Here is a 72,089-nt window from a genome sequence, read left to right as displayed (position 1 = left end):
CACTTTTCGCTCTTTCTCATGCTAAGTGGCTACCAGACCTCAGTTCATGCAAAACCTCAAGGTAATCGGTCAACTGCAAGGCACCAACTCCGGCTAATAATTGAATATTCGAAAACCAAAACATTAATTTTACTACTTCTTTCTTGCCGATTGCTTCAACTTAGAAGGCTCTGTTTTGTTGCTTGTAGTGCCATCGAATACGTCAGCGCACGGCGTAAGTTTCCAAACGATAAATGTAAACGTTTCTGAGAGAAGGGCGACAATTGTGACGATCAGTCATTACGTCATTACGTAACAAAAGCGAAACGGGAGATTTTCTTCCGTTTTTACAATATATTAACACTTTTAGCTCTTTCTCATGCTATGTGGCTACCAGACCTCAGTTCACGCAAAACCTCAAGGTCCTCGGTCAACTGAAAGGCACCAACTCCGGCTAATAATTGAATATTCGAAAACCAAAACATTAATTTTACTACTTCTTTTTCCCGATTGCTTCAACTCAGAAGGCTCTGTTTCGTTGCTTGTAGTGCCATCGAATACGACAGCGCACGGCGTAAGTTTCCAAACGATAAATGTAAACGTTTCTGAGAGAAGGGCGACAATTGTGACGATCAGTCATTACGTCATTACGAAACAAAAGACGAAACGGGAGATTTTCTTCCGTTTTTACAATATATTAACACTTTTCGCTCTTTCTCATGCTATGTGGCTACCAGACCTAATTTCATTCAAAACCTCAAGGTCCTCGGTCAACTGCAAGGCACCAACTAGGGCTAATAATTTAATATACGAAAACCAAAACATTAATTTTACTACTTCTTTCTTGCTGATTTTTCAACTTAGAAGGCTCTGTTTTGTTGCTTGTAGTGCCATCGAATACCTCAGCGCATGGCGAAAGTTTCCAAACGATAAATGTAAAGGTTTCTGAGAGAAGGGCGACAATTGTGACGATCAGTCATTACGTCATTACGAAACAAAAGACGAAACGGGAGATTTTCTTCCGTTTTTACAATATATTAACACTTTTCGCTCTTTCTCATGCTATGTGCCTACCAGACCTCAGTTCGTGCAAAACCTCAAGGTCCTCGGTCAACTGCAAGGCACCAACTCTGGCTAATAATTGAATATTCGAAAACAAAAACATTAATTTTACTACTTCTTTCTTGCCTATTGCTTCAACTTAGATGGCTCAGTTTTGTTGCTTGTAGTGCCATCGAATACGTCAGCGCACGACGTAAGTTTCCAAACGATAAATGTAAACGTTTCTGAGAGAAGGGCGACAATTGTGACGATCAGTCATTACGTCATTACGAAACAAAAGACGAAACGGGAGATTTTCTTCCGTTTTTACAATATATTAACACTTTTCGCTCTTTCTCATGCTATGTGGCTACCAGACCTCAGTTCATGCAAAACCTCAAGGTAATCAGGCAACTGCAAGCCCCAACTCCGGCTAATAATTGAATATTGAAAACCAAAATATTAATTTTACTACTACTTTCTTGCCGATTCCTTCAACTTAGAAGGCTCTGTTTCGTTGCTTGTAGTGCCATCGAATACGACAGCGCACGGCGTAAGTTTCCAAACGATAAATGTAAAGGTTTCTGAGAGAAGGGCGACAATTGTGACGATCAGTCATTACGTCATTACGAAACAAAAGACGAAACGGGAGATTTTCTTCCGTTTTTACAATATATTAACACTTTTCGCTCTTTCTCATGCTATGTGGCTACCAGACCTCAGTTCATGCAAAACCTCAAGGTCCTCGGTCAACTGCAAGGCACCAACTCCGGCTAATAATTGAATATTCGAAAACCAAAACATTAATTTTACTACTTCTTTCTTGCCGATTGCTTCAACTTAGAAAGCTTTGTTATGTTGCTTCTAGTGCCATCGAATACGTCAGCGCACGACGTAAGTTTCAAAACGATAAATGTAAACGTTTCTCAGAGAAGGGCGACAATTGTGACGATCAGTCATTACGTCATTACGAAACAAAAGACGAAACGGGAGATTTTCTTCCGTTTTTACAATATATTAGCACTTTTCGCTCTTTCTCATGCTATGTGGCTACCAGACCTCAGTTCATGCAAAACCTCAAGGTAATCAGGCAACTGCAAGCCCCAACTCCGGCTAATAATTGAATATTGAAAACCAAAATATTAATTTTACTACTACTTTCTTGCCGATTGCTTCAACTTAGAAGGCTCTGTTTTGTTGCTTGTAGTGCCATCGAATACGTCAGCGCACGGCGTAAGTTTCCAAACGATAAATGTAAAGGTTTCTGAGATAAGGGCGACAATTGTGACGATCAGTCATTACGTCATTACGAAACAAAAGACGAAACGGGAGATTTTCTTTCGGTTTTACAATATATTAACACTTTTCGCTCTTTCTCATGCTATGTGGCTACCAGACCTAATATCATGCAAAACCTCAAGGTCCTCGGTCAACTGCAAGGCACCAACTCCGGCTAATAATTGAATATTCGAAAACCAAAACATTAATTTTACTACTTCTTTCTTGCCTATTGCTTCAACTTAGAAGGCTCTGTATTGTTGCTTGTAGTGCCATCGAATACGTCAGCGCACGACGTAAGTGTCCAAACGATAAATGTAAAGGTTTCTGAGAGAAGGGCGACAATTCTGACGATCAGTCATTACGTCATTACGAAACAAAAGACGAAACGGGAGATTTTCTTCCGTTTTTACAATATATTAACACTTTTCGCTCTTTCTCATTCTATGTGGCTACCAGACCTCAGTTCATGCAAAACCTCAAAGTCCTCGGTCAACTGCAAGGCACCAACTCCAGCTAATAATTGAATATTCGAAAACCAAAACATTAATTTTACTACTTCTTTCATGCCGATTGCTTCAACTTAGAAAGCTCTGTTATGTTGCTTGTAGTGCCATCGAATACTTTAGCGCACGACGTAAGTTTCCAAACGATAAATGTAAACGTTTCTGGGAGAAGGGCGACAATTGTGACGATCAGTCATTACGTCATTACGAAACAAAAGACGAAACAGAGATTTTCTTCCGTTTTTACAATATATTAAAACTTTTCGCTCTTTCTCATGCTATGTGGCTACCAGACCTCAGTTCATGCAAAACCTCAAGGTCCTCGGTCAACTGCAAGGCACCAACTCCGGCTAATAATTGAATATTCGAAAACCAAAACATTAATTTTACTACTTCTTTCTTGCCGATTGCTTCAACTTAGAAAGCTCTGTTATGTTGCTAGTAGTGCCATCGAATACGTCAGCGCAAGACGTAAGTTTCCAAACGATAAATGTAAAAGTTTCTGGGACTAGGGCGACAATTGTGACGATCAGTAATTACGTCATTACGAAACAAAAGACGATACGGGAGATTTTAATCCGTTTTTACAATATATTAACACTTTTCGCTCTTTCTCATGCTAAGTGGCTACCAGACCTCAGTTCATGCAAAACCTCAAGGTAATCGGTCAACTGCAAGGCACCAACTCCGGCTAATAATTGAATATTCGAAAACCAAAACATTAATTTTACTACTTCTTTCTTGCCGATTGCTTCAACTTAGAAGGCTCTGTTTTGTTGCTTGTAGTGCCATCGAATACGTCAGCGCACGGCGTAAGTTTCCAAACGACAAATGTAAAGGTTTCTGAGAGAAGGGCGACAATTGTGACGATCAGTCATTACGTCATTAAGAATAAAAAGACGAAACGGGAGATTTTCTTCCGTTTTTACAATATATTAACACTTTCCGCTCTTTCTCATGCTATGTGGCTACCAGACCTAATTTCATGCAAAACCTCAAGGTCCTCGGTCAACTGCAAGGCACCAACTCCGGCTAATAATTGAATATTCGAAAATCAAAACTTTAATTTTACTACTTCTTTCTTGCCTATTGCTTCAGCTTAGAAGGCTCTGTTTTGTTGCTTGTAGTGCCATCGAATACATCAGCGCACAGCGTAAGTTTCCAAACGATAAATGTAAACGTTTCTGAGAGAAGGGCGACAATTGTGACGATCAGTCATTACGTCATTACGAAACAAAAGACGAAACGGGCGATTTTCTACCGTTTTTACAATATATTAACACTTTTCGCTCCTTCTCATGCTATGTGGCTACCAGACCTCAGTTCATGCAGAACCTCAAGGTCCTCGGTCAACTGCAAGGCACCAACTCCGGCTAATAATTGAATATTCGAAAACCAAAACATTAATTTTACTACTTCTTTCTTGCCGATTGCTTCAACTTAGAATGCTCTGTTATGTTGCATGTAGTGCCATCGAATACGTCAGCGCACGACGTAAGTTTCCAAACGATAAATGTAAACGTTTCTGGGAGAAGGGCGACAATTGTGACGATCAGTCATTACGTCATTACGAAACAAAAGACGAAACGGGAGATTTTCTTCCGTTTTTACTATATATTAATACTTTTCGCTCTTTCTCATGCTATGTGGCTACCAGACCTCAGTTCATGCAAAACCTTAAGGTCCTCGGTCAACTGCATGGCACCAACCCCGGCTAATAATTGAATATTCGAAAACCAAAACATTAATTTTACTACTTCTTGCTTGCCGATTGCTTCAACTTAGAAGGCTCTGTTTTGTTGCAAGTAGTACCATCGAATACGTCAGCGCACAGCGTAAGTTTCCAAACGATAAATGTAAACGTTTCTGAGAGAAGGGCGACAATTGTGACGATCAGTCATTACGTCATTACGAAACAAAAGACGAAATGGGAGATTTTCTTCCGCTTTTACTATATATTAATACTTTTCGCTCTTTCTCATGCTATGTGGCTGCCAGACCTCAGTTCATGCAAAACCTCAAGGTCCTCGGTCAACTGCAAGGCTCCAACTCCGGCTAAAAATTGAATATTCGAAAACCAAAACATTAATTTTACTACTTCTTTCTTGCCGATTGCTTCAACTTAGAAGGCTCCGTTTTGTTGCTCGTAGTGCCATCGAATACGTCAGCGCACAGCGTAAGTTTCCAAACGATAAATGTAAACGTTTCTGAGAGAAGGGCGACAATTGTGACGATCAGTCATTACGTCATTACGAAACAAAAGACGAAACGGGAGATATTCTTCCGTTTTTATAATATAATATCACTTTTCATTCTTTCTCATGCTATGTGGCTACCAGACCTCAGTTCATGCAAAACCTCAAGGTCCTCGGTCAACTGCAAGGCACCAACTGCGGCTAATAATTGAATATTCGAAAACCAAAACATTAATTTTACTACTTCTTTCTTGCCTATTGCTTCAACTTAGAAGGCTCTGTTTTGTTGCTTGTAGTGCCATCGAATACGTCAGCGCACGACTTAAGTTTCCAAACGATAAATGTAAACGTTTCTGAGAGAAGGGCGACAATTGTGACGATCAGTCATTACGTCATTACGAAACAAAAGACGAAACGGGAGATTTTCTTCCGTTTTTACAATATATTAACACTTTTCGCTCTTTTTCATGCTATGTGGCTACCAGACCTCAGTTCATGCAAAACCTCAAGGTAATCGGTCAACTGCAAGGCACCAACTCCGGCAAATAATTGAATATTCGAAAACCAAAACATTCATTTTACTACTTCTTTCATGCCGATTGCATCAACTTAGAAGGCTCTGTTTTGTTGCTAGTAGTGCCATCGAATACGTCAGCGCACGGCGTAAGTTTCCAAACGATAAATGTAAACGTTTCTGAGAGAAGGGCGACAATTGTGACGATCAGTCATTACGTCATTACGAAACAGAAGACGAAACGGGAGATTTTCTTCCGTTTTTACAATATATTAACACTTTTCGCTCTTTCTCATGCTATGTGGCTACCAGACCTAAATTCATGCAAAACCTCAAGGTCCTCGGTCAACTGCAAGGCACCAACTCCGGCTAATAATTGAATATTCGAAAACCAAAACATTAATTTTACTACTTCTTTCTTGCCGATTGCTTCAACTTAGAAGGCTCTGTTTTGTTGCTTGTAGTGCCATCGAATACGTCAGCGTACGACGTAAGTTTCCAAACGATAAATGTAAACGTTTCTGAGAGAAATGCGACAATTGTGACGATCAGTCATTACGTCATTACGAAACAAAAGACGAAACGGTAGATTTTCTTCCGTTTTTACAATATATTAACACTTTTCGCTCTTTCTCATGCTATGTGGCTACCAGACCCCAGTTCATGCAAAACCTCAAGGTCCTCGGTCAACTGCAAGGCACCAACTGCGGCTAATAATTGAATATTCGAAAACCAAAGCATTAATTTTACTTCTTCTTTCTTGCCGATTGCTTCTACTTAGAAGGCTCTGTTTTGCTGCTTGTAGGGCCATCGAATACGTCAGCGCATGGCGTAAGTTTCCAAACGATAAATGTAAACGTTTCTGAGAGAAGGCCGACAATTGTGACGATCAGTCATTACGTCATTACGAAACAAAAGACGAAACGGTAGATTTTCTTCCGTTTTTACAATATATTAACACTTTTCGCTCTTTCTCATTCTATGTGCCTACCAGACCTCAGTTCATGCAAAACCTCAAGGTCCTCCGTCAACTGCAAGGCACCAACTCCGGCTAATAATTGAATATTCGAAAACCAAAACATTAATTTTACTACTTCTTTCTTGCCGATTGCTTCAACTTAGAAGGCTCTGTTTTGTTGCTTGTGGTGCCATCGAATACGTCAGCGCACGGCGTAAGTTTCCAAACGATAAATGTAAACGTTTCTGAGAGAAGGGCGACAACTGTGACGATCAGTCATTACGTCATTACGAAACAAAAGACGAAACGGGAGATTTTCTTCCGATTTTACTATATATTAATACTTTTCGCTCTTTCTCATGCTATGTGGCTGCCAGACCTCATTTCATGCAAAACCTCAAGGTCCTCAGTCATCTGCAAAGCACCAACTCCGGCTAATAATTGAATATTCGAAAACCAAAACATTAATTTTACTACTCCTTTCTTGCCGATTGCTTCAACTTAGAAGGCGCTGTTTTGTTGCTTGTAGTGCCATCGAATACGTCAGCGCACGGCGTAAGTTTCCAAACGATAAATATAAACGTCTCTGACAGAAGGGTGACAATTGTGACGATCAGTCATTACGTCATTACGAACAAAGGACGAAACTGGAGATGTTCTTCCGTTTTTACAATATAGTAACACTTTTCGCTCTTTCTCATGCTATGTCGCTACCAGACCTAAGTTCATGCAAAACCTCAAGGTCCTCGGTCAACTGCAAGGCACCAACTCCGGCTAATAATTGAATATTCGAAAACATTAATTTTACTACTTCTTTCTTGCCGTTTGCTTCAACTTAGAAGGCTCTGTCTTGTTGCTTGTAGTGCCATCGAATACGTCAGCGCACGGCGTAAGTTTCCAAACGATAAATGTAAACGTTTCTGAGAGAAGGGCGACAATTGTGACGATCAGTCATTACGTCATTACGTAACAAAAGACGAAACGGGAGATTTTCTTCCGTTTTTACAATATATTAACACTTTTCGCTCTTTCTCATGCTATGTGGCTACCAGACCTCAGTTCATGGAAAACCTCAAGGTCCTCGGTCAACTGAATGGCACCAACTCAGGCTAATAATTGAATATTCGAAAACCAAAACATTAATTTTACTACCCCTTTCTTCCCGATTGCTTCAACTCAGAAGGCTCTGTTTCGTTGCTTGTAGTGCCATCGAATACGACAGCGCACGGCGTAAGTTTCCAAACGATAAATGTAAACGTTTCTGAGAGAAGGGCGACAATTGTGACGATCAGTCATTACGTCATTACGAAACAAAAGACGAAACGGGAGATTTTCTTCCGTTTTTACAATATATTAACACCTTTCGCTCTTTCTCATGCTATGTGGCTACCAGACCTCAGTTCATGCAAAACCTCAAGGTCCTCGGTCAACTGCAAGGCACCAACTCCGGCTAATTATTGAATATTCGAAAACCAAAACATTAATTTTACTACTTCTTTCTTGCCGATTGCTTTAACTTAGGAGGCTCTGTTTTGTTGCTTGTAGTGCCATTGAAAACCTCAGCGCACGGCGTAAGTTTCCAAACGATAAAAGTAAAGATTCTGAGAGAAGGGCGACAATTGTTACGATCAGTCATTACGTCATTACGAAACAAAAGAATAAACGGTAGATTTTCTTCCGTTTTTACTATATGTTAACACTTTTAGCTCTTTCTCATGCTATGTGGCTACCAGACCTCAGTTCATGCAAAATCTCAAGGTCCTCGGTCAACTGCAAGGCACCAACTCCGGCTAATAATTGAATATTCGAAAACCAAAACATTAATTTTACTACTCCTTTCTTGCCGATTGCTTCAACTTAGAAGGCTCTGTTTTCTTGCTTGTAGTGCCATCGAATACTTCAGCACACGGCGTAAGTTTCCAAACGATAAATGTAAACGTTTCTTAGAGAAGGGCGACAATTGTGACGATCAGTCATTACGTCATTACGAAACAAAAGACGAAACGGGAGATTTTCTTCCTTTTTTACAATATATTAACACTTTTCGCTCTTTCTCATGCTATGTGGCTACCAGACCTCAGTTCATGCAAAACCTAAAGGTAATCGGTCAACTGCAAGGCACCAACTCCGGCTAATAATTGAATATTCGAAAACCAATACATTAATTTTACTACTTTTTTCTTGCCGATTGCTTCAACTTAGAAGGCTCTGTTTTGTTGCTTGTAGTGCCATCGAATACGTCAGCGCACGGCGTAAGTTTCCAAACGATAAATGTAAACGTTTCTGAGAGAAGGGCGACAATTGTGACGATCAGTCATTACGTCATTACGAAACAAAAGACGAAACGGGAGATTTTCTTCCGTTTTTACAATATATTAACACTTTTCGCTCTTTCTCATGCTATGTGGCTACCAGACCTAATTTCATGCAAAACCTCAAGGTCCTCGGTCAACTGCAAGGCACCAACTCCGGCTAATAATTGAATATTAGAAAACCAAAACATTAATTTTACTACCTCTTTCTTGCCTATTGCTTCAACTTAGAAGGCTCTGTTTTGTTGCTTGTAGTGCCATCGAATACGTCAGCGCACGACGTAAGTTTCCAAACGATAAATGTAAACGTTTCTGAGAGAAGGGCGACAATTGTGACGACCAGTCATTACGTCATTACGAAACAAATGACGAAACGGGAGATTTTCTTCGGTTTTTACAATATATTAACACTTTTCGCTCTTTCTCATGCTATGTGGCTACCAGACCTCAGTTCATGCAAAACCTCAAGGTCCTCGGTCAACTGCAAGGCACCAACTCCAGCTAATAATTGAATATTCGAAAACCAAAACATTACTTTTACTACTTCTTTCTTGCCGATTGCTTCAACTTAGAAAGCTCTGTTATGTTGCTTGTAGTGCCATCGAATACGTCAGCGCACGACGTAAGTTTCCAAACGATAAATGTTAACGTTTCTGGGAGAAGGGCGACAATTGTGACGATCAGTCGTTATGTCATTACGAAACAAAAGACGAAACGGGAGATTTTCTTCCGTTTTTACAATATATTAACACTTTTCGCTCTTTCTCATGCTATGTGGCTACCAGACCTCAGTTCATGCAAAACCTCAAGGTAATCGGTCAACTGCAAGGCACCAACTCCGGCTAATAATTGAATATTCGAAAACCAAAACATTAATTTTAGTACTTCTTTCTTGCCTATTGCTTCAGCTTAGAAGGCTCTGTTTTGTTGCTTGTAGTGCCATCGAATACGTCAGCGCACAGCGTAAGTTTCCAAACGATAAATGTAAACGTTTCTGAGCGAAGGGCGACAATTGTGACGATCAGTCATTACGTCATTACGAAACAAAAGACGAAACGGGCGATTTTCTACCGTTTTTACAATATATTAACACTTTTCGCTCTTTCTCATGCTATGTGGCTACCAGACCTCAGTTCATGCAGAACCTCAAGGTCCTCGGTCAACTGCAAGGCACCAACTCTGGCTAATAATTGAATATTCGAAAACCAAAACATTAATTTTCCTACTTCTTTCTTGCCGATTGCTTCAACTTAGAAAGCTCTGTTATGTTGCATGTAGTGCCATCGAATACGTCAGCGCACGACGTAAGTTTCCAAACGATAAATGTAAACGTTTCTGGGAGAAGGGCGACAATTGTGACGATCAGTCATTACGTCATTACGAAACAAAAGACGAAACGGGAGATTTTCTTCCGTTTTTACTATATATTAATACTTTTCGCTCTTTCTCATGCTATGTGGCTACCAGACCTCAGTTCATGCAAAACCTTAAGGTCCTCGGTCAACTGCATGGCACCAACCCCGGCTAATAATTGAATATTCGAAAACCAAAACATTAATTTTACTACTTCTTGCTTGCCGATTGCTTCAACTTAGAAGGCTCTGTTTTGTTGCAAGTAGTACCATCGAATACGTCAGCGCACAGCGTAAGTTTCCAAACGATAAATGTAAACGTTTCTGAGAGAAGGGCGACAATTGTGACGATCAGTCATTACGTCATTACGAAACAAAAGACGAAACGGGAGATTTTCTTCCGTTTTTACTATATATTAATACTTTTCGCTCTTTCTCATGCTATGTGGCTGCCAGACCTCAGTTCATGCAAAACCTCAAGGTCCTCGGTCAACTGCAAGGCACCAACTCCGGCTAAAAATTGAATATTCGAAAACCAAAACATTAATTTTACTACTTCTTTCTTGCCGATTGCTTCAACTTAGAAGGCTCCGTTTTGTTGCTCGTAGTGCCATCGAATACGTCAGCGCACAGCGTAAGTTTCCAAACGATAAATGTAAACGTTTCTGAGAGAAGGGCGACAATTGTGACGATCAGTCATTACGTCATTACGAAACAAAAGACGAAACGGGAGATATTCTTCCGTTTTTATAATATAATAACACTTTTCATTCTTTCTCATGCTATGTGGCTACCAGACATCAGTTCATGCAAAACCTCAAGGTCCTCGGTCAACTGCAAGGCACCAACTCCGGCTAATAATTGAATATTCGAAAACCAAAACATTAATTTTACTACTTCTTTCTTGCCTATTGCTTCAACTTAGAAGGATCTGTTTTGTTGCTTGTAGTGCCATCGAATACGTCAGCGCACGACTTAAGTTTCCAAACGATAAATGTAAACGTTTCTGAGAGAAGGGCGACAATTGTGACGATCAGTCATTACGTCATTACGAAAAAAAGACGAAACGGGAGATTTTCTTCCGTTTTTACAATATATTAACACTTTTCGCTCTTTTTCATGATATGTGGCTACCAGACCTCAGTTCATGCAAAACCTCAAGGTAATCGGTCAACTGCAAGGCACCAACTCCGGCTAATAATTGAATATTCGAAAACCAAAACATTTATTTTACTACTTCTTTCATGCCGATTGCTTCAACTTAGAAGGCTCTGTTTTGTTCCTAGTAGTGCCATCGAATACGTCAGCGCACGGCGTAAGTTGCCAAACGATAAATGTAAACGTTTCTGAGAGAAGGGCGACAATTGTGACGATCAGTCATTACGTCATTACGAAACAAAAGACGAAACGGGAGATTTTCTTCCGTTTTTACAATATATTAACACTTTTCGCTCTTTCTCATGCTATGTGGCTACCAGACCTAAATTCATGCAAAACCTCAAGGTCCTCGGTCAACTGCAAGGCACCAACTCCGGCTAATAATTGAATATTCGAAAACCAAAACATTAATTTTACTACTTCTTTCTTGCCGATTGCTTCAACTTAGAAGGCTCTGTTTTGTTGCTTGTAGTGCCATCGAATACGTCAGCGTACGAAGTAAGTTTCCAAACGATAAATGTAAACGTTTCTGAGAGAAGGGCGACAATTGTGACGATCAGTCATTACGTCATTACGAAACAAAAGACGAAACGGTAGATTTTCTTCCGTTTTTACAATATATTAACACTTTTCGCTCTTTCTCATGCTATGTGGCTACCAGACCCCAGTTCATGCAAAACCTCAAGATCCTCGGTCAACTGCAAGGCACCAACTGCGGCTAATAATTGAATATTCGAAAACCTAAGCATTAATTTTACTTCTTCTTTCTTGCCGATTGCTTCTACTTAGAAGGCTCTGTTTTGCTGCTTGTAGGGCCATCGAATACGTCAGCGCACGGCGTAAGTTTCCAAACGATAAATGTAAACGTTTCTGAGAGAAGGGCGACAATTGTGACAATAAGTCATTACGTCATTACGTAACAAAAGACGAAACGGGAGATTTTTTCTTCCGTTTTTACAATATATTAACACTTTTCGCTCTTTCTCATGCTATGTGGCTACCAGACCTCAGTTCATGCAAAACCTCAAGGTCCTCGGTCAACTGAAAGGCACCAACTCCGGCTAATAATTGAATATTCGAAAACCAAAATATTAATTTTACTACTTCTTTCTTCCCGATTGCTTCAACTCAGAAGGCTCTGTTGCGTTGCTTGTAGTGCCATCGAATACGACAGCGCACGGCGTAAGTTTCCAAACGATAAATGTAAACGTTTCTGAGAGAAGGGCGACAATTGTGACGATCAGTCATTACGTCATTACGAAACAAAAGACGGAACGGGAGATTTTCTTCCGTTTTTACAATATATTAACACTTTTCGCTCTTTCTCATGCTATGTGGCTACCAGACCTCAGTTCATGCAAAACCTCAGGGTCCTCATTCAACTGCAAGGCACCAACTCCGGCTAATAATTGAATATTCGAAAACCAAAACATTAATTTTACTACTTCTTTCTTGCCGATTGCTTTAACTTAGAAGGCTCTGTTTTGTTGCTTGTAGTGCCATCGAAAACCTCAGCGCACGGCGTAAGTTTACAAACGATAAAAGTAAAGATTCTGAGAGAAGGGCGACAATTGTTACGATCAGTCATTACGTCATTACGAAACAAAAGACGAAATTGTAGATTTTCTTCCGTTTTTACTATATGTTAACACTTTTAGCTCTTTCTCATGCTTTGTGGCTACCAGACCTCAGTTCATGCAAAACCTCAAGGTCCTCGGTCAACTGCAAGGCACCAACTCCGGCTAATAATTGAATATTCGAAAACCAAAACATTAATTTTACTACTCCTTTCTTGCCGATTGCTTCAACTTAGAAGGCTCTTTTTTCTTGCTTGTAGTGCCATCGATTACTTCAGCACACGGCGTAAGTTTCCAAACGATAAATGTAAACTTTTCTTAGAGAAGGGCGACAATTGTGACCATCAGTCATTACGTCATTACGAAACAAAAGACGAAACGGGAGATTTTCTTCCGTTTTTACAATATATTAACACTTTTCGCTCTTTCTCATGCTATGTGGCTACCAGACCTCAGTTCATGCAAAACCTAAAGGTAATCGGTCAACTGCAAGGCACCAACTCTGGCTAATAATTGAATATTCGAAAACCAAAACATTAACTTTACTACTTCTTTCTTGCCGATTGCTTCAACTTAGAAAGCTCTGTTATGTTGCATGTAGTGCCATCGAAAACGTCAGCGCAAGACGTAAGTTTCCAAACGATAAATGTAAACGTTTCTGAGAGAAGGGCGACAATTGTGACGATCAGTCATTACGTCATTACGAAACAAAAGACGAAACGGGAGATTTTCTTCCGTTTTTACTATATATTAATACTTTTCGCTCTTTCTCATGCTATGTAGCTACCAGACCTCAGTTCATGCAAAACCTTAAGGTCCTCGGTCAACTGCATGGCACCAACCCCGGCTAATAATTGAATATTCGAAAACCAAAACATTAATTTTACTACCTCTTCCTTGCCGATTGCTTCAACTTAGAAGGCTCTGCTTTGTTGCAAGTAGTACCATCGAATACGTCAGCGCACAGCGTAAGTTTCCAAACGATAAATGTAAACGTTTCTGAGAGAAGGGCGACAATTGTGACGATCAGTCATTACGTCATTACGAAACAAAAGACGAAACGGGAGATTTTCTTCCGTTTTTACTATATATTAATACTTTTCGCTCTTTCTCATGCTATGTGGCTGCCAGACCTCAGTTCATGCAAAACCTCAAGGTCCTCGGTCAACTGCAAGGCACCAACTCCGGCTAAAAATTGAATATTCGAAAACCAAAACATTGATTTTACTACTTCTTTCTTGCCGATTGCTTCAACTTAGAAGGCTCCGTTTTGTTGCTCGTAGTGCCATCGAATACGTCAGCGCACAGCGTAAGTTTCCAAACGATAAATGTAAACGTTTCTGAGAGAAGGGCGACAATTGTGACGATCAGTCATTACGTCATTACGAAACAAAAGACGAAACGGGAGATATTCTTCCGTTTTTATAATATAATAACACTTTTCATTCTTTCTCATGCTGTGTGGCTACCAGAGCTCAGTTCATGCAAAACCTCAAGGTCCTCGGTCAACTGCAAGGCACCAACTCCGGCTAATAATTCAATATTCGAAAACCAAAACATTAATTTTACTACTTCTTTCTTGCCTATTGCTTCAACTTAGAAGGCTCTGTTTTGTTGCTTGTAGTGCCATCGAATACGTCAGCGCACGACTTAAGTTTCCAAACGATAAATGTAAACGTTTCTGAGAGAAGGGCGACAATTGTGACGATCAGTCATTACGTCATTACGAAACAAAAGACGAAACGGGAGATTTTCTTCCGTTTTTACAATATATTAACACTTTTCGCTCTTTTTCATGCTATGTGGCTACCAGACCTCAGTTCATGCAAAACCTCAAGGTAATCGGTCAACTGCAAGGCACCAACTCCGGCTAATAATTGAATATTCGAAAACCAAAACATTTATTTTACTACTTCTTTCATGCCGATTGCTTTAACTTAGAAGGCTCTGTTTTGTTGCTAGTAGTGCCATCGAATACGTCAGCGCACGGCGTAAGTTTCCAAACGATAAATGTAAACGTTTCTGAGAGAAGGGCGACAATTGTGACGATCAGTCATTACGTCATTACGAAACAAAAGACGAAACGGGAGATTTTCTTCCGTTTTTACAATATATTAACACTTTTCGCTCTTTCTCATGCTATGTGGCTACCAGACCTAAATTCATGCAAAACCTCAAGGTCCTCGGTCAACTGAAAGGCACCAATACCGGCTAATAATTGAATATTCGAAAACCAAAATATTAATTTTACTACTTCTTTCTTCCCGATTGCATCAACTCAGAAGGCTCTGTTGCGTTGCTTGTAGTGCCATCGAATACGACAGCGCACGGCGTAAGTTTCCAAACGATAAATGTAAACGTTTCTGAGAGAAGGGTGACAATTGTGACGATCAGTCATTACGTCATTACGAAACAAAAGACGAAACGGGAGATTTTCTTCCGTTTTTACAATATATTAACACTTTTCGCTCTTTCTCATGCTATGTGGCTACCAGACCTCAGTTCATGCAAAACCTCAAGGTCCTCGGTCAACTGCAAGGCACCAACTCCGGCTAATAATTGAATATTCGAAAACCAAAACATTAATTTTACTACTTCTTTCTTGCCGATTACTTTAACTTAGAAGGCTCTGTTTTGTTGCTTGTAGTGCCATCGAAAACCTCAGCGCACGGCGTAAGTTTCCAAACGATAAAAGTAAAGATTCTGAGAGAAGAGCGACAATTGTTACGATCAGTCATTACGTCATTACGAAACAAAAGACGAAACTGTAGATTTTCTTCCGTTTTTACTATATGTTAACACTTTTAGCTCATTCTCATGCTTTGTGGCTACCAGACCTCAGTTCATGCAAAACCTCAAGGTCCTCGGTCAACTGCAAGGCACCAACTCCGGCTAATAATTGAATATTCGAAAACCAAAACATTAATTTTACTACTCCTTTCTTGCCGATTGCTTCAACTTAGAAGGCTCTGTTTTCTTGCTTGTAGTGCCATCGATTACTTCAGCACACGGCGTAAGTTTCCAAACGATAAATGTAAACGTTTCTTAGAGAAGGGCGACAATTGTGACGATCAGTCATTACGTCATTACGAAACAAAAGACGAAACGGGAGATTTTCTTCCTTTTTTACAATATATTAAAACTTTTCCCTCTTTCTCATGCTATGTGGCTACCAGACCTCAGTTCATGCAAAACCTAAAGGTAATCGGTCAACTGCAAGGCACCAACTCTGGCTAATAATTGAATATTCGAAAACCAAAACATTAATTTTACTACTTCTTTCTTGCCGATTGCTTCAACTTAGAAAGCTCTGTTATGTTGCATGTAGTGCCATCGAATACGTCAGCGCACGACGTAAGTTTCCAATCGATAAATGTAAACGTTTCTGGGAGAAGGGCGACAATTGTGACGATCAGTCATTACGTCATTACGAAACAAAAGACGAAACGGGAGATTTTCTTCCGTTTTTACTATATATTAATACATTTCGCTCTTTCTCATGCTATGTGGCTACCAGACCTCAGTTCATGCAAAACCTTAAGGTCCTCGGTCAACTGCATGGCACCAACCCCGGCTAATAATTGAATATTCGAAAACCAAAACATTAATTTTACTACTTCTTGCTTGCCGATTGCTTCAACTTAGAAGGCTCTGCTTTGTTGCAAGTAGTACCATCGAATACGTCAGCGCACAGCGTAAGTTTCCAAACGATAAATGTAAACGTTTCTGAGAGAAGGGCGACAATTGTGACGATCAGTCATTACGTCATTACGAAACAAAAGACGAAACGGGAGATTTTCTTCCGTTTTTACTATATATTAATACTTTTCGCTCTTTCTCATGCTATGTGGCTGCCAGACCTCAGTTCATGCAAAACCTCAAGGTCCTCGGTCAACTGCAAGGCACCAACTGCGGCTAAAAATTGAATATTCGAAAACCAAAACATTAATTTTACTACTTCTTTCTTGCCGATTGCTTCAACTTAGAAGGCTCCGTTTTGTTGCTCGTAGTGCCATCGAATACGTCAGCGCACAGCGTAAGTTTCCAAACGATAAATGTAAACGTTTCTGAGAGAAGGGCGACAATTGTGACGATCAGTCATTACGTCATTACGAAACAAAAGACGAAACGGGAGATATTCTTCCGTTTTTATAATATAATAACACTTTTCATTCTTTCTCATGCTATGTGGCTACCAGACCTCAGTTCATGCAAAACCTCAAGGTCCTCGGTCAACTGCAAGGCACCAACTCCGGCTAATAATTGAATATTCGAAAACCAAAACATTAATTTTACTACTTCTTTCTTGCCTATTGCTTCAACTTAGAAGGCTCTGTTTTGTTGCTTGTAGTGCCATCGAATACGTCAGCGCACGACTTAAGTTTCCAAACGATAAATGTAAACGTTTCTGAGAGAAGGGCGACAATTGTGACGATCAGTCATTACGTCATTACGAAACAAAAGACGAAACGGGAGATTTTCTTCCGTTTTTACAATATGTTAACACTTTTCGCTCTTTTTCATGCTATGTGGCTACCAGACCTCAGTTCATGCAAAACCTCAAGGTAATCGGTCAACTGCAAGGCACCAACTCCGGCTAATAATTGAATATTCGAAAACCAAAACATTTATTTTACTACTTCTTTCATGCCGATTGCTTTAACTTAGAAGGCTCTGTTTTGTTGCTAGTAGTGCCATCGAATACGTCAGCGCACGGCGTAAGTTTCCAAACGATAAATGTAAACGTTTGTGAGAGAAGGGCGACAATTGTGACGATCAGTCATTACGTCATTACGAAACAAAAGACGAAACGGGAGATTTTCTTCCGTTTTTACAATATATTAACACTTTTCGCTCTTTCTCATGCTATGTGGCTACCAGACCTAAATTCATGCAAAACCTCAAGGTCCTCGGTCAACTGCAAGGCACCAACTCCGGCTAATAATTGAATATTCGAAAACAAAAACATTAATTTTACTACTTCTTTCTTGCCGATTGCTTCAACTTAGAAGGCTCTGTTTTGTTGCTTGTAGTGCCATCGAATACGTCAGCGTACGACGTAAGTTTCCAAACGATAAATGTAAACGTTTCTGAGAGAAGGGCGACAATTGTGACGATCAGTCATTACGTCATTACGAAACAAAAGACGAAACGGTAGATTTTCTTCCTTTTTTACAATATATTAACACTTTTCGCTCTTTCTCATGCTATGTGGCTACCAGACCCCAGTTCATGCAAAACCTCAAGATCCTCGGTCAACTGCAAGGCACCAACTGCGGCTAATAATTGAATATTCGAAAACCAAAGCATTAATTTTACTTCTTCTTCCTTGCCGATTGCTTCTACTTAGAAGGCTCTGTTTTGCTGCTTGTAGGGCCATCGAATACGTCAGCGCACGGCGTAAGTTTCCAAACGATAAATGTAAACGTTTCTGAGAGAAGGGCGACAATTGTGACGATCAGTCATTACGTCATTACGAAACAAAAGACGAAACGGTAGATTTTCTTCCGTTTTTACAATATATTAACACTTTTCGCTCTTTCTCATGCTATGTGCCTACCAGACCTCAGTTCATGCAAAACCTCAAGGTCCTCCGTCAACTGCAAGGCACCAACTCCGGCTAATAATTGAATATTCGAAAACCAAAACATTAATTTTACTACTTCTTTCTTGCCGATTGCTTCAACTTAGAAGGCTCTGTTTTGTTGCTAGTAGTGCCATCGAATACGTCAGCGCACGGCGTAAGTTTCCAAACGATAAATGTAAACGTTTCTGAGAGAAGGGCGACAACTGTGACGATCAGTCATTACGTCATTACGAAACAAAAGACGAAACGGGAGATTTTCTTCCGATTTTACTATATATTAATACTTTTCGCTCTTTCTCATGCTATGTGGCTGCCAGACCTCATTTCATGCAAAACCTCAAGGTCCTCGGTCATCTGCAAAGCACCAACTCCGGCTAATAATTGAATATTCGAAAACCAAAACATTAATTTTACTCCTCCTTTCTTGCCGATTGCTTCAACTTAGAAGGCTCTGTTTTGTTGCTTGTAGTGCCATCGAATACGTCAGCGCATGGCGTAAGTTTCCAAACGATAAATATAAACGTTTCTGACAGAAGGGTGACAATTGTGACGATCAGTCATTACGTCATTACGAAACAAAAGATGAAACTGGAGATGTTCTTCCGTTTTTACAATATATTAACACTTTTCGCTCTTTCTCATGCTATGTCGCTACCAGACCTAAGTTCATGCAAAACCTCAAGGTCCTCGGTCAACTGCAAGGCACCAACTCTGGCTAATAATTGAATATTCGAAAACATTAATTTTACTACTTCTTTCTTGCCGATTGCTACATACTTAGAAAGATCTGTTATGTTGCTTGTAGTGCCATCGAATACGTCAGCGCACGACGTAAGTTTCCAAACGATAAATGTAAACGTTTCTGGGAGAAGGGCGACAATTGTGACGATCAGTCGTTACGTCATTACGAAACAAAAGACGAAACGGGAGATTTTCTTCCGTTTTTAGAATATATTAACACTTTTCGCTCTTTCTCATGCTATGTGGCTACCAGACCTCAGTTCATGCAAAACCTCAAGGTAATCGGTCAACTGCAAGGCACCAACTCCGGCTAATAATTGAATATTCGAAAACCAAAACATTAATTTTACTACTTCTTTCTTGCCGATTGCTTCAACTTAGAAGGCTCTGTTTTGTTGCTTGTAGTGCCATCGAATACGTCAGCGCACGGCGTAAGTTTCCAAACGATAAATGTAAAGGTTTCTGAGAGAAGGGCGACAATTGTGACGATCAGTCATTAAGTCATTACGAAACAAAAGACGAAACGGGAGATTTTCTTCCGTTTTTACAATATATTAACACTTTTCGCTCTTTCTCATGCTATGTGGCTACCAGACCTAATTTCATGCAAAACCTCAAGGTCCTCGGTCAACTGCAAGGCACCAACTCCGGCTAATAATTGAATATTCGAAAACCAAAACATTAATTTTACTACTTCTTTCTTGCCGATTGCTTCAACTTAGAAGGCGCTGTTTTGTTGCTTGTAGTGCCATCGAATACGTCAGCGCACGACGTAAGATTCCAAATGATAAATGTAAACGTTTCTGAGAGAAGGGCGACAATTGTGACGATCAGTCATTACGTCATTACGAAACAAAAGACGTAACCGGAGATTTTCTTCCGTTTTTAAAATATATTAACACTTTTCGCTCTTTCTCATGCTATGTGGCTACCAGACCTCAGTTTATGCAAAACCTCAAGGTCCTCGGTCAACTGCAAGGCACCAACTCCGGCTAATAATTGAATATTGGAAAACCAAAACATTAATTTTACTACTTCTTTCTTGCAGATTGCTTCAACTTAGAAAGCTCTGTTATGTTGCTTGTAGTGCCATCGAATACGTCAGCGCACGACGTAAGTTTCCAAACGATAAATGTAAACATTTCTTTGAGAAGGGCGACAATTGTGACGATCAGTTATTACGTCAATACGAAACAAAAGACGAAACGGGAGATTTTCTTCCGTTTTTACAATATATTAACACTTTTCGCTCTTTCTCATGCTATGTGGCTACCAGACCTCAGTTCATGCAAAACCTCAAGGTAATCGGTCAACTGCAAGGCACCAACTCTGGCTAATAATTGAATATTCGAAAACCAAAACATTAATTTTACTACTTCTTTCTTGCCGATTGCTTCAACTTAGAAGGCTCTGTTTTGTTGCTTGTAGTGCCATCGAATACGTCAGCGCACAGCGTAAGTTTCCAAACGATAAATGTAAACGTTTCTGAGAGAAGGGCGACAATTGTGACGATCAGTCATTACGTCATTACGAAACAAAAGACGAAACGGGAGATTTTCTTCCGTTTTTATAATATAATGACACTTTTCATTCTTTCTCATGCTATGTGGCTACCAGACCTCAGTTCATTCAAAACCTCAAGGTCCTCGGTCAACTGCAAGGCACCAACTCCGGCTAATAATTGAATATTCGAAAACCAAAACATTAATTTTACTACTTCTTTATTGCCTATTGCTTCAACTTAGAAGGCTCTGTTTTGTTGCTTGTAGTGCCATCGAATACGTCAGCGCACGACTTAAGTTTCCAAACGATAAATGTAAACGTTTCTGAGAGAAGGGCGACAATTGTGACGATCAGTCATTACGTCATTACGAAACAAAAGACGAAACGGAAAATTTTCTTCCGTTTTTACAATATATTAACACTTTTCGCTCTTTCTCATGCTATGTGGCTACCAGACCTCAGTTCATGCAAAACCTCAAGGTAATCGGTCAACTGCAAGGCACCAACTCCGGCTAATAATTGAATATTCGAAAAACCAAAACATTAATTTTACTACTTCTTTCATGCCGATTGCTTCAACTTAGAAGGCTCTGTTTTCTTGCTTGTAGTGCCATCGAATACGTCAGCGCACTGCGTAAGTTTCCAAACGATAAATGTAAACGTTTCTGAGAGAAGGGCGACAATTGTGACGATCAGACATTACGTCATTACGAAACAAAAGACGAAACGGGAGATTTTCTTCCGTTTTTACAATATATTAACACTTTTCGCTCTTTCTCATGCTATGTGGCTACCAGACCTCAGTTCATGCAAAACCTCAAGGTCCTCGGTCAACTGCAAGGCACCAACTCCGGCTAATAATTGAATATTCGAAAACCAAATCATTAATTTTACTACTTCTTTCTTGCCGATTGCTTCAACTTAGAAGGCTCTGTTTTGTTGCTTGTAGTGCCATCGAATACGTCAGCGCACGACGTAAGTTTCCAAACGATAAATGGAAACGTTTCTGAGACAAGGGCGACAATTGTGACGATCAGTCATTACGTCATTACGAAACAAAAGACGAAACGGGAGATTTTCTTCCGTTTTTACAATATATTAACACTTTTCGCTCTTTCTCATGCTATGTGTCTACCAGACCTCAGTTCATGCAAAACCTCAAGGTCCTCGGTCAACTGCAAGGCACCAACTCCGGCTAATAATTGAATATTCGAAAACCAAAACATTAATTTTACTACTTCTTTCTAGCCGATTGCTTCAACTTAGAAAGCTCTGTTATGTTGCTTGTAGTGCCATCGAATACGTCAGCGCACGACGTAAGTTTCCAAACGATAAATGTAAACGTTTCTGGGAGAAGGGCGACAATTGTGACGATCAGTCATTACGTCATTACGAAACAAAAGACGAAACGGGAGATTTTCTTCCGTTTTTACAATATATTAACACTTTTCGCTCTTTCTCATGCTATGTGGCTACCAGACCTCAGTTCATGCAAAACCTCAAGGTAATCGGTCAACTGCAAGGCACCAACTAAGGCTAATTATTGAATATTCGAAAACCGAAACATTAATTTTACTACTTCTTTCTTGCCGATTGCTTCAACTTAGAAGGCTCTGTTTTGTTGCTTGTAGTGCCATCGAATACATCAGCGCACGGCGTAAGTTTCCAAACGATAAATGTAAACGTTTCTGAGAGAAGGGCGACAATTGTGACGATCAGTCATTACGAAACAAAAGACGAAACGGGTGATTTTCTTCCGTTTTTACAATATATTAACACTTTTCGCTCTTTCTCATGCTATGTGGCTACCAGACCTAATTTCATGCAAAACCTCAAGGTCCTCGGTCAACTGTAAGGCACCAACTCCGGCTAATAATTGAATATTCGAAAACCAAAACATTAATTTTACTACTTCTTTCTTGCCGATTGCTTCAACTTAGAAGGCACTGTTTTGTTGCTTGTAGTGCCATCGAATACGTCAGCGCACGACGTAAGTTTCCAAACGATAAATGTAAACATTTCTGAGAGAAGGGCGACAATTGTGACGATCAGTCATTACGTCAATACGAAACAAAAGACGAAACGGGAGATTTTCTTCCATTTTTACTATATATTAACACTTTTCGCTCTTTCTCATGCTATGTGGCTACCAGACCTCAGTTCATGCAAAACCTCAAGGTCCTCGGTCAACTGCAAGGCACCAACTCCGGCTAATAGTTGAATATTCAGAAACCAAAACATTAATTTTACTACTTCTTTCTTGCCGATTGCATCAACTTAGAAGGCTCTGTTTTGTTGCTTGTAGTGCCATCGAATACCTCAGCGCACGGCGTAAGTTTCCAAACGATAAATGTAAACGTTTCTGAGAGGAGGGCGACAATTGTGACGATCAGTCATTACGTCATTACGAAACAAAAGACGAAACGGGAGATTTTCTTCCGTTTTTACTATATATCAGCACTTTTCGCTCTTCCTCATGCTATGTGGCTACCAGACCTCAGTTCATGCAAAACCTCAAGGTCCTCGGTCAACTGCAAGGCACCAACTCCGGCTAATAATTGAATATTCGAATACCAAAACATTAATTATACTACTTCTTTCTTGCCGATTGCTTCAACTTAGAAGGCTCTGTTTTGTTGCTTGTAGTGCCATCGAATACCATAGCGCACGGCGTAAGTTTCCAAACGATAAATATAAACGTTTCTGAGAGAAGGGCGACAATTGTGACGATCAGTCATTACGTCATTACGAAACAAAAGACGAAACGGGAGATTTTCTTCCGTTTTTACTATATATTAATACTTTTCGCTCTTTCTCATGCTATGTGGCTGCCAGACCTCAGTTCATGCAAAACCTCAAGGTCCTCGGTCAACTGCAAGGCACCAACTCCGGCTAATAATTGAATATTCGAAAACCAAAACATTAATTTTACTACTTCTTTCTTGCCGATTGCTTCAACTTAGAAGGCTCCGTTTTGTTGCTCGTAGTGCCATCGAATACGTCAGCGCACAGCGTAAGTTTCCAAACGATAAATGTAAACGTTTCTGAGAGAAGGGCGACAATTGTGACGATCAGTCATTACGTCATTACGAAACAAAAGACGAAACGGGAGATATTCTTCCGTTTTTATAATATAATAACACTTTTCATTCTTTCTCATGCTATGTGGCTACCAGACCTCAGTTCATGCAAAACCTCAAGGTCCTCGGTCAACTGCAAGGCACCAACTCCGGCTAATAATTGAATATTCGAAAACCAAAACATTAATTTTACTACTTCTTTCTTGCCTATTGCTTCAACTTAGAAGGCTCTGTTTTGTTGCTTGTAGTGCCATCGAATACGTCAGCGCACGACTTAAGTTTCCAAACGATAAATGTAAACGTTTCTGAGAGACGGGCGACAATTGTGACGATCAGTCATTACGTCATTACGAAACAAAAGACGAAACGGGAGATTTTCTTCCGTTTTTACAATATATTCACACTTTTCGCTCTTTTTCATGCTAGGTGGCTACCAGACCTCAGTTCATGCAAAACCTCAAGGTAATCGGTCAACTGCAAGGCACCAACTCCGGCTAATAATTGAATATTCGAAAACCAAAACATTTATTTTACTACTTCTTTCATGCCGATTGCTTCAACTTAGAAGGCTCTGTTTTGTTGCTTGTAGTGTCATCGAATACGCCAGCGTACGACGTAAGTTTCCAAACGATAAATGTAAACGTTTCTGAGAGAAGGGCGACAAATGTGACGATCAGTCATTACGTCATTACGAAACAAAAGACGAAACGGTAGATTTTCTTCCGTTTTTACAATATATTAACACTTTTCGCTCTTTCTCATGCTATGTGGCTACCAGACCCCAGTTCATGCAAAACCTCAAGATCCTCGGTCAACTGCAAGGCACCAACTGCGGCTAGTAATTGAATATTCGAAAACCAAAGCATTAATTTTACTTCTTCTTTCTTGCCGATTGCTTCTACTTAGAAGGCTCTGTTTTGCTGCTTGTAGGGCCATCGAATACGTCAGCGCACGGCGTAAGTTTCCAAACGATAAATGTAAACGTTTCTGAGAGAAGGGCGACAATTGTGACGATCAGTCATTACGTCATTACGAAACAAAAGACGAAACGGTAGATTTTCTTCCGTTTTTACAATATATTAACACTTTTCGCTCTTTCTCATGCTATGTGCCTACCAGACCTCAGTTCATGCAAAACCTCAAGGTCCTCCGTCAACTGCAAGGCACCAACTCCGGCTAATAATTGAATATTCGAAAACCAAAACATTAATTTTACTACTTCTTTCTTGCCGATTGCTTCAACTTAGAAGGCTCTGTTTTGTTGCTAGTAGTGCCATCGAATACGTCAGCGCACTGCGTAAGTTTCCAAACGATAAATGTAAACGTTTCTGAGAGAAGGGCGACAACTGTGACGATCAGTCATTACGTCATTACGAAACAAAAGACGAAACGGGAGATTTTCTTCCGATTTTACTATATAATAATACTTTTCGCTCTTTCTCATGCTATGTGGCTGCCAGACCTCATTTCATGCAAAACCTCAAGGTCCTCGGTCATCTGCAAAGCACCAACTCCGGCTAATAATTGAATATTCGAAAACCAAAACATTAATTTTACTACTCCTTTCTTGCCGATTGCTTCAACTTAGAAGGCTCTGTTTTGTTGCTTGTAGTGAAATCGATTACGTCAGCGCACGGCGTAAGATTCCAAACGATAAATATAAACGTTTCTGACAGAAGGGTGACAATTGTGACGATCAGTCATTACGTCATTACGAAACAAAAGACGAAACTGGAGATGTTCTTCCGTTTTTACAATATACTAACACTTTTCGCTCTTTCTCATGCTATGTGGCTACCAGACCTCAGTTCATGCAAAACCTCAAGGTCCTCGGTCAACTGCAAGGCACCAACTCCGGCTAATAATTGAATATTCGAAAACCAAAACATTAATTTTACTACTTCTTTCTTGCCGATTGCTTTAACTTAGAAGGCTCTGTTTTGTTGCTTGTAGTGCCAACGAAAACCTCAGCGCACGGCGTAAGTTTCCAAACGATAAAATTAAAGATTCTGAGAGTAGGGCGACAATTGTTACGATCAGTCATTACGTCATTACGAAACAAAAGACGAAACGGTAGATTTTCTTCCGTTTTTACTATATGTTAACACTTTTAGCTCTTTCTCATGCTTTGTGGCTACCAGACCTCAGTTCATGCAAAACCTCAAGGTCCTCGGTCAACTGCAAGGCACCAACTCCGGCTAATAATTGAATATTAGAAAACCAAAACATTAATTATACTACCTCTTTCTTGCCTATTGCTTCAACTTAGAAGGCTCTGTTTTGTTGCTTGTAGTGCCATCGAATACGTCAGCGCACGACGTAAGTTTCCAAACGATAAATGTAAACGTATCTGAGAGAAGAGCGACAATTGTGACGACCAGTCATTACGTCATTACGAAACAAATGACGAAACGGGAGATTTTCTTCCGTTTTTACAATATATTAACACTTTTCGCTCTTTCTCATGCTATGTGGCAACCAGACCTCAGTTCATGCAAAACCTCAAGGTCCTCGGTCAACTGCAAGGCACCAACTCCAGCTAATAATTGAATATTCGAAAACATTAATTTTACTACTTCTTTCTTGCCGATTGCTTCAACTTAGAAAGCTCTGTTATGTTGCTTGTAGTGCCATCGAATACGTCAGCGCACGACGTAAGTTTCCAAACGATAAATGTAAACGTTTCTGGGAGAAGGGCGACAATTGTGACGATCAGTCGTTACGTCATTACGAAACAAAAGACGAAACGGGAGATTTTCTTCCGTTTTTACAATATATTAACACTTTTCGCTCTTTCTCATGCTATGTGGCTACCAGACCTCAGTTCATGCAAAACCTCAAGGTAATCGGTCAACTGCAAGGCACCAACTCCGGCTAATAGTTGAATATTCGAAAACCAAAACATTAATTTTACTACTTCTTTCTTGCCGATTGCTTCAACTTAGAAGGCTCTGTTTTGTTGCTTGTAGTGCCATCGAATACCATAGCGCACGGCGTAAGTTTCCAAACGATAAATATAAACGTTTCTGAGAGAAGGGCGACAATTGTGACGATCAGTCATTACGTCATTACGAAACAAAAGACGAAACGGGAGATTTTCTTCCGTTTTTACAATATATTCACACTTTTCGCTCTTTTTCATGCTAGGTGGCTACCAGACCTCAGTTCATGCAAAACCTCAAGGTAATCGGTCAACTGCAAGGCACCAACTCCGGCTAATAATTGAATATTCGAAAACCAAAACATTTATTTTACTACTTCTTTCATGCCTATTGCTTCAACTTAGAAGGCTCTGTTTTGTTGCTAGTAGTGCCATCGAATACGTCAGCGCACGGCGTAAGTTTCCAAACGATAAATGTAAACGTTTCTGAGAGAAGGGCGACAATTGTGACTATCAGTCATTACGTCATTACGAAACAAAAGACGAAACGGGAGACTTTCTTCCGTTTTTACAATATATTAACACTTTTCGCTCTTTCTCATGCTATGTGGCTACCAGACCTAAATTCATGCAAAACCTCAAGGTCCTCGGTCAACTGCAAGGCACCAACTCCGGCTAATAATTGAATATTCGAAAACCAAAACATTAATTTTACTACTTCTTTCTTGCCGATTGCTTCAACTTAGAAGGCTCTGTTTTGTTGCTTGTAGTGCCATCGAATACGCCAGCGTACGACGTAAGTTTCCAAACGATAAATGTAAACGTTTCTGAGAGAAGGGCGACAATTGTGACGATCAGTCATTACGTCATTACGAAACAAAAGACGAAACGGTAGATTTTCTTCCGTTTTTACAATTTATTAACACTTTTCGCTCTTTCTCATGCTATGTGCCTACCAGACCTCAGTTCATGCAAAACCTCAAGGTCCTCGGTCATCTGCAAAGCACCAACTCCGGCTAATAATTGAATATTCGAAAACCAAAACATTAATTTTACTACTCCTTTCTTGCCGATTGCTTCAACTTAGAAGGCTCTGTTTTGTTGCTTGTAGTGAAATCGATTACGTCAGCGCACGGCGTAAGATTCCAAACGATAAATATAAACGTTTCTGACAGAAGGGTGACAATTGTGACGATCAGTCATTACGTCATTACGAAACAAAAGACGAAACTGGAGATGTTCTTCCGTTTTTACAATATATTAACACTTTTCGCTCTTTCTCATGCTATGTCGCTACCAGACCTAAGTTCATGCAAAACCTCAAGGTCCTCGGTCAACTGCAAGGCACCAACTCCGGCTAATAATTGAATATTCGAAAACATTAATTTTACTACTCCTTTCTTGCCGATTGCTTTAACTTAGAAGGCTCTGTCTTGTTGCTTGTAGTGCCATCGAATACGTCAGCGCACGGCGTAAGTTTCCAAACGATAAATGTAAACGTTTCTGAGAGAAGGGCGACAATTGTGACGATTAGTCATTACGTCATTACGTAACAAAAGACGAAACGGGAGATTTTCTTCCGTTTTTACAATATATTAACACTTTTCGCTCTTTCTCATGCTATGTGGCTACCAGACCTCAGTTCATGCAAAACCTCAAGGTCCTCGGTCAACTGAAAGGCACCAACTCCGGCTAATAATTGAATATTCGAAAACCAAAACATTAATTTTACTACTTCTTTCTTCCCGATTGCTTCAACTCAGAAGGCTCTGTTTCGTTGCTTGTAGTGCCATCGAATACGACAGCGCACGGCGTAAGTTTCCAAACGATAAATGTAAACGTTTCTGAGAGAAGGGCGACAATTGTGACGATCAGTCATTACGTCATTACGAAACAAAAGACGAAACGGGAGATTTTCTTCCGTTTTTACAATATATTAACACTTTTCGCTCTTTCTCATGCTATGTGGCTACCAGACCTCAGTTCATGCAAAACCTCAAGGTCCTCGGTCAACTGCAAGGCACCAACTCCGGCTAATAATTGAATATTCGAAAACCAAAACATTAATTTTACTACTTCTTTCTTGCCGATTGCTTTAACTTAGAAGGCTCTGTTTTGTTGCTTGTAGTGCCAACGAAAACCTCAGCGCACGGCGTAAGTTTCCAAACGATAAAAGTAAAGATTCTGAGAGAAGGGCGACAATTGTTACGATCAGTCATTACGTCATTACGAAACAAAAGACGAAACGGTAGATTTTCTTCCGTTTTTACTATATGTTAACACTTTTAGCTCTTTCTCATGCTTTGTGGCTACCAGACCTCAGTTCATGCAAAACCTCAAGGTCCTCGGTCAACTGCAAGGCACCAACTCCGGCTAATAATTGAATATTCGAAAACCAAAACATTAATTTTACTACTCCTTTCTTGCCGATTGCTTCAACTTAGAAGGCTCTGTTTTCTTGCTTGTAGTGCCATCGATTACTTCAGCACACGGCGTAAGTTTCCAAACGATAAATGTAAACGTTTCTTAGAGAAGGGCGACAATTGTGACGATCAGTCATTACGTCATTACGAAACAAAAGACGAAACGGGAGATTTTCTTCCTTTTTTACAATATATTAACACTTTTCGCTCTTTCTCATGCTATGTGGCTACCAGACCTCAGTTCATGCAAAACCTAAAGGTAATCGGTCAACTGCAAGGCACCAACTCCGGCTAATAATTGAATATTCGAAAACCAAAACATTAATTTTACTACTTCTTTCTTGCCGATTGCTTCAACTTAGAAGGCTCTGTTTTGTTGCTTGTAGTGCCATCGAATACGTCAGCGCACGGCGTAAGTTTCCAAACGATAAATGTAAACGTTTCTGAGAGAAGGGCGACAATTGTGACGATCAGTCATCACGTCATTACGAAACAAAAGACGAAACGGGAGATTTTCTTCCGTTTTTACAATATATTAACACTTTTCGCTCTTTCTCATGCTATGTGGCTACCAGACCTAATTTCATGCAAAACCTCAAGGTCCTCGGTCAAGTGCAAGGCACCAACTCCGGCTAATAATTGAATATTAGAAAACCAAAACATTAATTATACTACCTCTTTCTTGCCTATTGCTTCAACTTAGAAGGCTCTGTTTTGTTGCTTGTAGTGCCATCGAATACGTCAGCGCACGACGTAAGTTTCCAAACGATAAATGTAAACGTATCTGAGAGAAGGGCGACAATTGTGACGACCAGTCATTACGTCATTACGAAACAAATGACGAAACGGGAGATTTTCTTCCGTTTTTACAATATATTAACACTTTTCGCTCTTTCTCATGCTATGTGGCAACCAGACCTCAGTTCATGCAAAACCTCAAGGTCCTCGGTCAACTGCAAGGCACCAACTCCAGCTAATAATTGAATATTCGAAAACATTAATTTTACTACTTCTTTCTTGCCGATTGCTTCAACTTAGAAAGCTCTGTTATGTTGCTTGTAGTGCCATCGAATACGTCAGCGCACGACGTAAGTTTCCAAACGATAAATGTAAACGTTTCTGAGAGAAGGGCGACAATTGTGACGATCAGTCGTTACGTCATTACGAAACAAAAGACGAAACGGGAGATTTTCTTCCGTTTTTACAATATATTAACACTTTTCGCTCTTTCTCATGCTATGTGGCTACCAGACCTCAGTTCATGCAAAACCTCAAGGTAATCGGTCAACTGCAGGGCACCAACTCCGGCTAATAGTTGAATATTCGAAAACCAAAACATTAATTTTACTACTTCTTTCTTGCCGATTGCTTCAACTTAGAAGGCTCTGTTTTGTTGCTTGTAGTGCCATCGAATACATCAGCGCACGGCGTAAGTTTCCAAACGATAAATGTAAAGGTTTCTGAGAGAAGGGCGACAATTGTGACGATCAGTCATTAAGTCATTACGAAACAAAAGACGAAACGGGAGATTTTCTTCCGTTTTTACAATATATTAACACTTTTCGCTCTTTCTCATGCTATGTGGCTACCAGACCTAATTTCATGCAAAACCTCAAGGTCCTCGGTCAACTGCAAGGCACCAACTCCGGCTAATAATTGAATATTGGAAAACCAAAACATTAATTTTACTACTTCTTTCTTGCCGATTGCTTCAACTTAGAAAGCTCTGTTATGTTGCTTGTCGTGCCATCGAATACGTCAGCGCACGACGTAAGTTTCCAAACGATAAATGTAAACGTTTCTTTGAGAAGGGCGACAATTGTGACGATCAGTCATTACGTCATTACGAAACAAAAGACGAAACGGGAGATTTTCTTCCGTTTTTACAATATATTAACACTTTTCGCTCTTTCTCATGCTATGTGGCTACCAGACCTCAGTTCATGCAAAACCTCAAGGTAATCGGTCAACTGCAAGGCACCAACTCTGGCTAATAAATGAATATTCGAAAACCAAAACATTAATTTTACTACTTCTTTCTTGCCGATTGCTTCAACTTAGAAGGCTCTGTTTTGTTGCTTGTAGTGCCATCGAATACGTCAGCGCACGGCGTAAGTTTCCAAACGATAAATGTAAAGGTTTCTGAGAGAAGGGCGACAGTTGTGACGATGAGTCATTACGTCATTACGAAACAAAAGACGAAACGGGAGATTTTCTTCCGTTTTTACAATATATTAACACTTTTCGCTCTTTCTCATGCTATGTGGCTAACAGACCTAATTTCATGCCAAACCTCAAGGTCCTCGGTCAACTGCAAGGCACCAACTCCGGCTAATAATTGAATATTGGAAAACCAAAACATTAATTTTACTACTTCTTTCTTGCCGATTGCTTCAACTTAGAAAGCTCTGTTATGTTGCTTGTCGTGCCATCGAATACGTCAGCGCACGACGTAAGTTTCCAAACGATAAATGTAAACGTTTCTGAGAGAAGGGCGACAATTGTGACGATCAGTCATTACGTCATTACGAAACAAGAGACGAAACGGGAGATTTTCTTCCGTTTTTACTATATATTAATACTTTTCGCTCTTTCTCATGCTATGTGGCTGCCAGACCTCAGTTCATTCAAACCCTCAAGGGCCTCGGTCAACTGTAAGGCACCAACTCCGGCTAATAACTGAATATTCGAAAAACCAAAACATTAATTTTACTACTTCTTTCATGCCGATTGCTTCAACTTAGAAGGCTCTGTTTTGTTGCTTGTAGTGCCATCGAATACGTCAGCGCACGGCGTAAGTTTCCAAACGATAAATGTAAAGGTTTTTGAGAGAAGGGCGACAATTGTGACGATCAGTCGTTACGTCATTACGAAACAAAAGACGAAACGGGAGATTTTCTTCCGTTTTTACAATATATTAACACTTTTCGCTCTTTCTCATGCTATGTGGCTACCAGACCTCAGTTCATGCAAAACCTCAAGGTAATCGGTCAACTGCAAGGCACCAACTAAGGCTAATAATTGAATATTCGAAAACCAAAACATTAATTTTACTACTTCTTTCTTGCCGATTGCTTCAACTTAGAAGGCTCTGTTTTGTTGCTTGTAATGCCATCGAATACATCAGCGCACGGCGTAAGTTTCCAAACGATAAATGTAAACGTTTCTGAGAGAAGGGCGACAATTGTGACGATCAGTCATTACGAAACAAAAGACGAAACGGGTGATTTTCTTCCGTTTTTACAATATATTAACACTTTTCGCTCTTTCTCATGCTATGTGGCTACCAGACCTAATTTCATGCAAAACCTCAAGGTCCTCGGTCAACTGTAAGGCACCAACTCCGGCTAATAATAGAATATTCGAAAACCAAAACATTAATTTTACTACTTCTTTCTTGCCGATTGCTTCAACTTAGAAGGCTCTGTTTTGTTGCTTGTAGTGCCATCGAATACGTCAGCGCACGACGTAAGTTTCCAAACGGTAAATGTAAACGTTTCTGAGAGAAGGGCGGCAATTGTGACGATCAGTCATTACGTCATTACGAAACAAAAGACGAAACGGGAGATTTTCTTCCTTTTTTACAATATATGAACACTTTTCACTCTTTCTCATGCTATGTGGCTACCAGACCTAAATTCATGCAAAACCTCAAGGTCCTCGGTCAACTGCAGGGCACCAACTCCAGCTAATAATTGAATATTCGAAAACCAAATTATTACTTTCAAAACTTCTTTCTTGCCGATTGCTTCAACTTAGAAGGCTCTGTTTTGTTGCTTGTAGTGCCATCGAATACGTCAGCGCACGGCGTAAGTTCCCAAACGATAAATGTAAACATTTCTGAGAGAAGGGCGACAATTGTGACGATCAGTCATTACGTCATTACGAAACAAAAGACGAAACGGGAGATTTTCTTCCATTTTTACTATATATTAACACTTTTCGCTCTTTCTCATGCTATGTGGCTACCAGACCTCAGTTCATGCAAAACCTCAAGGTCCTCGGTCAACTGCAAGGCACCAACTCCGGCTAATAGTTGAATATTCAGAAACCAAAACATTAATTATACTACTTCTTTCTTGCCGATTGCATCAACTTAGAAGGCTCTGTTTTGTTGCTTGTAGTGCCATCGAATACCATAGCGCACGGCGTAAGTTTCCAAACGATAAATATAAACGTTTCTGAGAGAAGGGCGACAATTGTGACGATCAGTCATTACGTCATTACGAAACATAAGACGAAACGGTAGATTTTCTTCCGTTTTTACAATATATTAACACTTTTCGCTCTTCCTCATGCTATGTGGCTACCAGACCTCAGTTCATGCAAACCTCAAGGTCCTAGGTCAACTGCAAGGCACCAACTCCGGCTAATAATTGAATATTCGAAAACCAAAACATTAATTTTACTAATTCTTTCTAGCCGATTGCTTCAACTTAGAAGGCTCTGTTTTGTTGCTTGTAGTGCCATCGAATACGTCAGCGCACGGCGTAAGTTTCCAAACGACAACTGTAAACGTTTCTGAGAGAACGGCGACAATTGTGACGATCAGTCATTACGTCATTATGAAACAAAAGACGAAACGGGAGATTTTCTTCCGTTTTTACAATACATTAATACTTTTCGCTCTTTCTCATGCTATGTAGCTACCAGACCTAAGTTCATCCAAAACCTCAAGGTCCTCGGTCAACTGCAAGGCACCAACTCCGGCTAATAATTGAATATTCGAAAACCAAAACATTAATTTTACTACTTCTTTCTTGCCGATTGCCTCATCTTAGAAGGCTCTGTTTTGTTGCTTGTAGTGCCATCGAATACCTCAGCACACGGCGTAAGTTTCCAAACGATAAATATAACCGTTTCTGAGAGAAGGGCGACAATTGTGACGATCAGTCACTACGTCATTACGAAACAAAGGACGAAACGCGAGATTATCTTCCGTTTTTGCTATATATTAACACTTTCCGCTCTTTCTCATTCTATGCGGCTTTCAGACCTCAGTTCATGCAAAACCTCAAGGTCCTCGGTCAACTGCCATAAACCAACTCTGGCTAATAATTGAATATTCGAAAACCAAAACATTACATTTACTACTTCTTTCTTGCCGATTGCTTCAACTTAGAAGTCTCTCTTCCGTTGCTTGCAGTGCCATCGAATACCTCAGCACACGGCGTAAGTTTCCAAACGACAAATGTAAACGTTTCTGAGAGAAGGGCGACAATTATGACGATCAGTCATTACCTCATTACGAAACAAAAGACGAGACGCAAGATTTTCTTCCGTTTTTACTATATATTAACACTTTTCGCTCTTTCTCATGATATGTGGCTTCCAGACCTCAGTTCATGCAAAACCTCAAGGTCCTCGGTCAACTGCAATGCACCAACTCTGGCTATGAATTGAATATTCGAAAACAAACACATTAATTTTACTACTTCTTTCTTGCCGATTGCTTCAACTTAGAAGGCTCTGTTTTGTTGCTTGTAGTGCTATCGAATACCTCACACACGGCGTAAGTTTCCAAACGATAAATGTAACCGTTTCTGAGAGAAATGCGACAATTGTGACGATCAGTCACTACGTCATTACGAAACAAAGGACGAATCGCGAGATTTTCTTCCGTTTTTACTATATATTAACACCTTTCGCTCTTTCTCGTGCTATGTGGCTTCCAGACCTCAGTTCATGCAGAACCTCAAGGTCCTCGGTCAAATGCAATGCACCAACTCTGGCTAATAATTGAATATTCGAAAACCAAAACATTACTTTTACTACTTCTTTCTTGTCGATTGCTTAAACTTAGAAGGCTCTGTTTTGTTGCTTGTAGTGCCATCGAATACCTCAGCACACGGCGTAACTTCCCAAACGATAAATGTATACGTTTCTGAGAGAAGGGCGACAATTGTGACGATCAGTCATTACGTCATTACGAAACAAAAGACGAAACAGGAGATTTTCTTCCGTTTTTACTATATATTAACACTTTTCACACTTTCTCAAGCTCTGTGGCGGCGAGACCTCAGTTCATGCAAAACCTCAATGTCCTCGGTCAACTGCAAGGCACTAACTCCGGCTAATAATTGAATTTTCGAAAACCAAAACATTACTTTTACTACTTCCTTCTTGCCGATTGCTTCATCTTAGAAGGCTCTGTATTGTTGCTTGTAGTGCCATCGAATACCTCAGCACACGGCGTAAGTTTCCAAACGATAAATGTAACCGTTTCTGAGCGAAGGGCGACAATTGTGACGATCAGTCACTACGTCATTACGAAACAACGGACGAAACACGAGATTTTCTTCCGTTTTTACTATATATTAACACCTTTCGCTCTTTCTCATGCTATGTGGCTTCCAGACCTCAGTTCATGCAGAACCTCAAGGTCCTCGGTCAAATGCAATGCACCAACTCTGGCTAACAATTGAATTTTCGAAAACAAAAATATTAATTTTACTACTTCCTTCTTGCCGATTGCTTCAACTTAGAAGGCTCTGTTTTGTTGCTTGTAGTGCCATCGAATACCTCAGCACACGGCGTAAGTTTCCAAACGATAAATGTAACCGTTTCTGAGAGAAGGACGACAATTGTGACGTTCAGTCACTATGTCATTACGAAACAAAAGACGAGACGCGAGATTTTCTTCCGTTTTTACTATATATTAACACCTTTCGCTCTTTCTCATGCTATGTGGCTTAAAGACCTCAGTTCATTGAAAAACCTCAAGGTCCTCGGTCAAATGCAATGCACCAACTCTGGCTAATAATTGAATATTCGAAAACCAAAACATTACTTTTACTACTTCTTTCTTGTCGATTGCTTCAACTTAGAAGGCTCTGTTTTGTTGCTTGTAGTGCCATCGAATACCTCAGCGCACGGCGTAAGTTTCCAAACGATAAATGTAAACGTTTCTGAGAGAAGGGCGACAATTGTGACGATCAGTCATTCCGTCATTACGAAACAAAAGACGGAACGGGAGATTTTCTTCCGTTTTTACTACATATTAACACTTTTCACACTTTCTCAAGCTCTGTGGCGGCGAGACCTCAGTTCATGCAAAACCTCAAGGTCCTCGGTCAACTGCAAAGCACCAACTCCGGCTAATAATTGAATATCCGAAAACCAAAACATTAATTTTACTACTTCTTTCTTGCCGATTGCTTCAACTTAGAAGGCTCAGTTTTGTTGCTTGTAATGCCATCGAATACCTCAGCGCACGGCGTAAGTTTCCAAACGATAAATGTAAACGTTTCTGTGAGAAGGGCGACAATTGTGACGATCAGTCATTACGTCATTACGAAGCAAAAGGCGAAACGGGAGATTTTCCTCCGTTTTTACTATATATTAACACTTTTCACAATTTCTCAACCTCTGTGGCGTCGAGACCTCAGTTCATGCAAAACCTCAAGGTCATCGGTCAACAGCAAGGCACTAACTACGGTTAATAATTGAATATTCGAAAACCAAAACATTACATTTACTACTTCTTTCTTGCCGATTGCTTCATCTTAGAAGGCTCTGTTTTGTTGCTTGTAGTGCCATCGAATACCTCAGCACACGGCGTAAGTTTCCAAACGATAAATGTAACCGTTTCTGAGAGAAGGGCGACAATTGTGACGATCAGTCACTACGTCATTACGAAACAAAAGACGAAACGCGAAATTTTCATCCGTTTTTGCTATATGTTAACACTTTTCGCTCTTTCTCATGCTATGCGGCTTTCAGACCTCAGTTCATGCAAAACCTAAAGGTCCTCGGTCAACTGCAAGGCACCAACTCTGGCTAATAATTGAATATTCGAAATTACAAAACATATCATTTACTACTTCTTTCTTGCCGATTGCTTCAACGTAAAAGGCTCTGTTCTGTTGCTTGTAGTGCCATCGAATACCTCAGCGCACGGCGTAAGTTTCCAAACGATAAATGTAAACGTTTCTGAGAGAAGGGCGACAATTGTGACGATCAGTCATTACGTCATTACGAAACAAAAGACGAAACAGGAGATTTTCTTCCGTTTTTACTATATATTAACACTTTTCACACTTTCTCAAGCTCTGTGGCGGCGAGACCTCAGTTCATGCAAAACCTCAATGTCCTCGGTCAACTGCAAGTCACAAACTCCGGCTAATAATTGAATTTTTGAAAACCAAAACATTACATTTACTACTTCCTTCTTGCCGATTGCTTCATCTTAGAAGGCTCTGTATTGTTGCTTGTAGTGCCATCGAATACCTCAGCACACGGCGTAAGTTTCCAAACGATAAATGTAACCGTTTCTGAGCGAAGGGCGACAATTGTGACGATCAGTCACTACGTCATTACGAAACAACGGACGAAACACGAGATTTTCTTCCGTTTTTACTATATATTAACACCTTTCGCTCTTTCTCATGCTATGTGGCTTCCAGACCTCAGTTCATGCAGAACCTCAAGGTCCTCGGTCAAATGCAATGCACCAACTCTGGCTAATAATTGAATATTCGAAAACCAAAACATTACTTTTACTACTTCTTTCTTGTCGATTGCTTAAACTTAGAAGGCTCTGTTTTGTTGCTTGTAGTGCCATCGAATACCTCAGCACACGGCGTAACTTCCCAAACGATAAATGTATACGTTTCTGAGAGAAGGGCGACAATTGTGACGATCAGTCATTACGTCATTACGAAACAAAAGACGAAACAGGAGATTTTCTTCCGTTTTTACTATATATTAACACTTTTCACACTTTCTCAAGCTCTGTGGCGGCGAGACCTCAGTTCATGCAAAACCTCAATGTCCTCGGTCAACTGCAAGGCACTAACTCCGGCTAATAATTGAATTTTCGAAAACCAAAACATTACTTTTACTACTTCCTTCTTGCCGATTGCTTCATCTTAGAAGGCTCTGTATTGTTGCTTGTAGTGCCATCGAATACCTCAGCACACGGCGTAAGTTTCCAAACGATAAATGTAACCGTTTCTGAGCGAAGCTCGACAATTGTGACGATCAGTCACTACGTCATTACGAAACAACGGACGAAACACGAGATTTTCTTCCGTTTTTACTATATATTAACCCCTTTCGCTCTTTCTCATGCTATGTGGCTTCCAGACCTCAGTTCATGCAGAACCTCAAGGTCCTCGGTCAAATGCAATGCACCAACTCTGGCTAATAATTGAATTTTCGAAAACAAAAATATTAATTTTACTACTTCCTTCTTGCCGATTGCTTCAACTTAGAAGGCTCTGTTTTGTTGCTTGTAGTGCCATCGAATACCTCAGCACACGGCGTAAGTTTCCAAACGATAAATGTAACCGTTTCTGAGAGAAGGACGACAATTGTGACGATCAGTCACTATGTCATTACGAAACAAAAGACGAGACGCGAGATTTTCTTCCGTTTTTACTATATATTAACACCTTTCGCTCTTTCTCATGCTATGTGGCTTAAAGACCTCAGTTCATTGAAAAACCTCAAGGTCCTCGGTCAAATGCAATGCACCAACTCTGGCTAATAATTGAATATTCGAAAACCAAAACAGTACTTTTACTACTTCTTTCTTGTCGATTGCTTCAACTTAGAAGGCTCTGTTTTGTTGCTTGTAGTGCCATCGAATACCTCAGCGCACGGCGTAAGTTTCCAAACGATAAATGTAAACGTTTCTGAGAGAAGGGCGACAATTGTGACGATCAGTCATTACGTCATTACGAAACAAAAGACGGAACGGGAGATTTTCTTCCGTTTTTACTACATATTAACACTTTTCACACTTTCTCAAGCTCTGTGGCGGCGAGACCTCAGTTCATGCAAAACCTCAAGGTCCTCGGTCAACTGCAAAGCACTAACTCCGGCTAATAATTGAATATTCGAAAACCAAAACATTAATTTTACTACTTCTTTCTTGCCGATTGCTTCAACTTAGAAGGCTCAGTTTTGTTGCTTGTAATGCCATCGAATACCTCAGCGCACGGCGTAAGTTTCCAAACGATAAATGTAAACGTTTCTGAGAGAAGGGCGACAATTGTGACGATCAGTCATTACGTCATTACGAAGCAAAAGGCGAAACGGGAGATTTTCCTCCGTTTTTACTATATATTAACACTTTTCACAATTTCTCAACCTCTGTGGCGTCGAGACCTCAGTTCATGCAAAACCTCAAGGTCATCGGTCAACAGCAAGGCACTAACTACGGTTAATAATTGAATATTCGAAAACCAAAACATTACATTTACTACTTCTTTCTTGCCGATTGCTTCATCTTAGAAGGCTCTGTTTTGTTGCTTGTAGTGCCATCGAATACCTCAGCACACGGCGTAAGTTTCCAAACGATAAATGTAACCGTTTCTGAGAGAAGGGCGACAATTGTGACGATCAGTCACTACGTCATTACGAAACAAAAGACGAAACGCGAAATTTTCTTCCGTTTTTGCTATATGTTAACACTTTTCGCTCTTTCTCATGCTATGCGGCTTTCAGACCTCAGTTCATGCAAAACCTAAAGGTCCTCGGTCAACTGCAAGGCACCAACTCTGGCTAATAATTGAATATTCGAAATTACAAAACATGTCATTTACTACTTCTTTCTTGCCGATTGCTTCAACGTAAAAGGCTCTGTTCTGTTGCTTGTAGTGCCATCGAATACCTCAGCGCACGGCGTAAGTTTCCAAACGATAAATGTAAACGTTTCTGAGAGAAGGGCGACAATTGTGACGATCAGTCATTACGTCATTACGAAACAAAAGACGAAACACGAGATTTTCTTCCGTTTTTACTATATATTAAGACTTTTCACACTTTCTCAAGCTCTGTGGCGGCGAGACCTCAGTTCATGCAAAACCTCAATGTCCTCGGTCAACTGCAAGGCACTAACTCCGGCTAATAATTGAATTTTTGAAAACCAAAACATTACATTTACTACTTCCTTCTTGCCGATTGCTTCATCTTAGAAGGCTCTGTATTGTTGCTTGTAGTGCCATCGAATACCTCAGCACACGGCGTAAGTTTCCAAACGATAAATGTAACCGTTTCTGAGAGAAGGGCGACAATTGTGACGATCAGTCACTATGTCATTACGAAACAAAAGACGAAAAGCGAGATTTTCTTCCGTTTTTACTATATATTAACACTTTTCGCTCTTTCTCATGCTATGTGGCTACCAGACCTCAGTTCATGCAAAACCTCAAGGTCCTCGGTCAACTGCCATAAACCAACTCTGGCTAATAATTGAATATTCGAAAACCAAAACATTACATTTACTACTTTTTTCTTGCCGATTGCTTCAACTTAGAAGGCTCTGTTCTGTTGCTTGTAGTGCCATCGTATACCTCAGCACACGGCGTAAATTTCCAAACGATAAATGTAAACGTTTCTGAGAGAAGGGCGACAATTGTGACGATCAGTCATTACGTCACTACGAAGCAAAAGGCGAAACGGGAGATTTTCCTCCGTTTTTACTATATATTAACACTTTTCACACTTTCTCAAGCTCTGTGGCGGCGAGACCTCAGTTCATGCAAAACCTCAAGCTCCTCGGTCAACTGCAAAGCACCAACTCCGGCTAATAATTGAATATTCGAAAACCAAAACATTAATTTTACTACTTCTTTCTTGCCGATTGCTTCAACTTAGAAGGCTCAGTTTTGTTGCTTGTAGTGCCATCGAATACCTCAGCGCACGGCGTAAGTTTCCAAACGATAAATGTAAACGTTTCTGAGAGAAGGGCGACAATTGTGACGATCAGTCATTACGTCATTACGAAGCAAAAGGCGAAACGGGAGATTTTCCTCCGTTTTTACTATATATTAACACTTTTCACAATTTCTCAACCTCTGTGGCGGCGAGACCTCAGTTCATGCAAAACCTCAAGGTCATTGGTCAACATCAAGGCACTAACTACGGTTAATAATTGAATATTCGAAAACCAAAACATTACATTTACTACTTCTTTCTTGCCGATTGCTTCATCTTAGAAGGCTCTGTTTTGTTGCTTGTAGTGCCATCGAATACCTCAGCACACGGCGTAAGTTTCCAAACGATAAATGTAACCGTTTCTGAGAGAAGGGCGACAATTGTGACGATCAGTCACTCTGTCATTACGAAACAAAAGACGAAACGCGAAATTTTCTTCCGTTTTTGCTATATGTTAACACTTTTCGCTCTTTCTCATGCTATGCGGCTTTCAGACCTCAGTTCATGCAAAACCTAAAGGTCCTCGGTCAACTGCAATGCACCAACTCTGGCCAATAATTGAATATTCGAAAACCAAAACATTACATATACTACATCTTTCTTGCCGATTGCGTCAACTTAGAAGACTCTGTTTTGTTACTTGTAGTGCCATCGAATACCTCAGCACACGGCGTAAGTTTCCAAACGATAAATGTAAACGTTTCTGAGAGAAGGGCGTCAATTGTGACGATCAGTCATTACGTCATTACGAAACAAAACACGAAACGCGAGATTTTCTTCCGTTTTTACTATATATTAACACTTTTCACACTTTCTCAAGCTCTGTGGCGGCGAGACCTCACTTCATGCAAAACCTCAAGGTCCTCAGTCAACTGCAAGGCACTAACTCCGGCTAGTAATTGAATTTTCGAAAACCAAAATATTAATTTTACTACTTCCTTCTTGCCGATTGCTTCAACTTAGAAGGCTCTGTTTTGTTGCTTGTAGTGCCATCGAATACCTCAGCACACGGCGTAAGTTTCCAAACGATAAATGTAACCGTTTCTGAGCGAAGCTCGACAATTGTGACGATCAGTCACTACGTCATTACGAAACAACTGACGAAACACGAGATTTTCTTCCGTTTTTACTATATATTAACCCCTTTCGCTCTTTCTCATGCTATGTGGCTTCCAGACCTCAGTTCATGCAGAACCTCAAGGTCCTCGGTCAAATACAATGCACCAACTCTGGCTAATAATTGAATATTCGAAAACCAAAACATTACTTTTACTACTTCTTTCTTGTCGATTGCTTCAACTTAGAAGGCTCTGTTTTGTTGCTTGTAGTGCCGTCGAATACCTCAGCGCACGGCGTAAGTTTCCAAACGATAAATGTAAACGTTTCTGAGAGAAGGGCGACAATTGTGACGATCAGTCATTACGTCATTACGAAACAAAAGACGGAACGGGAGATTTTCTTCCGTTTTTACTACATATTAACACTTTTCACACTTTCTCAAGCTCTGTGGCGGCGAGACCTCAGTTCATGCAAAACCTCAAGGTCCTCGGTCAACTGCAAAGCACTAACTCCGGCTAATAATTGAATATTCGAAAACCAAAACATTAATTTTACTACTTCTTTCTTGCCGATTGCTTCAACTTAGAAGGCTCAGTTTTGTTGCTTGTAATGCCATCGAATACCTCAGCGCACGGCGTAAGTTTCCAAACGATAAATGTAAACGTTTCTGAGAGAAGGGCGACAATTGTGACGATCAGTCATTACGTCATTACGAAGCAAAAGGCGAAACGGGAGATTTTCCTCCGTTTTTACTATATATTAACACTTTTCACAATTTCTCAACCTCTGTGGCGTCGAGACCTCAGTTCATGCAAAACCTCAAGGTCATCGGTCAACAGCAAGGCACTAACTACGGTTAATAATTGAATATTCGAAAACCAAAACATTACATTTACTACTTCTTTCTTGCCGATTGCTTCATCTTAGAAGGCTCTGTTTTGTTGCTTGTAGTGCCATCGAATACCTCAGCACACGGCGTAAGTTTCCAAACGATAAATGTAACCGTTTCTGAGAGAAGGGCGACAATTGTGACGATCAGTCACTACGTCATTACGAAACAAAAGACGAAACGCGAAATTTTCTTCCGTTTTTGCTATATGTTAACACTTTTCGCTCTTTCTCATGCTATGCGGCTTTCAGACCTCAGTTCATGCAAAACCTAAAGGTCCTCGGTCAACTGCAAGGCACCAACTCTGGCTAATAATTGAATATTCGAAATTACAAAACATGTCATTTACTACTTCTTTCTTGCCGATTGCTTCAACGTAAAAGGCTCTGTTCTGTTGCTTGTAGTGCCATCGAATACCTCAGCGCACGGCGTAAGTTTCCAAACGATAAATGTAAACGTTTCTGAGAGAAGGGCGACAATTGTGACGATCAGTCATTACGTCATTACGAAACAAAAGACGAAACAGGAGATTTTCTTCCGTTTTTACTATATATTAAGACTTTTCACACTTTCTCAAGCTCTGTGGCGGCGAGACCTCAGTTCATGCAAAACCTCAATGTCCTCGGTCAACTGCAAGGCACTAACTCCGGCTAATAATTGAATTTTTGAAAACCAAAACATTACATTTACTACTTCCTTCTTGCCGATTGCTTCATCTTAGAAGGCTCTGTATTGTTGCTTGTAGTGCCATCGAATACCTCAGCACACGGCGTAAGTTTCCAAACGATAAATGTAACCGTTTCTGAGAGAAGGGCGACAATTGTGACGATCAGTCACTATGTCATTACGAAACAAAAGACGAAAAGCGAGATTTTCTTCCGTTTTTACTATATATTAACACTTTTCGCTCTTTCTCATGCTATGTGGCTACCAGACCTCAGTTCATGCAAAACCTCAAGGTCCTCGGTCAACTGCCATAAACCAACTCTGGCTAATAATTGAATATTCGAAAACCAAAACATTACATTTACTACTTTTTTCTTGCCGATTGCTTCAACTTAGAAGGCTCTGTTCTGTTGCTTGTAGTGCCATCGAATACCTCAGCACACGGCGTAAGTTTCCAAACGATAAATGTAAACGTTTCTGAGAGAAGGGCGACAATTGTGACGATCAGTCATTACGTCATTACGAAGCAAAAGGCGAAACGGGAGATTTTCCTCCGTTTTTACTATATATTAACACTTTTCACACTTTCTCAAGCTCTGTGGCGGCGAGACCTCAGTTCATGCAAAACCTCAAGCTCCTCGGTCAACTGCAAAGCACCAACTCCGGCTAATAATTGAATATTCGAAAACCAAAACATTAATTTTACTACTTCTTTCTTGCCGATTGCTTCAACTTAGAAGGCTCAGTTTTGTTGCTTGTAGTGCCATCGAATACCTCAGCGCACGGCGTAAGTTTCCAAACACTAAATGTAAACGTTTCTGAGAGAAGGGCGACAATTGTGACGATCAGTCATTACGTCATTACGAAGCAAAAGGCGAAACGGGAGATTTTCCTCCGTTTTTACTATATATTAACACTTTTCACAATTTCTCAACCTCTGTGGCGGCGAGACCTCAGTTCATGCAAAACCTCAAGGTCATTGGTCAACATCAAGGCACTAACTACGGTTAATAATTGAATATTCGAAAACCAAAACATTACATTTACTACTTCTTTCTTGTCGATTGCTTCAACTTAGAAGGCTCTGTTTTGTTGCTTGTAGTGCCATCGAATACCTCAGCACACGGCGTAAGTTTCCACACGATAAATGTAACCGTTTCTGAGAGAAGGGCGACAATTGTGACGATCAGTCACTACGTCATTACGAAACAAAAGACGAAACGCGAGATTTCTTTCCGTTTTTACTGTATATTAACATTTTTCGCTCTTTCTCATGCTATGTGGCTACCAGACCTCAGTTCATGCAAAACCTCAAGGTCCTCGGTCAACTGCAATGCACCAACTCTGGCTAATAATTGAATATTCGAAAACCAAAACATTACATTTACTACTTCTTTCTTGCCGATTGCTTCAACTTAGAAGGCTCTGTTCAGTTGCTTGTAGTGCCATCGAATACCTCAGCACACGGCGTAAGTTTCCAAACGATAAATGTAAACGTTTCTGAGAGAAGGGCGACAATTGTGACGATCAGTCATTACGTCAATACGAAACAAAAGACGAAACGGGAGATTTTCTTCCGTTTTTGCTACATATTAACACTTTTCAGACTTTCTCAAGCTCTGTAGCATCGAGACCTCAGTTAATGCAAAACCTCAAGGTCCTCGGACAACTGCAAGGCTCTAACACCGGCTAATAATTGAATTTTCAAAAACCAAACTATTAACTTTACTACTTCCTTCTTGTCGATTGCTTGAAATTAGAAGGCTATGTTTTGTTGCTTGTAGTGCCATCGAATACCTCAGCACACGGCGTAATTTTCCAAACGATAAATGTAACCGTTTCTGAGAGAAGGGCGACAATTGTGACAATCAGTCACTACGTCATTACGAAACAAAGGACGAAACGCGAGATTTTCTTCCGTTTTTACAATATATTAACACTTTTCGCTCTTTCTCATGCTATGTGGCTACCAGACCTCAGTTCATGCAAAACCTCAAGGTCCTCGGTCAACTGGAAGGCACCAACTCTGGCTAATAATTGAATATTCGAAAACCAAAACATTACATTTACTACTTCTTTCTTGCCGATTGCTTCAACTTAGAAGGCTCTGTTCTGTTGCTTGTAGTGCCATCGAATACCACAGCACACGGCGTAAGTTTCCAAACGATAAATGTAAACGTTTCTTAGAGAAGGACGATAATTGTGATGTTCAGTCATTGCGTCATTACGAAACAAAAGACGAAACGGGAGACTTTCTTCCGTTTTTACTATATATTAACACTTTTCGCTCTTTCTCATGCTATGTGGCTACCAGACCTCAATTCATGCAAAACTTCAAGGTCCTCGGTCAACTGCAAGGCACCAACTCTGGCTAATAATTGAATATTCGAAATTACAAAACATTTCATTTACTACTTCTTTCTTGCCGATTGCTTCAACTTAAAAGGCTCTGTTCTGTTGCTTGTAGTGCCATCGAATACCTCTGCACACGGCGTAAGTTACCAAACGATAAATGTAAACGTTTCTTAGAGAAGAGCGATAATTGTGATGATCAGTCATTACGTCATTACGAAACAAAAGACGAAACGGGAGACTTTCTTCCGTTTTTACTATATATTAACAATTTTCACACTTTCTCAAGCTCTGTGGCGGCAAGACCTCAGTTCATGCAAAACCTCAAGCTCCTCGGTCAACTGCAAGGCACCAACTCCGGCTAATAATTGAATATTCGAAAACCAAAACATTAATTTTACTACTTCTTTCTTGCCGATTGCTTCAACTTAGAAGGCTCTGTTTTGTTGCTTGTAGTGCCATCGAATACCTCAGCGCACGGCGTAAGTTTCCAAACGATAAATGTAAACGTTTCTGAGAGAAGGGCGACAATTGTGACGATCAGTCATTACGTCATTACGAAACAAAAGACGAAACGGGAAATTTTCTTCCGTTTTTACAATATATTAATACTTTTCGCTCTTTCTCATGCTATGTGGCTACCAGACCTAAGTTCATGCAAAGCCTCAAGGTCCTCGGTCAACTGCAAGGCACTAACTCCGGCTAATAATTGAATATTCGAAAACCAAAACATTAATTTTACTACTACTTTCTTGCCGATTGCTTCATCTTAGAAGGCTCTGTTTTGTTGCTTGTAGTGCCATCGAATACCTCAGCACACGACGTAAGTTTCCAAACGATAAATGTAACCGATCCTGAGAGAAGGGCGACTATTGTGACGATCAGTCGCTACGTCATTACAAAACAAAGAACGAAACGCGAAATTTTCTTCCGTTTTTGCTATATATTAACACTTTTCGCTCTTTCTCATGCTATGTGGCTTTCAGACCTCAGTTCATGCAAAACCTAAAGGTCCTCGGTCAACTGCAATGCACCAACTCTGGCTAATAATTGAATATTCGAAAACCAAAGCATTACTTTTACTACTTCTTTCTTGCCGATTGCTTCAACTTAGAAGGCTCTGTTTTGTTGCTTGTAGTGCCATCGAATACCTCAGCACACGGCGTAAGTTTCCAAACGATAAATGTAACCGTTTCTGAGAGAAGGGCGACAATTGTGACGAACAGTCACTACGTCATTACGAAACAAAAGACGAGACGCGAGATTTCTTTCCGTTTTTACTGTATATTAACATTTTTCGCTCTTTCTCATGCTATGTGGCTACCAGACCTCAGTTCATGCAAAACCTCAAGGTCCTCGGTCAACTGCAATGCACCAACTCTGGCTAATAATTGAATATTCGAAAACCAAAACATTACTTTTACTACTTCTTTCTTGTCGATTGCTTCAACTTAGAAGGCTCTGTTCTGTTGCTTGTAGTGCCATCGAATACTTCAGCACACGGCGTAAGTTTCCAAACGATAAATGTAACCGTTTCTGAGAGAAGGGCGACAATTGTGACGATCAGTCACTACGTCATTACGAAACAAAAGACGAAACGCGAGATTTCTTTCCGTTTTTACTGTATATTAACAGTTTTCGCTCTTTCTCATGCTATGTGGCTACCAGACCTCAGTTCATGCAAAACCTCAAGGTCCTCGGTCAACTGCAATGCACCAACTCTGGCTAATAATTGAATATTCGAAAACCAAAACATTAATTTTACTACTTCGTTCTTGTCGATTGCTTCAACTTAGAAGGCTCTGTTCTGTTGCTTGTAGTGCCATCGAATACCTCAGCACACGGCGTAAGTTTCGAAACGATAAATGTAACCGTTTTCTGAGAGAAGGGCGACAATTGTGACGATCAGTCACTACGTCATTACGAAACAAATGACGAAACATGAGATTTTCTTCCGTTTTTACTGTATATCAACATTTTTCGCTCTTTCTCATGCTATGTGGTTACCAGACCTCAGTTCATGCAAAACCTCAAGGTCCTCGGTCAACTGCAATGCACCAACTCTGGCTAATAATTGGATATTTTAAAACCAAAACATTACATTTACTACTTTTTTCTTGCCGATTGCTTCAACTTAGAAGGCTCTGTTCTGTTGCTTGTTGTGCCATCGAATACCTCAGCACACGGCGTAAGTTTCCAAACGATAAATGTAAACGTTTCTGAGACAAGGGCGACAATTGTGACGATCAGTCATTACGTCATTACGAAACAAAAGAGGAAACGGTAGATTTTCTTCCGTTTTTACTACATATTAACACTTTTCAGACTTTCTCAAGCTCTGTAGCATCGAGACCTCAGTTAATGCAAAACCTCAAGGTCCTCGGACAACTGCAAGGCTCTAACACCGGCTAATAATTGAATTTTCAAAAACCAAAATATTAATTTTACTACTTCCTTCTTGCCGATTGCTTCAAATTAGAAGGCTCTGTTTTGTTGCTTGTAGTGCCATCGAATACCTCAGCACAAGGCGTAAGTTTCCAAACGATAAATATAACCGTTTCTGAGAGAAGGACGACAATTGTGACGATCAGTCACTACGTCATTACGAAACAAATAACGAAACGCGACATTTCTTTCCGTTTTTACTGTATATTAACATTATTCGCTCTTTCTCATGCTATGTGGCTACCAGACTCAGTTCATACAAAACCTCAAGGTATACGACCAACTGCAATGCACCAACTCTGGCTAATAATTGAATATTCGAAAACCAAAAACATTACTTTTACTACTTCTTTCTTGTCGATTGCTTCAACTTAGAAGGCTCTGTTCTGTTGCTTGTAGTGCCATCGAATACCTCAGCACACGGCACAACTTCCCAAACGATAAATGTAAACGTTTCTGAGAGAAGGGCGACAATTGTGACGATCAGTCATTACGTCATTACGAAACAAAAGACGAAACGGGAGATTTTCTTCCGTTTTTACTATATATTAACACTTTTCACACTTTCTCAAACTCTGTGGTGGCGAGACCTCAGTTCATGCAAAACCTCAATGTCCTCGGTCAACTGCAAGGCACTAACTCCGGCTAATAAATGAATTTTCGAAAACAAAAATATTAATTTTACTACTTTCTTCTTGCCGATTGGTTCAACTTAGAAGGCTCTGTTTTGTTGCTTGTAGTGCCATCGAATTCCTCAGCACACGGCGTAAGTTTCCAAACGATAAATGTAACCGTTTCTGAGAGAAGGGCGACAATTGTGACGATCAGTCATTACGTCATTACGAAGCAAAAGATGAAAAGCGAGATTTTCTTCCGTTTTTACTATATATTAACACTTTTCGCTCTTTCTCATGCTATGTGGCTACCAGACCTCAGTTCATGCAAAACCTCAAGGTCCTCGGTTACCTGCGAGGCACCAACTCTGGCTAATAATTGAATATTCGAAAACCAAAACATTACATTTACTACTTCTTTGTTTCCGATTGCTTCAACTTAGAAGGCTCTCTTCTGTTGCTTGCAGTGCCATCGAATACCTCAGCACACGGCGTAAGTTTCCAAACGATAAATGTAAACGTTTCTGAGAGAAGGGCGACAATTATGACGATCAGTCATTACGTCATTACGGAACAAAAGACGAGACGCGAGATTTTCTTTCGTTTTTACTATATATTTACACTTTTCGCTCTTTCTCGTGCTATGTGGCTTCCAGACCTTAGTTCATGCAAAACCTCAAGGTCCTCGGTCAACTGCAATGCACCAACTCTGGCTAATAATTGAATATTCGAAAACCAAAACATTACAGATACTAGTTCTTTCTTGCCGATTGCTTCAACTTAGAAGGCTCATTTTTGTTGCTTGTACTGCCATCGAATACCTCAGCACACGGCGTAAGTTTCCAAACGATAAATGTAAACGTTTCTGAGAGAAGGGCGACAAATGTGACGATCAGTCACTACGTCATTACGAAACAAAAGGCGAAACGCGAGATTTTCTTCCGTTTTTACTATATATTAACATTTTTCGCTCTTTCTCATGCTATGTGGCTACCAGACCTCAGTTCATGCAAAACCTCAAGGTCCTCGGTCAACTGCAATGCACCAACCCTAGCTAATAATTGAATATTCTAAAACCAAAACAGTACATTTACTACATCTTTCTAGCCAATTGCTTCAACTTAGAAGGCTCTGTTTTGTTGCTTGTAGTGTTATCGAATACCTCAGCACACGGCGTAAGTTTCCAAATGATAAATGTAAACGTTTGTGAGAGAAGGGCGACGATTGTGACGATCAGTCATTAAGTCATTACGAAACAATAGACGAAACGGGAGATTTTCTTCCATTTCTACTATATTTTAACACTTTTCGCTCTTTCTCATGCTATGTGGCTACCAGCCCTCAGTTCATGCAAAACCTCAAGATCCTCGGTCAACTGCAAGGCACTAACTCCGGCTAATAATTGAATATTTGAAAACCAAAACATCACTTTTACTACTTCTTTCTAGCCGATTTCTTCAACTTAGAAGGCTCTGTTTTGTTGCTTGTAGTGTTATCGAATACCTCAGCACCCGCCGTAAGTTTCGAAACGATAAATGTAAACGTTTCTGAGAGAAGGGCGACAATTGTGACGATTAGTCATTGCGTCATTACGAAATAAAAGAAGAAACGGGAGGTTTTCTTCCGTTTTTACTACATATTAACACTTTTCACACTTTCTCAAGCTCTGTAGCGGCGAAACCTCATCTCATGCAAAACCTCAAGGTCCTCGGTCAACTGCAAGGCACTAACTCCGGCTAATAATTGAATATTCGAAAACCAAAACATTAATTTTACTACTTCTTTCTTGCCGATTGCATCAACTTAGAAGGGTCTGTTTTGTTGCTTGTAGGGCCAAGGATACCTCAGCACCCGCCGTAAGTTTCCAAACGATAAATGTAAACGTTTCTGAGAGAAGGGCGACAATTGTGACGATCAGTCATTATGTCATTACGAAACAAAAGACGAAACCGGAGATTTTCTTCCTTTTTCACTATATATTAACACTTTTCACACTTTCTCAAGCTCTGTGGCGGCGAGACCACAGTTCATGCAAAACCTCAAGGTCCTCGGTCAACTGCAAGGCACCATCTCCGGCTAATAATTGAATTTTCGAAAACCAAAACATTAATTTTAATAATTCTTTCTTACCGATTGCGTCAACTTAGAAGGCTCTGTTTTGTTGCTTGTATTGCCATCGAATATCACAGCACCCGCCGTAAGTTTCCAAACGATAAATGTAAACGTTTCTGAGAGAAGTTCGCCAATTGTGACGATCAGACATTACGTCATTACGAATCAAAAGACGAAACGGGAGATTTTCTTCCGTTTTTACTACATATTAACACTTTTCACACTTTCTCAAGCTCTGTGGCGGCGAGACCTCAGTTCATGCAAAACCTCAATGTCCTCGGTCAAATGCAAGGCACTAACTCCGGCTAATAACTGAATATTCGAAAACCAAAACATTAATTTTACTACTTCCTTCTTGCCGATTGCTTCAACTTAGGAGGCTCAGTTTTGTTGATTGTAGTGCCAAGGGTACCTCAGCACCCGCCGTAAGCTTCCAAACGATAAATGTAAACGTTTCTGAGAGAAGGGCGACAATTGTGATGATCAGTCATTAGGTCATTACGAAACAAAAGACGAAACTGGAGATTTTCTTCCGTTTTTACTACATATTAACAGTTTTCACACTTTGTCAAGCTCTGTGGCGGCGAGACCTTAGATCTTGCAAAACCTCAAGGTCCTCGGTCAACTGCAAGGCACTAACTCCGTCTAATAATTGAATATTCGAAAACCAAAACATTAATTTTACTACCTCTTCCTTGCCGATTGCTTCAACTTAGAATTCTCTATTTTGTTGCTTGTAGAGATAAGGATACCTCAGCACACGCCGTAAGTTTCCAAACGATAAATGTAAACGTTTCTGGGATAAGGGCGACAATTGAGACGATCAGTCATTGCGTCATTACGAAACAAAAGACGAAACGGAAGATTTTCTTCCGTTTTTACTACATATTAACACTTTTCACACTTTCTCAAGCTCTGTGGCGGCGAGACCTCAGTTCATGCAAAACCTCAAGGTCCTCGGTCAAATGCAGGGCACTAACTCCGGCTAATAACTGAATATTCGAAAACCAAAACATTAAATTTACTACTTCTTTCTTGCCGATTGCTTGAACTTAGAAGGCTCTGTTTTGTTGCTTGTAGTGCCATCGAATACCTCAGCACCCGCCGTAAGTTTCCAAACGATAAATGTAAACGTTTCTGAGAGAAGGGCGACAATTGTGACGATCAGACATTACATCATTACGAAACAAAAGACGAAACGGGAGATTTTCTTCCGTTTTTACTATATATTAACACTTTTCACACTTTCTCAAGCTCTGTGGCGGCGAGACCACAGTTCATGCAAAACCTCAAGGTCCTCGGTCAACTGCAAGGCACCAACTCCGGCTAATAATTGAATTTTCGAAAACCAAAACATTAATTTTACTACTTCTTTCTTACCTATTGCTTCAACTTAGAAGGCTCTGTTTTGTTGCTTGTAGTGCCATCGAATATCACAGCACCCCCCGTAAGTTTCCAAACGATAAATGTAAACGTTTCTGAGAGAAGGGCGACAATTTTGACGATCAGTCATTACGTCATTACGAAACGAAAGACGAAACGGGAGATTTTCTTCTGTTTTTACTACATGTTAACACTTTTCACACTTTGTCAAGCTCTGTGGCGGCGAGACCTAAGTTCATACAAAACCTCAAGGTCCTCGGTCAACTGCAAGACACTAACACCGGCTAATCATTGAATATTCGAAAACCAAAACATTAATTTTACTATTTCTTTCTTGCAGATTGCTTCACCTTGGAAGGCTCTGTTTTGTTGCTTGTAGTGCCATCGAATACTTCAGCACCCGCCATAAGTTTCCAAACGATAAATTTAAACGTTTCTGAGAGAAATGCGACAATTGTGACGATCAGTCATTACGTCATTACGAAACAAAAGGCGAAACGGGAGATTTTCTTCCGTTTTTACTACATATTAACACTTTTCACAATTTCTCAAGCTCTGTGGCTACAAGACCTCAGTTCATGCAACTACCTGAAGGTCCTCGGTCAACTGCAAGACACTAACACCGGCTAACAATTGAATATTCGAAAACCAAAACATTAATTTTACTACGTCTTTCTTGCCGATTGCTTCAACTTAGAAGGCTCTGTTTTGTTGCTTGTAGTGCCATCGAATACCTCAGCACCCCCTGTAAGTTTCCAAACGAAAAATGTAAATGTTTCTGAGAGAAGGGCGACAATTGTGGCGATCAGTCATTACGTCATTGCGAAACATATGACGAAACGGGAGATTTTCTTCCGTTTTTACTATATATTAACACTTTTCACACTTTCTCAAGCTCTGTGGCGTCGAGGCCACAGTTCACGCAAAACCTCAAGGTCCTCGGTCAACTGCAAGGCACCAACTCCGGCTAATAATTGAATTTACGAAAACCAAAACATTAATTTTACTACTTCTTTCTTACCTATTGCTTCAACTTAGAAGGCTCTGTTTTGTTGCTTGTAGTGCCATCGAATATCACAGCACCCGCCGTAAGTTTCCAAACGATAAATGTAAACGTTTCTGAGAGAAGGGCGACAATTGTGACGATCAGTCTTTACGTCATTACGAAACGAAAGACGAAACGGGAGATTTTCTTCCTTTTTTACTACATTTTAACCTTTTTCACACTTTCTCAAGCTCTGTGGCGGCGAGACCTCAGTTCATGCAAAACCTCAAGGTCCTCGGTCAAATGCAAGGCACTAACTCCGACTAATAACTGCATATTCAAAAACCAAAACATTAATTTTACTACTTCTTTCTTGCCGATTGCTTCAACTTAGAAGGCTCTGTTTTGTTGCTTGTAGTTCCATGGATACCTCAGCACCCGCCGTAAGTTTCTAAACGATAAATGTAATCGTTTCTGAGGGAAGGGCGACAATTGTGACGATCAGTCATTACGTCATTACGAAACAAAAGACGAAACGGGAGATTTTCTTCCGTTTTTACTACATATTAACACTTTTCACACTTTGTCAAGCTCTGTGGCGACGAGACCTAAGTTCATACAAAACCTCAAGGTCCTCGGTCAACTGCAAGGCACTAACTACGGCTAATAATTGAATATTCGAAAACCAAAACATTAATGTTACTACTTCTTTCTTGCCGATTGCTTAAACTTAGAAAGCTATTTTGTTGCTTCCAGTGCCAAGGATACCTCAGCACCCGCCGTAAGTTTCCAAACGATAAATGTAAACGTTTCTGGGAGAAGGGCGACAATTGTGACGATCAGTCATTACGTCATTACTAAACAATGGACGAAACGAGAGATTTTCTTCCGTTTTTGCTACATATTAACACTTTTCACACTTTCTCAAGCTCTGTGGCGGCGAGACCTCAGTATATGCAAAACCTCAAGTTCCTCGGTCAAACGCATGGCACTAACTCCGGCTAATAATTCAATATTCGAAAACAAAAACATTAATTTTACAACTTCTTTCTTGCCGATTGCTTCAACTTAGAAGGATCTGTTTTGTTGCTTGTAGTGCCAAGGATACCTCAGCACCCGCCGTAAGTTTCCAAACGATAAATGTAAACGTTTCTGAGAGAAGGGCGACAATTGTGATGATCAGTCATTACGTCCTTACGAAACAAAGGACGAAACTGGAGATTTTCTTCCGTTTTTACTACATATTAACAGTTTTCACACTTTGTCAAGCTCTGTGGCTGCGAGACCTCAGTTCATGCAAAACCTCAAGGTCGTCGGCCAACTGCAAGGCTCTAACTCCGGCTAATAATTGAATAATCGAAAACCAAAACATTAATTTTACTACTTCTTTCTTGCCGATTGCTTCAACGTAGAAGTCTCTGTTTTGTTGCTTGTAGTGCCAAGGATACCTCGGCATCCGCCATAAGTTTCCAAACGATAAATGTAAACGTTTCTGAGAGAAGGGCGACAATTGTGACGATCAGTCATTACGTCATTACGAAACAAAAGACGAAACGGGAGATTTTCTTCCGTTTTTACGACATATTAACACTTTTCACACTTTGTCAAGCTCTGTGGCGGCGAGACCTAAGTTCATACACTACCTCAAGGTCCTCGGTCAACTGCAAGACACTAACTCCGTCTAATAATTGAATATTCGAAAACCAAAACATTAATTTTACTACTTCTTTCTTGCCGATTGCTTCAACTTAGAAGGCTCTGTTTTGTTGCTTGTAGTGCCAAGGATACCTCAGCACCCGCCGTAAGTTTCCAAACGATAAATGTAAACGTTTCTGAGAGAAGGGCGACAATTGTGACGATCAGTCATTACGTCATTACGAAACAAAAGACGAAACGGAAGATTTTCGTCCGTTTTTACTACATATTAACAGTTTTCACGCTTTCTCAAGCTCTGTGGCGGCGAGACCTCAGTTCATGCAAAACCTCAAGGTCCTCGTTCAACTGCAAGACACTAACTCCGGCTAATAATTGAATATTCGAAAACCAAAACATAAATTTTACAACTTCTTTCTTGCCGATTGCTTGAACTTAGAAGGCCCTGTTTTGTTGCTTGTAGTGCCATCGAATACCTCAGCACCCGCCGTAAGTTTCCAAACGATAAATGTAAACGTTTCTGAGAGAAGGGCGACAATTGTGACGATCAGACATTACGTCATTACGAAACAAAAGACGAAACGGGAGATTTTCTTCCGTTTTTACTATATATTAACACTTTTCACACTTTCTCAAGCTCTGTGGCGGCGAGACCGCAGTTCATGCAAAACCTCAAGGTCCTCGGTCAACTGCAAGGCACCAACTCCGGCTAATAATTGAATTTTCGAAAACCAAAACATTAATTTTACTACTTCTTTCTTACCTATTGCTTCAACTTAGCAGGCTCTGTTTTGTTGCTTGTAGTGCCATCGAATATCACAGCACCCGCCGTAAGTTTCCAAACGATAAATGTAAACGTTTCTGAGAGAAGGGCGACAATTGTGACGATCAGTCATTACGTCATTACGAAACAAAAGACGAAACGGGAGATTTTCTTCCGTTTTTACTACATATTAACACTTTTCACAATTTCTCAAGCTCTGTGGCTACCAGACCTCAGTTCATGCAACTACCTGAAGGTCCTCGGTCAACTGCAAGACACTAACACCGGCTAACAATTGAATATTCGAAAACCAAAACATTAATTTTACTACGTCTTTCTTGCCGATTGCTTCAACTTAGAAGGCTCTGTTTTGTTGCTTGTAGTGCCATCGAATACCTCTACACCCCCTGTAAGTTTCCAAACGATAAATGTAAATGTTTCTGAGAGAAGGGCGACAATTGTGGCGATCAGTCATTACGTCATTGCGAAACATATGACGAAACGTGAGATTTTCTTCCGTTTTTACTATATATTAACACTTTTCACACTTTCTCAAGCTCTGTGGCGTCGAGGCTACAGTTCACGCAAAACCTCAAGGTCCTCGGTCAACTGCAAGGCACCATCTCCGGCTAATAATTGAATTTACGAAAACCAAAACATTAATTTTACTACTTCTTTCTTACCTATTGCTTCAACTTAGAAGGCTCTGTTTTGTTGCTTGTAGTGCCATCGAATATCACAGCACCCGCCGTAAGTTTCCAAACGATAAATGTAAACGTTTCTGAGAGAAGGGCGACAATTGTGACGATCAGTCTTTACGTCATTACGAAACGAAAGACGAAACGGGAGATTTTCTTCCTTTTTTACTACATTTTAACCTTTTTCACACTTTCTCAAGCTCTGTGGCGGCGAGACCTCAGTTCATGCAAAACCTCAAGGTCCTCGGTCAAATGCAAGGCACTAACTCCGACTAATAACTGCATATTCAAAAACCAAAACATTAATTTTACTACTTCTTTCTTGCCGATTGCTTCAACTTAGAAGGCTCTGTTTTGTTGCTTGTAGTTCCATGGATACCTCAGCACCCGCCGTAAGTTTCTAAACGATAAATGTAATCGTTTCTGAGGGAAGGGCGACAATTGTGACGATCAGTCATTACGTCATTACGAAACAAAAGACGAAACGGGAGATTTTCTTCCGTTTTTACTACATATTAACACTTTTCACACTTTGTCAAGCTCTGTGGCGACGAGACCTAAGTTCATACAAAACCTCAAGGTCCTCGGTCAACTGCAAGGCACTAACTACGGCTAATAATTGAATATTCGAAAACCAAAACACTAATGTTACTACTTCTTTCTTGCCGATAGCTTAAACTTAGAAAGTTATTTTGTTGCTTCCAGTGCCAAGGATACCTCAGCACCCGCCGTAAGTTTCCAAACGATAAATGTAAACGTTTCTGAGAGAAGGGCGACAATTGTGACGATCAGTCATTACGTCATTGCTAAACAATGGACGAAACGAGAGATTTTCTTCCGTTTTTGCTACATATTAACACTTTTCACACTTTCTCAAGCTCTGTGGCGGCGAGACCTCAGTATATGCAAAACCTCAAGTTCCTCGGTCAAATGCATGGCACTAACTCCGGCTAATAATTCAATATTCGAAAACAAAAACATTAATTTTACAACTTCTTTCTTGCCGATTGCTTCAACTTAGAAGGCTCTGTTTTGTTGCTTGTAGTGCCAAGGATACCTCAGCACCCGCCGTAAGTTTCCAAACGATAAATGTAAACGTTTCTGAGAGAAGGGCGACAATTGTGATGATCAGTCATTACGTCCTTACGAAACAAAGGACGAAACTGGAGATTTTCTTCCGTTTTTACTACATATTAACAGTTTTCACACTTTGTCAAGCTCTGTGGCGGCGAGACATCAGTTCATGCAAAACCTCAAGGTCGTCGGCCAACTGCAAGGCTCTAACTCCGGCTAATAATTGAATAATCGAAAACCAAAACATTAATTTTACTACTTCTTTCTTGCCGATTGCTTCAACGTAGAAGTCTCTGTTTTGTTGCTTGTAGTGCCAAGGATACCTCGGCATCCGCCATAGGTTTCCAAACGATAAATGTAAACGTTTCTGAGAGAAGGGCGACAATTGTGACGATCAGTCATTACGTCATTACGAAACAAAAGACGAAACGGGAGATTTTCTTCCGTTTTTACGACATATTAACACTTTTCACACTTTGTCAAGCTCTGTGGCGGCGAGACCTAAGTTCATACACTACCTCAAGGTCCTCGGTCAACTGCAAGACACTAACTCCGTCTAATAATTGAATATTCGAAAACCAAAACATTAATTTTACTACTTCTTTCTTGCCGATTGCTTCAACTTAGAAGGCTCTGTTTTGTTGCTTGTAGTGCCAAGGATACCTCAGCACCCGCCGTAAGTTTCCAAACGATAAATGTAAACGTTTCTGAGAGAAGGGCGACAATTGTGACGATCAGTCATTACGTCATTACGAAACAAAAGACGAAACGGGAGATTTTCTTCCGTTTTTACTACATATTAACACTTTTCACACTTTCTCAAGCTCTGCGGCGGCAAGACCTCAGTTCATGCAAAACCTCAAGGTCCTCGGTCAAATGCAAGGCACTAACTCCGGCTAATAACTGAATATTCGAAAACCAAAACATTAAATTTACTACTTCTTTCTTGCCGTTTGCTTGAACTTAGAAGGCTCTGTTTTGTTGCTTGTAGTGCCATCGAATACCTCAGCACCCGCCGTAAGTTTCCAAACGATAAATGTAAACGTTTCTGAGAGAAGGGCGACAATTGTGACGATCAGACATTACGTCATTACGAAACAAAAGACGAAACGGGAGATTTTCTTCCGTTTTTACTATATATTAACACTTTTCACACTTTCTCAAGCTCTGTGGCGGCGAGACCGCAGTTCATGCAAAACCTCAAGGTCCTCGGTCAACTGCAAGGCACCAACTCCGGCTAATAATTGAATTTTCGAAAACCAAAACATTAATTTTACTACTTCCTTCTTACCTATTGCTTCAACTTAGCAGGCTCTGTTTTGTTGCTTGTAGTGCCATCGAATATCACAGCACCCGCCGTAAGTTTCCAAACGATAAATGTAAACGTTTCTGAGAGAAGGGCGACAATTTTGACGATCAGTCATTACGTCATTACGAAACGAAAGACGAAACGGGAGATTTTCTTCTGTTTTTACTACATGTTAACACTTTTCACACTTTGTCAAGCTCTGTGGCGGCGAGACCTAAGTTCATACAAAACCTCAAGGTCCTCGGTCAACTGCAAGACACTAACACCGGCTAATCATTGAATATTCGAAAACCAAAACATTAATTTTACTATTTCTTTCTTGCAGATTGCTTCACCTTAGAAGGCTCTGTTTTGTTGCTTGTAGTGCCATCGAATACTTCAGCACCCGCCATAAGTTTCCAAACGATAAATTTAAACGTTTCTGAGAGAAGTGCGACAATTGTGACGATCAGTCATTACGTCATTACGAAACGAAAGACGAAACGGGAGATTTTCTTCCGTTTTTACTACATATTAACAGTTTCCACACTATGTTAAGCTCTGTGGTGGCGAGACCTCAGTTCATGCAAAACCTCAAGGTCCTCGGTCAACTGCAAGGCACCAACTCCGGCTAATAATTGAATATTCCAAAACCAAAACATTAGTTTTACTACTTCTTTCTTGCCGATTGCTTCAACTTAGAAGGCCATTTTGTTGCTTGCAGTGCCAAGGATACGTCAGCACCCGCCGTAAGTTTCCAAACGATAAATGTAAACGTTTCTGAGAGAAGGGCGACAATTGTGACGATCAGTCATTACGTCCTTACAAAACAAAAGACGAAACTGGAGATTTTCTTCCGTTTTTACTACATATTAACAGTTTTCACACTTTGTCAAGCTCTGTGGTGGCGAGACCTCAGTTCATGCAAAACCTCAAGGTCGTCGGTCAACTGCAAGGCACTAACTCCGGCTAATAATTGAATAATCGAAAACCAAAACATTAATTTTACTACTTCTTTCTTGCCGATTGCTTCAACGTAGAAGGCTTTGTTTTGTTGCTTGTAGTGCCAAGGATACCTCGGCATCCGCCATAAGTTAAAAAACGATAAATGAAAACGTTTCTGAGAGAAGGGCGACAATTGTGACGATCAGTCATTACGTCATTACGAAACAAAAGACGAAACGGGAGATTTTCTTCCGTTTTTACTACATATTAACACTTTTCACACTTTCTCAAGCTCTGTGGCGGCGAGACCTCAGTTCATGCAAAACCTCAAGGTCCTCGGTCAAACGCATGGCACTAACTCCGGCTAATAATTGAATATTCGAAAACCAAAACATTAATTTTACTACTTCTTTCTTGCCTATTGCTTTAACTTAGAAGGCTCTGTTTGGTTGCTTGTAGTACCAAGGATACCTCAGCATTCGCCGTAAGTTTCCAAACGACAAATTTAAACTTTTCTGAGAGAAGGGCAACTATTGTGACGATCAGTCGTTACGTCATTACGAAATAAAAGACGAAACGGGAGATTTTCTTCCGTTTTTACTATATATTAACACTTTTCACACCTTCTGAAGCTCTGTGGCGTCGAGACCACAGTTCATGCAAAACCTCAAGGTCCTCGGTCAACTGCAAGGCACCAACTCCGCCTAATAATTGAATTTTCGAAAACCAAAACATTAATTTTACTACTTCTTTCTTACCTATTGCTTCAACTTAGAAGGCTCTGTTTTGTTGCTTGTAGTGCCATCGAATATCACAGCACCCGCCGTAAGTATCCAAACGATAAATGTAAACGTTTCTGAGAGAAGGGCGACAATTGTGACGATCAGTCATTACGTCATTACGAAACGAAAGACGAAACGGGAGATTTTCTTCCGTTTTTACTACATATTAACAGTTTTCACACTTTGTCAAGCTCTGTGGTGGCGAGACCTCAGTTCATGCAAAACCTCAAGGTCCTCGGTCAACTGCAAGGCACCAACTCCACTAATAATTGAATATTCGAAAAATAAAACATTAGTTTTACTACTTCTTTCTTGCTGATTGCTTCAACTTAGAAGGCTATTTTGTTGCTTGCAGTGCCATCGAATATCACAGCACCCGCCGTAAATTTCCAAACGATAAATGTAAACGTTTCTGAGAGGAGGGAGACAATTGTGACGATCAGTCATTACGTCATTTCGAAACAAAAGATGAAACGGGAGATTTTCATCCGTTTTTACTACATATTAACACTTTTCACACTTTCTCATGCTCTGTGGCGGTGAGACCTCAGTTCATGCAAAACCTCAAGGCTCTCGGTCAAATGCAAGGCACTAACTCCGGCTAATAACTGAATATTCGAAAACCGAAACATTAATTTTACTACTTCTTTCTTGCCGATTGCTTCAACTTAGAAGGCTCTGTTTCGTTACTTGTGGTGCCAAGGATACCTCAACACCCGCCGTAAGTTTCCAAACGATAAATGTAAACGTTTCTGAGAGGAGGGCGACAATTGTGACGATCAGTCATTACGTCATTACGACACAAAAGACGAAACGGGAGATTTTCTTTCGTTTTTACTAGATATTAACACTTTTCACACTTTCCCAAGCTCTGTGGCGGCGAGACCACAGTTCATGCAAAACCTTCAAGGTCCTCGGTCAACTGCAAAGCACCACCTCCGGCTAATAATTGAATTTTCGAAAACCAAAACATTAACTTTACTACTTCTTTCTTACCGATTGCTTCAACTTAGAAGGCTCTCTTTTGTTGCTTGTAGTGCCATCGAATATCACAGCACCCGCCGTAAGTTTCCAAACGATAAATGTAAACGTTTCTGAGAGAAGGGCGACAATTGTGACGATCAGTCATTACGTCATTACGAAACAAAAGACGAAACGGGAGATTTTCTTCCGTTTTTACTACATATTAACACTTTTCACACTTTCTCAAGCTCTGTGGCGGCGAGACCTCACTTCATGCAAAACCTCTAGGTCCTCGGTCAAATGCAAGGCACTAACTCCGGCTAATAACTGAATATTCGAAAACCAAAACATTAATTTTACTACTTCCTTCTTGCCGATTGCTTCAATGTAGAAGGCTCTGTTTTGTTGCTTGTAGTTCCAAGGATACCTCAGCACCCGCCGTAAGTTTCCAAACGATAAATTAAAACGTTTCTGAGAGAAGGGCGACAATTGTGACGATCAGTCATTACGCCATTACGAAAAAAAAACGAAACGGGAGATTTTCTTCCGCTTTTACTACATATTAACAGTTTTCCACTTTGTCGAGCTCTGTGGCTGCGAGACCTAAGTTCATACAAATCCTCAAGGTCCTCGGTCAACTGCAAGTTACTAACTCCGGCTAATAATTGAATATTCGAAAACAAAAATATTAATTTTACTACTGCTTTCTTTCCGATTGCTTCAACTTAGAAGGCTCTGTTTTGTTGCTTCTAGTGCCATCGAATACCTAGGCACCCGCCGTAAGTTTCCAAACGATAAATGTAAACGTTTCTGAGAGAAGGGCGACAATTGTGACGACCAGTCATAACGTCATTACGAAGCAAAAGGCGAAACGGGATCTTCTCCTCCGTTTTTACTACATATTAACACTTTTCACAATTTCTCAACCTCTGTGGCGGCGAGACCACAGTTCATGCAAAACCTCAAGGTCATCGGTCAACAGCAAGGCACTAACTACGGCTAATAATTGAATATTCGAAAACCAAAACGTTAATTTTACTACTTCTTTCTTGCCGATTGCTTCAACTTAGAAGGCTCTGTTTTGTTGCTTGTAGTGCCATCGAATATCACAGCACCCGCCGTACGTTTCCAAACGATAAATGAAAACGTTTCTGATAGAAGGGCGACAATTGTGACGATCAGTCATTACGTCAATACGAAACAAAAGACGAAACTGGTGATTTTCTTCCGTTTTTAGTACATATTAACAGTTTTCACACTTTGTCAAGCTCTGTGGCGGCGAGACCTCAGTTCATGCAAAACCTCAAGGTCCTCTGTCAACTGCAAGGCACTAACTCCATCTAATAATTGAATATTCGAAAACCAAAACATTAATTTTACTACTTCTTTCCTGCCGATTGCTTCAACTTAGAAGGCTCTGTTTTGTTGCTTGTAGTGCCAAGGATACCCTAGCATCCGCCGTAAGTTTCCAAACGAAAAACGTAAACGTTTCTGAGAGAAGGGCGACAATTGTGACGATCAGTCATTACGTCCTTACAAAACAAAAGACGAAACTGGAGATTTTCTTCCGTTTTTACTACATATTAACAGCTTTCACACTTTGTCAAGCTCTGTGGTGGCGAGACCTCAGTTCATGCAAAACCTCAAGGTCGTCGGTCAACTGCAAGGCACTAACTCCGGCTAATAATTGAATAATCGAAAACCAAAACAATAATTTTACTACTCCTTTCTTGCCGATTGCTTCAACGTAGAAGGCTCTGTCTTGTTGCTTGTAGTGCCAAGGATAACTCGGCATCCGCCATAAGTTTCCAAACGATAAATTTAAACATTTCTCAGAGAAGGGCGACAATTGTGAAGATCAGTCATTACGTCATTACGAAACAAAAGACGAAACGGGAGATTTTCTTCCGTTTTTAATACATATTAACACTTTTCACACTTTCTCAAGCTCTGTGTTGGCGAGACCTCAGTTCATGCAAAACCTCAAGGTCCTTGGTCAAATGCATGGCACTAACTCCGGCTAATAATTGAATATTCGAAAACCAAAACCTTAATTTTACTACTTCTTTCTTGCCGATTGCTTCAACTTAGAAGGCTCTGTTTTGTTGCTTGTAGTGCCAAGGATACCTCGGCATCCGCCGTAAGTTTAAAAACGATAAATGTAAATGTTTCTGAGAGAAGGGCGACAATTGTGACGATCAGTCATTACGTCATTACGAAACAAAAGACGAAACGGGAGATTTTCTCCCGTTTCTACTACATATTAACACTTTTCACACTTTCTCAAGCTCTGTGGCGGCGAGACCTCAGTTCATGCAAAACCTCAAGGTCCTCGGTCAAATGCATGGCACTAACTCCGGCTAATAATTGAATATTCGAAAACCTAAACATTAATTTTACTACTTCTTTCTTGCCGATTGCTTTAACTTAGAAGGCTCTGTTTGGTTGATTGTAGTACCACGGGTACCTCAGCATTCGCCGTAAGTTTCCAAACGACAAATGTAAACGTTTCTGAGAGAAGGGCAACAATTGTGACGATCAGTCATTACGTCATTACGAAATAAAAGACGAAACGGATGATTTTCTTCCGTTTTTACTATATATTAACACTTTTCACACTTTCTCAAGCTCTGTGGCGGCGAGACCTCAGTTCATGCAAAACCTCAAGGACCTCGGTCAACTGCAAGGCACCAACTCCGGCTAATAATTGAATTTTCGAAAACCAAAACATTAATTTTACTACTTCTTTGTTACCGAATGCTTCAACTCAGAAGGCTCTGTTTTGTTGCTTGCAGTGCCATCGAATATCACAGCACCCGCCGTAAGTTTCCAAACGATAAATGTAAACATTTCTGAGAGGAGGGCGACAATTGTGACGATCAGTCATTACGTCATTTCGAAACAAAAGATGAAACGGGAGATTTTCTTCTGTTTTTACTACATATTAACACTTTTCACACTTTCTCATGCTCTTTGGCGGTGAGACCTCAGTTCATGCAAAACCTCAAGGTTCTCGGTCAAATGCAAGGCACTAACTCCGGCTAATAACTAAATATTCGAAAACCGAAACATTAATTTTACTACTTCTTTCTTGCCGATTGCTTCAACTTAGAAGGCTCTGTTTTGTTACTTGTAGTGCCAAGGATACCTCAACACCCGCCGTAAGTTTCCAAACGATAAATGTAAACGTTTCTGAGAGGAGGGCGACAATTGTGACGATCAGTCATTACGTCATTACGAAACAAAAGACGAAACGGGAGATTTTCTTTCGTTTTTACTAGATATTAACACTTTTCACACTTTCTCAAGCTCTGTGGCGGCGAGACCACAGTTCATGCAAAACCTTCAAGGTCCTCGGTCAACTGCAAGGCACCAACTCCGGCTAATAATTGAATTTTCGAAAACCAAAACATTAACTTTACTACTTCTTTCTTACCGATTGCTTCAACTTAGAAGGCTCTCTTTTGTTGCTTGTAGTGCCATCGAATATCACAGCACCCGCCGTAAGTTTCCAAACGATAAATGTAAACGTTTCTGAGAGAAGGGCGACAATTGTGACGATCAGTCATTACGTCATTACGAAACAAAAGACGAAACGCAAGATTTTCTTCCGTTTTTACTACATATTAACACTTTTCACACTTTCTCAAGCTCTGTGGCGGCGAGACCTCAGTTCATGCAAAACCTCAAGGTCCTCGGTCAAATGCAAGGCACTAACTCCGGCTAATAACTGAATATTCGAAAACCAAAACATTAATTTCACTACTTCCTTCTTGCCGATTGCTTCAACTTAGAAGGCTCTGTTTTGTTGCTTGTAGTTCCAAGGATACCTCAGCACCCGCCGTAAGTTTCCAAACGATAAATGTAAACGTTTCTGAGAGGAGGGCGACAATTGTGACGATCAGTCATTACGTCATTACGAAAAAAAAGACGAAACGGGAGATTTTCTTCCGCTTTTACTACATATTAACAGTTTTCACACTTTGTCGAGCTCTGTGGCGGCGAGACCTAAGTTCATACAAATCCTCAAGGTCCTCGGTCAACTGCAAGTTACTAACTCCGGCTAATAATTGAATATTCGAAAACAAAAACATTAATTTTACTACTGCTTTCTTGCCGATTGCTTCAACTTAGAAGGCTCTGTTTTGTTGCTTCTAGTGCCATCGAATACCTCAGCACCCGCCGTAAGTTTCCAAACGATAAATGTAAACGTTTGTGAGAGAAGGGCGACAATTGTGACGATCAGTCATTACGTCATTACGAAGCAAAAGGCGAAACGGGAGATTTTCCTCCTTTTTTACTACATATTAACAGTTTTCACACTTTGTCAAGCTCTGTGGCGGCGAGACCTTAGTTCATGCAAAACCTCAAGGTCCTCTGTCAACTGCAATGCACTAACTCCATCTAATAATTGAATATTCGAAAACCAAAACATTAATTTTACTACTTCTTTCCTGCCGATTGCTTCAACTTAGAAGGCTCTGTTTTGTTGCTTGTAGTGCCAAGGATACCCCATATTACCTGCACAGCACCTTTATCAATACCAATAAAAATTTATTACAACCAGACTGGCACTGCTAAACGACTGCAAAGCTATTAAAAAATAAGTCACAACAGAAACATAAAGAATTTATCTGCAATTTTTTGCAACTCTTTCAGGTAGACTGAGGGTTTATACAAGAGATTTTCTCTTACTCTTCGAGGAAATCCTTATGTTTTCTCTCAAGAAAAATTTTTACCATCTCCGATAGAGAGTCTTTGCGCTGTGTTTCTTCCCAACATGTTTCAGTTACTTCTTTAAGGGGAGTGGCAACTGTTTCTTTTAGAAGCGTTTTCTTTTCAGTGTCTTCCAGACTAATTTGGCATAACGTCTCTTCTTCCCATAACGAAATTACTTAATTTTCCTAGAGCAGATTTGTTTATTTTTCTTTCAATGGAGAGGTTATTTTATTCATGTACATGAAGAAGTTATTTCGAAGTTCTTCGTGAAGAAGCTCGTCTTCTACTACGATGAGTAACTTAAAAGAGTCTGGAAGACACCTCAGGAAAATTTCTCCGCTCAGGACTCGGCGTGTGTGTTGTCCTCACCATCACTTCGTCATCATCAACGCACAAGTCGCCGAAGTGGCGTCAACTAAAAAGATCTGCGCCAGGCAGCGGAAAATCCCCAATCCCCGCCAGTACTTCCATACGCATTTTAATTTTTTTTTAACTTGTAGATATTTACTGAAGAATGTCGCTTTCCTTTAAGAACAAAAAGTGACTGGTAAACAGCAAGAGACCTGACCTTTTGCAGAAGGACCTCGTGTAACTACCCAACAACGTGAAGTTTTTTCGTTACACTTCCAGCCATATAAGTTAACGCAGAACATAGGAAGCTTATATGGAATGCAATATCTGCCCTATTTAACGTACCAAACAAGCCAACACAACAACTTTGACTGAAGAGGTCACCACAGAGACGTGATAATAAAACGTCAAAAGCTATAAAACAGTTTCCCGACACAGAAGAAACGTATGCTGCAGTTTTTGTTAAAAAGCGATAATATTCAGCACAGTCGTCTTTTGAAGAAAAATTAATTACGTTTACTTAATATCCGTGTGTTAGAAAGTCGAGTGACGTGTACGAAAGTGCTAATCATTAGACGTGTCAAGAAAGTGGCAGTCATAATAAGAACAGGCAGCTGCATAAGTACCCACATGCTTCTTATTCATGAAACACTGTGATTACGTTATACTGCTTTCAGCGGAGTAAGCTACAGTTATTCAGTGTACTCAAGTATTTCTTCACTGAATAAGCTGTTCACTGGATCAGCGAGATTTGGCTCTTTTTACATTTATTTCACGATAATTCATGTCTTAGTTAAGCAGAAATACAATCAAAAGCAAACATTAATTTCTCGAAGTTAGGGGGTGTTTATCTTGGTCAGACTGTGGACCTACTGTGTTGCAACAAAACAATGAGAGAATAGTAAATAACTCGTGGCGGAAAAAATAATCTTGTAGCGAAGGCCATTAAGTGTTTGCTGTCAGTTGTCTACATGGATTATATTTTTTTTTAAATTCGTATGATTATATCATAATCAGAATGAAGACAGACAATAAATAAGTGGACTACCGATTTGAAAACAACTACGTCTTTATCCAGTATATTTAGAGACATGGTCCTCCAGTTTTATCCAGTTACTGTCGTTTCGCCACTTATGAAGAAAAAAGTTCGATAGTCGAAACTGAATTTTGAACATGGCTTCATGCTCATAAACACAAAGTTACGTACACGTATGTTATCATGATTTGTTAGTTTGCTGTGGGTGACGTTAATCAGATTTATGTGAAGTTTCTCACCTTCATCAGTTTTTCACCCTGCATTCAACACGAAACATTTTCTCGGAAACGTACTTGATATTGCGTTGTACTTATTGTTCCACGTCGTGCACATCTCTACATATTCGAAATAGACACAACTGAGACAAAGTATCTCATGTTTCGGAAAAACGTATTCTTTATGCATCAACAGAGATGCCAACAGAGTGGATTACGAATGGAACTCTTTACCAAATGAGCAGTAGTGAATCAACAACTAATTCGACGGTGTTTGCTTATACGGGGTAGGTCCCACAACTCTCTTGCCTGACTACATATAATGATACTATTTTTCAACGTAACCACTCTTTATGTCAATATACTTTTCACACCTCTATGCCTTTCAAAAAATAATCTTATACTGTATCGGCAAAATGTCCCATTACAGCAGCTTTCACTTTATCATCATCAAATTTCCTTCTTCGAAGAAATGGCTCAAATGGTTCTGAGCACAAGGGGACTTAACATCTGAGGCCATCAGTCCGCTAGAATTTAGAAGTGCTTAAACCTAACTAACCTAAGGACATCACACACATCCATGCCCGAGGCAGGATTTTAACGTACGACCGTAGCAGTCAGGCGATTCCAGACTGAAGAGCCTAGAACCGATCGGCCACAACAGATGGTCTTCTTCGAAGAACGTTCTTTAGTTTGGAGAAGAGGAGTAGTCACTGTTGGCTAGATCTGGACTACAGGTGGGTGGTCAGTCTCGTAGAAGCTACATTCCTTTACTGCAGCCTTCGCAGCTGCCCCTGTGCGTAATGGCGCAGTGCCGTGGAGAAGACGAATACCATGTCACAACCTTCATCACCCCTGTATTATGACGGACTCGCGTTATTTGTGCAGAAGTGAAGCATAGTACTGTGCGTTCACAGTGGTATCCCTTTCTTTGAAATGAACTAAAAGAATTCCTCTGGAATCACAGAAGATTGTTCCGTGACCTTCTTTGTGGACTGAGTAGCCTTCGCCTTTCTTTGAGGAGCATCATCTGGTTTATGCCATTCAAGAGATTCTCTTTTGGACAGAGGATCGTAATAAAGAACCATAGATTCATCCCCTGTAACACACATTCCAGAACTTCTTTCTTGTTGCCACGGCACAGCTCCAAAAACTCGGTGTACGAGTCACGCACTGTTCCTTCTGCACTGCAAAGAGAAGTCTGGGCATCCGACTTGCACTAACCTTTTTCGTGTGCAAATGACCATGCACGACCCGGAAAACGCTTGTTTTAGATAACTCGAACCTTGCTGCATTATCCTTAACTTTCAACCGCCTGTCGCTCAGAACTTCACTTTCAGAAATAGCTATAGTTTTCTCGGTCACCATCTCAGCTTTTTTTTTAATTATATGTCGACCCCCCCCCCCCCCCAGATAGAGGGGGGCGGGCTGGCAGCAGTGTAATACGCCGGTCTGCAGCCTACAGATAAAGTTAAAAACATAATGAGGGGACATAACAATAAAAAGAGGTGATAAAACGGTGACTGTTTAAAACTGGTACATGGCGAAAAAGTTGTGAAGAAAACATAAAAAACAAAGAGGTCAGTGATGCTGATTAAAAACACTTAGAAAATAGCCAGGCACAATTAAAAAACACGGCGACAGTCTGGTTCTGTACGCAGCACTTTCAAAAGGGGACGCACAACACTGAACATTCACGGAAAACACTGCACTATAGAGTACAAAGGCATATGGGCATGGTGGGGGGGGGGGGTGCAGACAGATGGGGGAGGGGGCGGGGGGGGGGGGGGGAATCACCAACGCTCTCTCTGCCTAGACGAAACTGTTTAGACCATTCCTTCACTGTGAAGTATGAAGGGGAAGCATCACCACAATGCCATCCAAGTGGACTGTGATTTCAGCCAGTGGAAACCCGAGGAACTTTATCCCTGCACGGTACTCGATTTTATCCATTGCAGCACCGCAGCAAGCAACACGCTACTGAAAGGAGTGTCACCATACGACTGAGGCTAGCAGCGGACTGCAGTTAGTGTGAGCATCTACTGGCAGATGTCGCTAGCTCCCCTTCGCGGTCGTATTCAAGGCCAGGCCGGAAACTTATAGAACCTAATTCTAGTTGGGCTTCAATACTTGTATTACCCATAACTGCCAATAGATTACACTATTACATACACGTAAGACGGATCTTCTTTAAAATACTTTGAGCAGCACATGAGCCCATAATAACCCTGAAAATTAATTTTATATGTGCATGGCAAATACAAGCTCTGCAACTTTGCTTCCGCCGTTTTTTCCCCAACATTTGGTGGTTACTCATGTCTCATTCAAAGTATTTATCATCGCTGGCCACTACTTTCTCCCACCTTTCGGACAGTGTACGAATCCCGCTTCGAAAAAATTGTTCATCTTTTGAAGCGATCCACAGATCGATCCAATTTGTGATTTCTTCATGAGATCGGAAGTGTTGGCCAGCGAGGCCATGCACCATTGATCTAAACAGGTGATAGTCAGAGAGATCAATGTCTGGCGAAAATGGCGGGTGGGGTAGGACTTCCCATTTTAACGTTTCCAAGTACGTTTTGACCTCTTTTGCAACGTGGGGTCGAGCGTTGTCGTGCTGCAAAATCACTTTATCGAGTCTCTCGCTGTATTGCGGCCGTTTGGGTTTTAATGCTCTGCCCAGGCGCATTAACTGCGTTTGATAACGAGCACCTGTGATTATTTCACTTGGTTCCAACACCTCATAGTACACGACGCCGAGCTGGTCCCACCAAATGCAGAGCATGATCTTCGAGCCGTGAATATTCGGTTTGGCCGTCGACGTGGAAGCATTGCCGGGATATCCCATTGGTTTGCGTTTAGGGTTATCATAATGAACCCATTTTTCGTCTCCGGTCACAATACGATGCAGAAATTCCTTCCGTTTTTGCCTCTGAAGCAGCTGTTCACAGACACACAAACGCCATTCAACGTCTCTCGGTTTCAGCTCACACGGGACCCAAGTTCCTTCTTTCTGACTCATGCCACTAGCCTTGAGACGTTTTGAAGTGGCTTACTGTGTCACTCCCACTAATCGTGCCAATTCTTCTTGAGTTTGACGCGAGTCTTCACTCAGCAATGTCTCCAATTCTGCATCTTCGAAAACATTATCTCTTCCACCACTATGCCGGTCTACGACAATAAAACCCACCGTTCTTGAAGCGTTGAAACCACTCACAAGACGTTCTTTCGCTAATAGCGTCCTTACCATACGTACTTGAGAGCATTCGATGATACGCAACCGTTGTTTTCTTCATACTGAAACAAAACAGTAACACCTCCCGCAAATGACGAGAATTAGGCTCGTAAACTGACATTTTCAATCAAGAACGACTTTATAATACAGACACAAATCGACTTACGTTTGAATGAGGTTATGTTGACCGTGGTCCAAGCCAACTGCCTGGCGTCTGCGATCGCTAAGCTTAGCAGACGTTACTCAGTCCAGCTCTGCATAAAACCGCAGGAGTGACAGGTCTGACTCAGACGCCGTCTTTTAGTTTCCCAGTTCCGAACGCATCGAGACTGGGATGACGGGCGCTGTTGCATGGACCCGGATGGTGAAGGAAATGGTGGATCAAGAGCGGTTGATCTTGACCATCCAAAGTAGACGGTGATGACATTAAAAAGAAAGGAAACAGAAATAAATACTGAAACACTATCTAATTCAACACGCATAAATGGTTTTGGTGATTGGCCTAGTCTCGGGCATTTAAAAGGTATTAAATGATCCTAGCCCGACCTGCCGATAGACCACAGATATTCACACGTGTAAGGCAGGCATGACCCTAGGGAGAAACAAGCACTTTCCTTCTAGTGGCGTATACGTTCATCACAAATAGTGCTGCCCTGTTTGGGGTAAAATTGTACACTTTGATTTGAAACTTTGGGTCGGATAGTGTAATAATTACTTAAACGGAATATTGGATGTCCATTATTTTCTGCCAACCACTGTGACAACTTTCCGAGGCAAATTATCTCATTCAAAGTGCTTTATCAGTATTACTGGATATTACAAAATCGGTATCTCATCCGCACAGTTTGTCATATGAGCGATTCGATATATTGTACTATCAGTGAACGACGCCAGTATTCGGTGTCATTTTCCGGATTGCTTCTGAATTTTTGCTAGCATCCAGAACATAGAACATTAATTTCTATTTTCAATTCCTCTACAGTATTTACTTAAAACTTCCGGGCTGATAGGCCGTGATCGAAGTATAAAACTCTCCCCTGACGTTTCGACTGGGGGAGACATCCTCGGAGGTACAGCGGCGAACTGCTAAGAGAACTCGAGGAAGCGCTGATT

The sequence above is a fragment of the Schistocerca piceifrons genome, chromosome 9, assembly GCF_021461385.2.
Source record: "Schistocerca piceifrons isolate TAMUIC-IGC-003096 chromosome 9, iqSchPice1.1, whole genome shotgun sequence".
Taxonomy (NCBI): Eukaryota; Metazoa; Arthropoda; class Insecta; order Orthoptera; family Acrididae; genus Schistocerca; species Schistocerca piceifrons.
The sequence above is the reverse complement of the archived record's forward strand: the minus strand, read 5'-3'. Positions refer to the sequence as shown.